At 41.5% G+C, this 72,089-nt stretch overlaps 1 protein-coding gene, 11 non-coding genes and 1 pseudogene across 12 annotated transcripts; all 13 read right to left on the reverse strand.

The window, feature by feature from the left end:
* Positions 1–7,092: 7,092 nt before the first annotated feature.
* Positions 7,093–7,164, reverse strand: trnag-ucc (transfer RNA glycine (anticodon UCC)). The gene has a single exon. It is a non-coding gene; the product is annotated as a tRNA-Gly (tRNA).
* Positions 7,165–9,469: 2,305 nt separating this feature from the next.
* On the reverse strand, positions 9,470–9,541 carry trnaw-cca (transfer RNA tryptophan (anticodon CCA)). The gene has a single exon. It is a non-coding gene; the product is annotated as a tRNA-Trp (tRNA).
* Positions 9,542–13,392: 3,851 nt separating this feature from the next.
* Positions 13,393–13,464, reverse strand: trnag-ucc (transfer RNA glycine (anticodon UCC)). Its single transcript has one exon. It is a non-coding gene; the product is annotated as a tRNA-Gly (tRNA).
* Positions 13,465–15,768: 2,304 nt separating this feature from the next.
* trnaw-cca (transfer RNA tryptophan (anticodon CCA)) lies at positions 15,769–15,840 on the reverse strand. The gene has a single exon. It is a non-coding gene; the product is annotated as a tRNA-Trp (tRNA).
* A 3,851-nt stretch (positions 15,841–19,691) lies between these two features.
* trnag-ucc (transfer RNA glycine (anticodon UCC)) lies at positions 19,692–19,763 on the reverse strand. Its single transcript has one exon. It is a non-coding gene; the product is annotated as a tRNA-Gly (tRNA).
* Positions 19,764–22,067: 2,304 nt separating this feature from the next.
* Positions 22,068–22,139, reverse strand: trnaw-cca (transfer RNA tryptophan (anticodon CCA)). The gene has a single exon. It is a non-coding gene; the product is annotated as a tRNA-Trp (tRNA).
* A 3,967-nt stretch (positions 22,140–26,106) lies between these two features.
* Positions 26,107–26,178, reverse strand: trnag-ucc (transfer RNA glycine (anticodon UCC)). Its single transcript has one exon. It is a non-coding gene; the product is annotated as a tRNA-Gly (tRNA).
* Positions 26,179–30,345: 4,167 nt separating this feature from the next.
* Positions 30,346–30,417, reverse strand: trnag-ucc (transfer RNA glycine (anticodon UCC)). The gene has a single exon. It is a non-coding gene; the product is annotated as a tRNA-Gly (tRNA).
* A 4,168-nt stretch (positions 30,418–34,585) lies between these two features.
* On the reverse strand, positions 34,586–34,657 carry trnag-ucc (transfer RNA glycine (anticodon UCC)). The gene has a single exon. It is a non-coding gene; the product is annotated as a tRNA-Gly (tRNA).
* Positions 34,658–36,965: 2,308 nt separating this feature from the next.
* On the reverse strand, positions 36,966–37,037 carry trnaw-cca (transfer RNA tryptophan (anticodon CCA)). The gene has a single exon. It is a non-coding gene; the product is annotated as a tRNA-Trp (tRNA).
* Positions 37,038–60,784: 23,747 nt separating this feature from the next.
* Positions 60,785–60,856, reverse strand: trnaw-cca (transfer RNA tryptophan (anticodon CCA)). The gene has a single exon. It is a non-coding gene; the product is annotated as a tRNA-Trp (tRNA).
* A 5,660-nt stretch (positions 60,857–66,516) lies between these two features.
* Positions 66,517–67,363, reverse strand: LOC136714992 (zinc finger protein 345-like; annotated as a pseudogene).
* Positions 66,540–71,541, reverse strand: LOC136714993 (uncharacterized). The gene is made up of 2 exons (XM_066692653.1): positions 71,289–71,541; positions 66,540–67,936 (listed from the first exon to the last, which is right to left on the reverse strand). Exons 1-2 carry the CDS (start codon positions 71,539–71,541, stop codon positions 67,410–67,412), a joined length of 780 nt encoding a protein of 259 aa, XP_066548750.1. The 3' UTR covers positions 66,540–67,409.
* Positions 71,542–72,089: the final 548 nt, after the last annotated feature.

The raw sequence follows: 72,089 nt of genomic DNA on the forward strand, positions 1-72,089 counted from the left end.
TATGAGCTTTAAGACCCTAGAATGTATTTAAGTAAAACGAATGAACACATTATGTGTGAGATAAAATATAACCACAGCTTTTTTTTTTTTTTTTTTTTTTTTTACAAATACAATTAACCTATACCCACAAACACCCACACACACACACACCCTCTTTTTTTTAATTTTATTTTTAATTAAATTTGAGGGGAGAGACAGAGCCATATACATTGGGGTTAACATAAGTACCCTATGCATAACAGGAATTGTTAGGACCTGTGACCATTACAGACAACAGAACTTGTTGATCTTATAAAATGATTGGGCGAGAGAGAGAGATATAGAGACAGACAGAGACAGAGCCAGTGTGAATATGATAAACGCACTATTCAAAATGGCATTGTTAAGACCTGGGACCATTACAGACAACAGAACTTGTTGATCTTATAAAATGCTTGGGCGAGAGAGACAGAGAGAGAGAGACAGACAGAGACAGAGACAGAGACAGTGTGAATATGATAAACGCACTATTCAAAATGGCATTGTTAAGACCTGGGCCCCTTACATGTATATTTAAAAAAGACCCCCAACCGCTACAGGAAGAGCCGACCCATTCACACTCTACAGTTGACCAACAAGAACAACAAGAACAACCGGTTATGGGGGGCCTTGTTGTTCAGGGTTTTAGGGGTGTACACTTTCTGACGGATATGACGTAGGAATAATTAAGGAAATAACTCTAAAATCACGCCCCCCGATTATGACGTAGGAATATTAATAAGCTTAGGGCATACGTCATAACAAAATAGGCCGCGCCCAAAAAAACCTACTATCTACTCACATCAGTCATTCCGCCCTGGGCCGGCCCTGACCAATTTGATGCCCTAGGCAAGATTTTAGCTGGTCCCCTTGCATCGCAGCCAATTCCACCACCGATCATTGTGTTCATACACTTACACAGAAACTGCATAGCTTCATGTCTTAGATTTTCTTTATGTTTGAAACAAGAAAAAAACACACAAAATAAAAACAGTATGCAAGAAACAAGTGACAAAACGAATTATGAATACAATATAAATAAGTATTGCACGAAAAAACTATATTACCGACACCATAGTGCAAGATGCATAATGTAGCAGTGTTCTACAGCCTTACCGCCTTGCCTTTCTTGCAGCAAACAAGTGACATAAAACGAATTATAAATAAGTGGATGTTTCCTGCAGCACACTTGAAAGAAAAGGTATATTTCTCAGAATTATGTTATAGGTAATGGAGGTTGATGAAAGAGTTAAATAGCTGATCGATCAAAAGGTGTGATCGTTGTGGGGCATCGGTAAGAATGCACAATTCTCATTCATTCCAAACAGTGTCCCTTTACTGCATCACTAGCAATGGGCGTTAGCCTATTTTGGTATTTGTTTTGTGTGTTTTTGATTGCTTTTTGTTTTGTTTTATTAATTCACTTTAAACCTCTTATATTATCACATTATTCCCATTAAAATCACGTTTGTTTACTTTGAATGTCCCGCCCCACTTCACGGAAATGCACGAGTTTTATTTACGATTGATTGATTTAAATATACACATGGCTAATCACGCATTCATGAGAGTACCCGCTTATTCGCCAGGTTCTACGAAATTCAATAATTGACCATGAGGAGCACCTGTTAGGCTGGAGATAAAATGCTCCCGGGGTGGAGCTGGGGGGGACGGGATTGCAGAGCAACGGGAACGAAACGTGGAGCCAAAGGCGAACGAAGGACTTGATGGACAAGTAACGGAAAGGGCTAAGAGACCCAGAGGAGAGCTGAGGCGACCTCTGCAACGCTAGCGAGAATGTCCAGAGAAGGGATAGCGTACAGGCTTTTTGAACTACAGTAGTGTTTCAAAGGATAACAACAAACAACCTGTTTTTTTTTTTTTTTACTCGGCCATTGTTTTCTTGGACTGTACATGGACATTGTAATTTCTTTGTATTGCCAAACCCGGACCAGAGCAGAAGCTGAATTTTTGTCGGAGCCCCTCATTACTTTGTACTAGGACACGTGGACTATTGCCTGCCCCATTCCAGCTCCTGGTGCTGCCGGAGGAGACCAACAGAACCCTCCACGAATGCATTTTTTAGTTTGAACTTTTTTGTCTTTTTAACATAAAGAGGAAGTCTGATGGATTTTATATTAGAGATTTGTAATCCAGTTAATTGTATACCTGTCTTGTGTGGTCTGTGGTGTGCTCCTGGCTTGAGATTCCCCAATTTAAATAACCTAAATCGAAGGGAGAATTGAGGTAGTAAATGCAAAATGGGCATATTTGGGCAATCGACAACCTCCCAATGGGTCCTAGCGGCTGTAGACAACCGCTAGGTGGTGTAGTCGTGCTTCCATAAGTTTTACCCCCCAGTGGTACTGTATAACTTCCACTCTGTGACACATCCTAGATTTTAATAGCGACAAGATGTGAAGTCATAGTGAAGAGCTTGGGAAGGTGCGGTCACGCCTGCTTCATCAATGACGGGAGCTTTGGGGAGACGGGAGGCAGTCACATTACCTTCCTGAGAGCAGTAACTGCCGAACCAACACACATTACTTGTGTGTGCCAAATACTTCTGTTTTATTAGTACCTAATTTTTCAGCACCAGTATTTAACTTTGCAGATTGTTGGAAAAAAACTGTACAGGTATTCCCTGCTAACACACAACATTGCCAATAACATTGTAGCAATATAATTTATATTGCTACAGCATTGAGGCAATGTGCTAGCAGGGTTGTTGTACTTTGGAATCGGTTCATGCTTCACGATTGGTTAATTGCCTATTTTTATTTTGCCTTCATAAACAATTCGTGGATCGACTTTGCTCCCTTTTTCTTGGGATTGTGCGTCTTGTAGGCAGTCCATAGGTTGTCCCTATATTAATTTATTCATGAAATTCCAACCGAAATAGCGACAGTTCTACAGCTATTTCAAACCGGAAGTTTGAATCGCTCCTGATTTCAGGAAAAAGTTCTTCATTTACACCGTCTCGTTCTGTCCGTCCCTCCCCTCCTCAGCCTTGGATCTCTTCTGTTCTCCGCTCAACCTGATCCAGTCTGCGCAGAACTGAGCACAAGTGGAAGAGATCCAAACTCCAGCGACCCTCGCACTCTACCACTCTCTACTGCCCACATTCCCCTCCTCGCTCACCTCAGTCTTACTTCCAGTCATTCTTTGAATCCACTGTCCACAACCCCTGCAAGCTTTACTCCACCTTCTCTCTCATCTCCCCCCTCCTCCCTCATCTCATCTCACCTCATCATTTTGCCTCATTCTTCTACAAGATCACAGACATCCACAAGCTCTTCAACAGTCTCCTCTCCACTCCCACCCTGCCCAAGTCTCCCACCGATCAAGCTTCCATTTCTTCATTCTCTCCTCTCTCAGACTCTGAACTTTCCTCTCTCCTCCTAGGTCACAAACCCATAATATGTCCCCTGGACCCTCTCTCTACTCGCCTCCTGCAAGCGTCTGCTCCATTTCAACTTCCCTTCTTCTCCTCCCTCCTCAACTCCTCACTCCTCTCTGGCTGTTTCCCCTCTTGCATTTAAACAAGCTGCGGTCATCCCACTCCTCAAGAAACCTACCCTTGACCTCACCTCTCCTCAGAGGCACCTGTCTCTGCCCTGTCGCCCTACTCCCCTTCCTCTCAAAGACCCTCGAGCGTGCGGTCCACTGTCAGCTCTCTGCATTCCTTTCCCATCTCTCACTTCTTGATCCTCTGCAATCCGCCTTCCAAACACCGCTCACACCACTGAGACTGCTGTCCTGGCAGTCACTGACTCCCTCAACTGTGCTCGGGCAGCCTCCCTCTCCTCAATCCTCATCCTCCTTGGTCTCTCCGCAACATTTGACACCGTCGATCACTCCATCCTCCTCTCCTGCCTCGCTGACCTTGGAATCTCTGGGACTGCTCTCACTTGTTTCTCCTCCTACCTCAACGACCGGACCTATCAAGTGGCGAGCTTCCTCATCCACCCCTCAACCTCTCCTCACAGGCATAACCCCCGGGTTTAGCTATCCTCCCGATGGGTCACATTTCGGTAACTACCTTTTTTACTTTCATGGGGCCCTGAAATCCTCGCTGCGCCCCTGGTCATGAAAGCTGTAATGTCTGGTATCAAAATACATTACTGGCTTTCGGCTTACACACGTCATTTCAACCCACTTGCTCAAGCAGACCGAGTAAACGTTTACTCGAGGTATACGGTCACACAGAAGGAGCATCCCAAGAACACCAGTAAATGGCGTAGAAATTTTGAAAACATGCACAATTTTCCACGATCTAAGCCCACAGTTTACGTGCAAAATCTAATGTCTGAGATGATGGTATCCATGTAACATTCCCGAAATGGACGCATTTTAAAAGTGCAAGGTAACGGTCTGGTCCATTTATTGTGGGTTTCAAGGTAAAGTACATTGCTGATGGACGTTTCATGGTTAATGCGGATCAGTGGTATCCTTTATCATTATGCTCTCTAAATTGTTGTGGGTCTGTTGTACACTGTTCAGTACTGTACATCGTGTTTTAATCCTAACTTGATAAAACACTTCGATTCATGGCTTTGTAGCCCCACCAGTGACGTAAAAAACCACTCGGTAAGATCATTAAAACAAAGTATTAAACAAGGCGCAATGCACAAGACAGTCCTTTGCCCTGTGCAGTGCTGCGGGTAAACAACTCGTCTCTAGTGCAATAAACTAAGACCATGTAAACCCGAGAGGGAGAGGGGCATTTAATCTGTGACTCGAGCATATTGTCTCCAGTGAGGTCAATACACGCGTCAGGGATATGTATGCTAAATGTAATGTAAATATGATGGATATAATGTATATTGTGGTGGAGTTTATAAAGATAATGTCAGGGGAACTTTAGTGATGTTCTGTGTTTTCTAAATTCCAAGCAGTGGGACTTTAAGTCATAACTTTGTGAGGAATTTACATGTCTTTATAAATTATATATCATTATAAAGTAATAATCCAGCTCACTTTGCTAGCTAGCCTACTGCCAGTTGCCATCCAAATGATGATAATGATCAGCTAGTAGTTAAGTACTGCAGTAGTTTGCCAGTTGTCAGCTAATGATTATTGATAGAATTGTATTATTTAAATTCAGTTTTTTGTGCACTATAGTATTTTCAGTATTGAGTATTTTTGGTGTGGATGTTATTTTACCTAAACAGTTTATTAGTTATTGCTCTGATTTCAATATGCATAGTGCACTATTTACATTTGTATTGATTATTACATCAATTTCTTCAACAAGTACAGTGTATGTTAAAGTGCAATACATGTTCTGTGATGTGCATTATTTAAATGTTTGTGTTTATTTTAGTTTTAACTAAACATTCTCTATACGCCATAAACATGGGCACCACTAAAATGTTTTTCATCGAGAGGGGGGATGGTTCTGGGGCTACTATCAAATCTCGCATATGGCCCCCAAATGGCTAGGGCCGGCTCTGGACATCACACATTACATAGGATGGGACTGACGTTGGATGCGACTTTTCGTGACTTAAATCAAGTAACAAGTTACTAGTACACACATAGCCTCTAAGTGTACTGAGTAATGATACTCTCTCTTTCGTTCATTCGTTCCTTAATATAATTACCTTTAGTAGTAGTAGTACTGGCCACTACTCGGAAGGTAGCGATGCGCACCAATAGATCACGAAAGCTTTCTCATAGTTTTGTGTTTTAGATAATGGTTCAATACGGACTCAATCCCCTTTCATGGACATGGCAGGGAACTTGCAGTTAGAACTAAGGAGTCTAATAAGACTTGGTGGTACGCAGAACTGAAGTGCCAAGTGACAGGCTATCACTTTCATTGCACACCGCATTGTCTTCTCGCAGGGAGCGAATTGGGGAAATGTTGGATTTACGGCATCATGTAGAAAGACTGAATGGTTTAGTTACAGAAAAAGATAAAAAAAAGATAGTGACCTTTCTTACTAGCTGAACTAACCTGCATAAAATTAAGAAGATACAGACATTTTCATGCAATTATTTCAAGTTACAGTCTGCTGCTCAGACACAGTTTGGCGCACAGATGCAACTATCATCAACTCAATTATAAACATATATCTAGAGAGACAGAGAGACAGACATGGACTACATATCGTGCACATTGTATGAAATCATGCTGGTATATGTAGGCTTGTAGATGATTGTTAAGAGGCCTATTTGGAAACATACGAAATGAGATATTACCATAATGAAGTCATGATACATGAAGGAAATGTTTTTCATGTTGGCAAAAGTACCCTGTCAAAATGAAAATGAATGAGAGAAGACTAAAACAAAGGGCTCGTCCGGGATTTGAACCCTTTGAATCATACCCCTAGACCAACGAGCCACATAGCACAGGTTTCTGTGAAAACTAGTTAACATCGGTGCCACGTAGAGAGTTGTGCGCTCCTCTATTTGAACACTTTCTCCTTCAAACATTGCATGAGTGTCTGACTGCCGCCATCTAGCGGTGCTGACTGACCGATGGCTCGGGTATCTTGGATGTTGTTAAATGACATAACTGTCCGCCCAAGACACTGATGACCAAGGGTCATAGTTTTCCCTTGTAATAATAACAACAATAGTAATTGGAGTGAATGGAAGTGGCATTTCTATTTCTCCTTACTTTAGCCGTCATCGTCGCCAACATTGTTGTTGGTGAGCATGGAGAGGAGTGTATTAGCTTTTAAAGTATATTCAAGCAATGAACACGTCAAATAAATGTAATACCGAATACTTTTGCACGCAAGTGCACATGTATGTTACAGCGCTTCTGGGAGCACGGCCCACGTGAAGCAAGAGGGCGCAGTAAAGGTCTGCGAGTCAAGTGTGATGTGGGTATCCTGCAGCAGGCAGAGGAACCTTTGTTTTTCTACAGACGAAGCTGGTGCTGTGGGATACTAGTGTAAGGCCATTTATTCGTCATCTGTTCATGCGCAACGGTTCACCAGAAGTGTGTTAGTGAAAACAGCGGTAAGTGCAGGCTTAGTAGGGTCGCAATAGCTTGAATGGTGTCGAACTCCCCCGAAGCATCACAAGTGTGATGGCGGAAGCCTAGAAAGAAAACGTTGCGTTGGCCGGGAATCGAACCCGGGTCAACTGCTTGGAAGGCAGCTATGCTCACCACTATACCACCAATGCCCGGAAAGTCTCTCATTCCATGACTTTTGATGCATTTCAGATCATTCATCTGACTAGATACATGCGAATAATCACAGCCTACAGTGTAAAGCTTCTGATTACAGACAGGGCGTGTTGAGTGTGCTAAGTAACTTGCTAAATTCACTAACAAACAGTCGCTGCTCTTACTACAAAACAGGTGCAAGATATATCATTCTTAGCTAAACAAACCACGTAAACAATCAATGTAACTCTTAACTAAACTAGGAAACGCGAGAGAAAAAGGCGATACTTAGCTGCGGCGACTTGAACGACTTCTCAGCTGGCTTGCCCGAGTGTCCAGATGCATATGTGGAAATACTTCTATACAAACCATGAACATAGATTCTCGATAGATGAATACTGTTTATTTAAAGGTCAGTTTTTATTTAGCGCATAGTTTATTGAATTTACCCCCCGAGGTGGAACACGGACAATTATGTATTTGATTGACAGTGTAACTTGGACTGTTGGAGTAACTTGGACACCCATTGGAATGGAAAAACAAACTCGAGAAAAAAGTGTGTGTGTGTGTGTGTGTGTGTCACCTGCTGGTAGTGATGCATTTACATAACCTACAGACTATTTGGGCTGATTGTTCCTGGTGTATTAATGAAACTTTTCAAAGCGGTGGCTTACGTAGATGACATCACAGTCATTGTTAAGAATGGCAAGGATGTACCTTACCTTAAATGACTGTCAGAAATGAATTGAGTTTCTTCAGTGGTTAATGGCTTTTACTGGGGGAACTAGGTAGAAAGCAAGCCACTGTCTCTAGCCACATTTTGGACAAATGGACAAAACTAGATGGATTTAAAAATAGACGGATAGACAGTCGGATGGCGTCTGTCTACAATATTTTAAATGATAATAGTATATGTAGTATATGCATGTGCATTATAAACTAATCTTTACATAAAAGGGGTAATACCATAATAAAATGCTGATGAGAGGAGAAGAGATCTTATTCACTGGCCAAATACATGATTTCGACAATTGTCGTACATCTTGACGGCACTTAGCTTTACTTTTCACAATGTATGACTGCACTTACTGTACTTAACTGTATACATTGGAAGTTGTAAAATGTATTATCTTGAATTGCTTTGTTTAATGTAAATTTGAATTTGTAATGTTTGATGCCTTGTACTTAACTGTATTCTTGCACTTATGTTGCAAGTCGCCCTGCATAAGGGCGTCTGCCAAGAAATAAAAATAATAATAATGTGTTTTATACAATGAGAAATTAAGATAACCGTAAAAGAAAGGCATTTTAAACCAGGACCTCTCGCACTCTAAGAGAGAATCATATCTCGAACAAACTTACATTAGTGACATCTTTACACTAGTGCCACGTAGAAAGCGGTGCGCTCCAACAGCTGGAAACTTTCTCAGTCTCAAGTTCAAGCACCTTGTGTGTGACTGCCATCTAGTGTTGCTGACTAATAGCACTATTGGACTAGAGGAGCTGGGGCTGGCAGAAATTCAGCCAGGCTTTTCTACAGGCGCAAACTCAGCTGATGCTGTGTAGGCTACTCCGTGTACGTCAATGAAAGTCTAGTGACTTCAATATACACACCCCGATGCACCCAAAGAGTGATTGTCAAAGTATGAGTGACTCGCTCCACTAGCAGCACCGACCTGCATCTCTCTGTGACACCCGGCGCCTCCGTCTGGATAAGCTGCTGGTAATGCCGAGCACGGCAGCAGATCTTGTACAGTGGAACCCTAATAATATTCCTAATAATATGGCAACATCCTGGGGGGTCGGTGTGCCGCGCCACAGTGCAGCGACCTTAGCGCATCACTAAAAGGCACCTTAGCGAGGCCTCGGAATCGCTCAAACATGAACCGAGAAATGAACATTGAATCCCATCTACTATTATTACCTAGTAGTGTTGATGTTATCTAAAGTATTTCTATACGTTTTTATTAGTGTATGAATTGTGTCGACCAGGGATCAGAAAGTGAGACAGTATTGGGTAGGCGGTAATCGAAAGCACAAGAAATACATAAAAGGGAGCTATACAGCAGGTGAATAAAACACGGATTGTGACAGTCGACTGTTAATAGCCTATAACAAGGCAGATTAAAATATAACAAACGATACGGATTCTTAAAATCAAATATAATTTCAACGTGCAGGAGACCAGACTGACTTTTATGCATCCTCTCGGGTGTAGATGCATGTTACTTAGACTAACAACGTATGCATTCTAGGATATTAATAACACTCTCCAGAGCAGGAATTATTGAGTGATATTACAGGGAATGTAGAGTAAAAGACTGACCCCGACGTGATTTGAACACACAACCTTCTGATCTGGAGTCAGACGCGCTACCGTTGCGCCACGAGGTCCTTAAACTTCAGTTAACACAGGACGTCAAGGAAAAATATTGGGAACTATGGTGATGTTTTGCTAGTGACCATTAGGTTAATGAATGGGCAACTGAAGCATTGACGTGATGAAGAAGTTAAACAGAATGCTAAAGAGATAGTGACAGTGAGCATGACACAGAACACATGGCATGACGTGAATACCAAGTTAAACTTAAAGCAGAAATTACAGATAGAAAGAAAAAAAACGGATACTGCACATGTGTTTGGTCTTTCCTATATCTTTAATATGATATCTCAGTAGTTTAAATTTGATACAGAAATTATTCTGGAATCCCATAAAATGGAAAATACAGTGAAAATAAAACTATATCTGTTATATTTATAACAAATATATTCCGCTTATACACTCACCTAAAGGATTATTAGGAACACCATACTAATACTGTGTTTTACCCCCTTTCGCCTTCAGAACTGCCTTAATTCTACGTGGCATTGATTCAACAAGGTGCTGAAAGCATTCTTTAGAAATGTTGGCCCATATTGATAGGATAGCATCTTGCAGTTGATCGAGATTTGTGGGATGCACATCCAGGGCACGAAGCTCCCGTTCCACCACATCCCAAAGATGCTCAATTGGGTCGAGATCTGGTGACTGTGGGGGCCAGTTTAGTACAGTGAACTCATTGTCATGTTCAAGAAACCAATTTGAAATGATTCGACCTTTGTGACATGGTGCATTATCCTGCTGGAAGTAGCCATCAGTGGATGGGTACATGGTGGTCATAAAGGGATGGACATGGTCAGAAACAATGCTCAGGTAGGCCGTGGCATTTAAACGATGCCCAATTGGCACTAAGGGGCCTAAAGTGTGCCAAGAAGACATCCCCCACACCATTACACCACCACCACCAGCCTGCACAGTGGTAACAAGGCATGATGGATCCATGTTCTCATTCTGTTTACGCCAAATTCTGACTCTACCATCTGAATGTCTCAACAGAAATCGAAGTCTTCTGCTGTTGTAGCCCATCCGCCTCAAGGTTGTACGTGTTGTGGCTTCACAAATGCCTTGCTGCATACCTCGGTTGTAATGAGTGGTTATTTCAGTCAAAGTTGCTCTTCTATCAGCTTGAATCAGTCGGCCCATTCTCCTCTGACCTCTAGCATCAACAAGGCATTTTCGCCCACAGGACTGCCGCATACTGGATGTTTTTCCCTTTTCACACCATTTTTTGTAAACCCTAGAAATGGTTGTGCGTGAAAATCCCAGTAACTGAGCAGATTGTGAAATACTCAGACCGGCCCGTCTGGCACCAACAACCATGCCACGCTCAAAATTGCTTAAATCACCTTTCTTTCCCATTCAGACATCCAGTTTGGAGTTCAGGAGATTGTCTTGACCAGGACCACACCCCTAAATGCATTGAAGCAACTGCCATGTGATTGGTTGGTTAGATAATTGCATTAATGAGAAATTGAACAGGTGTATCTAATAATCCTTTAGGTGAGTGTATTTGCCTTTACTAATATTGTATTTTATTTTACAATAGGTTTAATATAATAAGGTCCAAATAATAAATGTACATATTTGCACATGCTTGCTTTTGGTGAACAGGTAGAATTGGCCATTGTCTGAAAAAACATGCACTCACCTAGTTATTCACAGTTTAAACAGCGCCAGTGAATATTGGGTTTTAATGTTACAAGAGTGACGATGAAGTTATTGCGTTTAGTTGCTTTAAATAACTACAGTGGTTTGTGGATAACAGGAATATGTGCACATACAGAAAAGTTAAAAGTAACGCTGGGTAAGTACACAATCAAATCAAGTTTCACGAAAGATGATATGCTTCAGATACAACTTAATAGTAAAAATGCATTATGGTAAAGAGTTAATAGCTTTGTTGATAACCTCAACGTATGCTAATCAGTCTCTGTTTCGTGTTTATTATCAAAATAATTGTATTTATTATTATTAGTAGTAGTATTCTACAATAAAACTTGCATAAGTTCGAATTGTGCCGATATGTTTTCTGCACAAGGAAAAGTATATATATTATTAAGTTACACAAGCATTGTAAAGAAACCAACAACATATAGGCACCTGGGTGTGTTCTTCCTACTTGGATAAGTAGGTTAGCCCGCTAAGTTTCAGGATAACTTGGCATTAACTCGGGATTTTCCATTCTCCGTAGCGAGTTTAAAGTTCAGCCAGCTATGTTTCCAGAGCAGCATGTCCAGCATCTCAAACCTGCTCCCTGTCAGGTTAACTTGAAGTTAGATGGCTAACAATCTGACTGTATTTCATCTGCCCAGTTAAATGACAGCTGACTGTGTCCCCCAACAATGACGGCGCCGTTCCTAACAGATCCAGTAGTGATCCAGACCCAGTAGCTTTTCTGCGAGGAATAATTCATAGAGATTATAGATTTAAATTATACAGATTAATTATTTGAGCGTTACAGGTTCGGTTGAAAAGGAATGATTTACGTAGCCGATTAATTAGGACCGCACATCAGTCATTCCGCCCTGGGCCGGCCCTGACCAATTTGATGCCCTAGGCAAGATTTTAGCTGGTGCCCCTGGCATCGCAGCCAATTCCACCACCGATCATTGTGTTCATACACTCACACAGAATCTGCATAGCTTCATGTCTTAGATTTTCTTTATTTTTGAAACAATAAAAAACCACACAAAATAAAAACAGTATGCAAGAAACAAGTGACAAAACGAATTATGAATACAATATAAATAAGTATTGCACGAAAAAACTATATTACCGACACCATAGTGCAAGATGCATAATGTAGCAGTGTTCTACAGCCTTACTCACCTTGCCTTTCTTGCAGCAAACAAGTGACATAAAACGAATTATAAATAAGTGGATGTTTCCTGCAGCACACATGAAAGAAAAAGTACATTTCTCAAAATTATGTTATAGGTAATGGAGGTTGATGAAAGAGTTAAATAGCTGATCGATCAAAAGGTGTGATCGTTGTGGGGCATCGGTAAGAATGCACAATTCTCATTAATTCCAAACAGTGTCCCTTTATTGCATCACTAGCAATGGGCGTTAGCCTATTTTGGTATTTGTTTTGTGTGTTTTTTATTGCTTCTTGTTTTGTTTTATTTATTCACTTTCCACTGTCAGCTCTCTGCATTCCTTTCCCATCTCTCACTTCTTGATCCTCTGCAATCCGCCTTCCAAACACCGCTCACACCACTGAGACTGCTGTCCTGGCAGTCACTGACTCCCTCAACTGTGCTCGGGCAGCCTCCCTCTCCTCAGTCCTCATCCTCCTTGGTCTCTCCGCAACATTTGACACCGTCGATCACTCCATCCTCCTCTCCTGCCTCGCTGACCTTGGAATCTCTGGGACTGCTCTCACTTGTTTCTCCTCCTACCTCAACGACCGGACCTATCAAGTGGCGAGCTTCCTCATCCACCCCTCAACCTCTCCTCACAGGCATAACCCCCGGGTTTAGCTATCCTCCCGATGGGTCACACTTCGGTAGCTACCTTTTTTACTTTCATGGGGCCCTGAAATCCTCGCTGCGCCCCTGGTCATGAAAGCTGTAATGTCTGGTATCAAAATACATTACTGGCTTTCGGCTTACACACGTCATTTCAACCCACTTGCTCAAGCAGACCGAGTAAACGTTTACTCGAGGTATACGGTCACACTCAAGGTATACGGAAGGAGCATCCCAAGAACTATTCGTCATCTGTTCATGCGCAACGGTTCACCAGAAGTGTGTTAGTGAAAACAGCGGTAAGTGCAGGCTTAGTAGGGTCGCAATAGCTTGAATGGTGTCGAACTCCCCCGAAGCATCACAAGTGTGATGGCGGAAGCCTAGAAAGAAAACGTTGCGTTGGCCGGGAATCGAACCCGGGTCAACTGCTTGGAAGGCAGCTATGCTCACCACTATACCACCAACGCCCAGAAAGTCTCTCATTCCATGACTTTTGATGCATTTCAGATCATTCATCTGACTAGATACATGCGAATAATCACAGCCTACAGTGTAAAGCTTCTGATTACAGACAGGGCGTGTTGAGTGTGCTAAGTAACTTGCTAAATTCACTAACAAACAGTCGCTGCTCTTACTACAAAACAGGTGCAAGATATATCATTCTTAGCTAAACAAACCACGTAAACAATCAATGTAACTCTTAACTAAACTAGGAAACGCGAGAGAAAAAGGCGATACTTAGCTGCGGCGACTTGAGCGACTTCTCAGCTGGCTTGCCCGAGTGTCCAGATGCATATGTGGAAATACTTCTATACAAACCATGAACATAGATTCTCGATAGATGAATACTGTTTATTTAAAGGTCAGTTTTTATTTAGCGCATAGTTTATTGAATTTACCCCCCGAGGTGGAACACGGACAATGATGTATTTGATTGACAGTGTAACTTGGACTGTTGGAGTAACTTGGACACCCATTGGAATGGAAAAACAAACTCGAGAGAAAAGTGTGTGTGTGTGTGTGTGTGTGTCACCTGCTGGTAGTGATGCATTTACATAACCTACAGACTATTTGGGCTGATTGTTCCTGGTGTATTAATGAAACTTTTCAAAGCGGTGGCTTACGTAGATGACATCACAGTCATTGTTAAGAATGGCAAGGATGTACCTTACCTTAAATGACTGTCAGAAATGAATTGAGTTTCTTCAGTGGTTAATGGCTTTTACTGGGGGAACTAGGTAGAAAGCAAGCCACTGTCTCTAGCCACATTTTGGACAAATGGACAAAACTAGATGATTTAAAAATAGACGGAAAAACAGTCGGATGGCGTCTGTCTACAATATTTTAAATGATAATAGTATATGTAGTATATGCATGTGTATTATAAACTAATCTTTACAGAAAAGGGGTAATACCATAATAAAATGCTGATGAGAGGAGAAGAGATCTTATTCACTGGCCAAATACATGATTTCGACAATTGTCTTACATCTTGACGGCACTTAGCTTTACTTTTCACAATGTATGACTGCACTTACTGTACTTAACTGTATGCATTGGAAGTTGTAAAATGTATTATCTTGAATTGCTTTGTTTAATGTAAATTTGAATTTGTAATGTTTGATGCCTTGTACTTAACTGTATTCTTGCACTTATGTTGCAAGTCGCCCTGCATAAGGGCGTCTGCCAAGAAATAAAAATAATAATAATGTGTTTTATACAATGAGAAATTAAGAAAACCGTAAAAGAAAGGCATTTTAAACCAGGACCTCTCGCACTCTAAGAGAGAATCATATCTCGAACAAACTTACATTAGTGACATCTTTACACTAGTGCCACGTAGAAAGCGGTGCGCTCCAACAGCTGGAAACTTTCTCAGTCTCAAGTTCAAGCACCTTGTGTGTGACTGCCATCTTGTGTTGCTGACTAATAGCACTATTGGACTAGAGGAGCTGGGGCTGGCAGAAATTCAGCCAGGCTTTTCTACAGGCGCAAACTCAGCTGATGCTGTGTAGGCTACTCCGTGTACGTCAATGAAAGTCTAGTGACTTCAATATACACACCCCGATGCACCCAAAGAGTGATTGTCAAAGTATGAGTGACTCGCTCCACTAGCAGCACCGACCTGCATCTCTCTGTGACACCCGGCGCCTCCGTCTGGATAAGCTGCTGGTAATGCCGAGCACGGCAGCAGATCTTGTACAGTGGAACCCTAATAATATTCCTAATAATATGGCAACATCCTGGGGGGTCGGTGTGCCGCGCCACAGTGCAGCGACCTTAGCGCATCACTAAAAGGCACCTTAGCGAGGCCTCGGAATCGCTCAAACATGAACCGAGAAATGAACATTGAATCCCATCTACTATTATTACCTAGTAGTGTTGATGTTATCTAAAGTATTTCTATACGTTTTTATTAGTGTATGAATTGTGTCGACCAGGGATCAGAAAGTGAGACAGTATTGGGTAGGCGGTAATCGAAAGCACAAGAAATACATAAAAGGGAGCTATACAGCAGGTGAATAAAACACGGATTGTGACAGTCGACTGTTAATAGCCTATAACAAGGCAGATTAAAATATAACAAACGATACGGATTCTTAAAATCAAATATAATTTCAACGTGCAGGAGACCAGACTGACTTTTATGCATCCTCTCGGGTGTAGATGCATGTTACTTAGACTAACAACGTTTGCATTCTAGGATATTAATAACACTCTCCAGAGCAGGAATTATTGAGTGATATTACAGGGAATGTAGAGTAAAAGACTGACCCCGACGTGATTTGAACACACAACCTTCTGATCTGGAGTCAGACGCGCTACCGTTGCGCCACGAGGTCCTTAAACTTCAGTTAACACAGGACGTCAAGGAAAAATATTGGGAACTATGGTGATGTTTTGCTAGTGACCATTAGGTTAATGAATGGGCAACTGAAGCATTGACGTGATGAAGAAGTTAAACAGAATGCTAAAGAGATAGTGACAGTGAGCATGACACAGAACACATGGCATGACGTGAATACCAAGTTAAACTTAAAGCAGAAATTACAGATAGAAAGAAAAAAAACGGATACTGCACATGTGTTTGGTCTTTCCTATATCTTTAATATGATATCTCAGTAGTTTAAATTTGATACAGAAATTATTCTGGAATCCCATAAAATGGAAAATACAGTGAAAATAAAACTATATCTGTTATATTTATAACAAATATATTCCGCTTATACACTCACCTAAAGGATTATTAGGAACACCATACTAATACTGTGTTTTACCCCCTTTCGCCTTCAGAACTGCCTTAATTCTACGTGGCATTGATTCAACAAGGTGCTGAAAGCATTCTTTAGAAATGTTGGCCCATATTGATAGGATAGCATCTTGCAGTTGATCGAGATTTGTGGGATGCACATCCAGGGCACGAAGCTCCCGTTCCACCACATCCCAAAGATGCTCAATTGGGTCGAGATCTGGTGACTGTGGGGGCCAGTTTAGTACAGTGAACTCATTGTCATGTTCAAGAAACCAATTTGAAATGATTCGACCTTTGTGACATGGTGCATTATCCTGCTGGAAGTAGCCATCAGTGGATGGGTACATGGTGGTCATAAAGGGATGGACATGGTCAGAAACAATGCTCAGGTAGGCCGTGGCATTTAAACGATGCCCAATTGGCACTAAGGGGCCTAAAGTGTGCCAAGAAGACATCCCCCACACCATTACACCACCACCACCAGCCTGCACAGTGGTAACAAGGCATGATGGATCCATGTTCTCATTCTGTTTACGCCAAATTCTGACTCTACCATCTGAATGTCTCAACAGAAATCGAAGTCTTCTGCTGTTGTAGCCCATCCGCCTCAAGGTTGTACGTGTTGTGGCTTCACAAATGCCTTGCTGCATACCTCGGTTGTAATGAGTGGTTATTTCAGTCAAAGTTGCTCTTCTATCAGCTTGAATCAGTCGGCCCATTCTCCTCTGACCTCTAGCATCAACAAGGCATTTTCGCCCACAGGACTGCCGCATACTGGATGTTTTTCCCTTTTCACACCATTTTTTGTAAACCCTAGAAATGGTTGTGCGTGAAAATCCCAGTAACTGAGCAGATTGTGAAATACTCAGACCGGCCCGTCTGGCACCAACAACCATGCCACGCTCAAAATTGCTTAAATCACCTTTCTTTCCCATTCAGACATCCAGTTTGGAGTTCAGGAGATTGTCTTGACCAGGACCACACCCCTAAATGCATTGAAGCAACTGCCATGTGATTGGTTGGTTAGATAATTGCATTAATGAGAAATTGAACAGGTGTATCTAATAATCCTTTAGGTGAGTGTATTTGCCTTTACTAATATTGTATTTTATTTTACAATAGGTTTAATATAATAAGGTCCAAATAATAAATGTACATATTTGCACATGCTTGCTTTTGGTGAACAGGTAGAATTGGCCATTGTCTGAAAAAACATGCACTCACCTAGTTATTCACAGTTTAAACAGCGCCAGTGAATATTGGGTTTTAATGTTACAAGAGTGACGATGAAGTTATTGCGTTTAGTTGCTTTAAATAACTACAGTGGTTTGTGGATAACAGGAATATGTGCACATACAGAAAAGTTAAAAGTAACGCTGGGTAAGTACACAATCAAATCAAGTTTCACGAAAGATGATATGCTTCAGATACAACTTAATAGTAAAAATGCATTATGGTAAAGAGTTAATAGCTTTGTTGATAACCTCAACGTATGCTAATCAGTCTCTGTTTCGTGTTTATTATCAAAATAATTGTATTTATTATTATTAGTAGTAGTATTCTACAATAAAACTTGCATAAGTTCGAATTGTGCCGATATGTTTTCTGCACAAGGAAAAGTATATATATTATTAAGTTACACAAGCATTGTAAAGAAACCAACAACATATAGGCACCTGGGTGTGTTCTTCCTACTTGGATAAGTAGGTTAGCCCGCTAAGTTTCAGGATAACTTGGCATTAACTCGGGATTTTCCATTCTCCGTAGCGAGTTTAAAGTTCAGCCAGCTATGTTTCCAGAGCAGCATGTCCAGCATCTCAAACCTGCTCCCTGTCAGGTTAACTTGAAGTTAGATGGCTAACAATCTGACTGTATTTCATCTGCCCAGTTAAATGACAGCTGACTGTGTCCCCCAACAATGACGGCGCCGTTCCTAACAGATCCAGTAGTGATCCAGACCCAGTAGCTTTTCTGCGAGGAATAATTCATAGAGATTATAGATTTAAATTATACAGATTAATTATTTGAGCGTTACAGGTTCGGTTGAAAAGGAATGATTTACGTAGCCGATTAATTAGGACCGCACATCAGTCATTCCGCCCTGGGCCGGCCCTGACCAATTTGATGCCCTAGGCAAGATTTTAGCTGGTGCCCCTGGCATCGCAGCCAATTCCACCACCGATCATTGTGTTCATACACTCACACAGAAACTGCATAGCTTCATGTCTTAGATTTTCTTTATTTTTGAAACAATAAAAAACCACACAAAATAAAAACAGTATGCAAGAAACAAGTGACAAAACGAATTATGAATACAATATAAATAAGTATTGCACGAAAAAACTATATTACCGACACCATAGTGCAAGATGCATAATGTAGCAGTGTTCTACAGCCTTACTCACCTTGCCTTTCTTGCAGCAAACAAGTGACATAAAACGAATTATAAATAAGTGGATGTTTCCTGCAGCACACATGAAAGAAAAAGTACATTTCTCAAAATTATGTTATAGGTAATGGAGGTTGATGAAAGAGTTAAATAGCTGATCGATCAAAAGGTGTGATCGTTGTGGGGCATCGGTAAGAATGCACAATTCTCATTAATTCCAAACAGTGTCCCTTTATTGCATCACTAGCAATGGGCGTTAGCCTATTTTGGTATTTGTTTTGTGTGTTTTTTATTGCTTCTTGTTTTGTTTTATTTATTCACTTTCCACTGTCAGCTCTCTGCATTCCTTTCCCATCTCTCACTTCTTGATCCTCTGCAATCCGCCTTCCAAACACCGCTCACACCACTGAGACTGCTGTCCTGGCAGTCACTGACTCCCTCAACTGTGCTCGGGCAGCCTCCCTCTCCTCAGTCCTCATCCTCCTTGGTCTCTCCGCAACATTTGACACCGTCGATCACTCCATCCTCCTCTCCTGCCTCGCTGACCTTGGAATCTCTGGGACTGCTCTCACTTGTTTCTCCTCCTACCTCAACGACCGGACCTATCAAGTGGCGAGCTTCCTCATCCACCCCTCAACCTCTCCTCACAGGCATAACCCCCGGGTTTAGCTATCCTCCCGATGGGTCACACTTCGGTAGCTACCTTTTTTACTTTCATGGGGCCCTGAAATCCTCGCTGCGCCCCTGGTCATGAAAGCTGTAATGTCTGGTATCAAAATACATTACTGGCTTTCGGCTTACACACGTCATTTCAACCCACTTGCTCAAGCAGACCGAGTAAACGTTTACTCGAGGTATACGGTCACACTCAAGGTATACGGAAGGAGCATCCCAAGAACTATTCGTCATCTGTTCATGCGCAACGGTTCACCAGAAGTGTGTTAGTGAAAACAGCGGTAAGTGCAGGCTTAGTAGGGTCGCAATAGCTTGAATGGTGTCGAACTCCCCCGAAGCATCACAAGTGTGATGGCGGAAGCCTAGAAAGAAAACGTTGCGTTGGCCGGGAATCGAACCCGGGTCAACTGCTTGGAAGGCAGCTATGCTCACCACTATACCACCAACGCCCAGAAAGTCTCTCATTCCATGACTTTTGATGCATTTCAGATCATTCATCTGACTAGATACATGCGAATAATCACAGCCTACAGTGTAAAGCTTCTGATTACAGACAGGGCGTGTTGAGTGTGCTAAGTAACTTGCTAAATTCACTAACAAACAGTCGCTGCTCTTACTACAAAACAGGTGCAAGATATATCATTCTTAGCTAAACAAACCACGTAAACAATCAATGTAACTCTTAACTAAACTAGGAAACGCGAGAGAAAAAGGCGATACTTAGCTGCGGCGACTTGAGCGACTTCTCAGCTGGCTTGCCCGAGTGTCCAGATGCATATGTGGAAATACTTCTATACAAACCATGAACATAGATTCTCGATAGATGAATACTGTTTATTTAAAGGTCAGTTTTTATTTAGCGCATAGTTTATTGAATTTACCCCCCGAGGTGGAACACGGACAATGATGTATTTGATTGACAGTGTAACTTGGACTGTTGGAGTAACTTGGACACCCATTGGAATGGAAAAACAAACTCGAGAGAAAAGTGTGTGTGTGTGTGTGTGTGTGTCACCTGCTGGTAGTGATGCATTTACATAACCTACAGACTATTTGGGCTGATTGTTCCTGGTGTATTAATGAAACTTTTCAAAGCGGTGGCTTACGTAGATGACATCACAGTCATTGTTAAGAATGGCAAGGATGTACCTTACCTTAAATGACTGTCAGAAATGAATTGAGTTTCTTCAGTGGTTAATGGCTTTTACTGGGGGAACTAGGTAGAAAGCAAGCCACTGTCTCTAGCCACATTTTGGACAAATGGACAAAACTAGATGATTTAAAAATAGACGGAAAAACAGTCGGATGGCGTCTGTCTACAATATTTTAAATGATAATAGTATATGTAGTATATGCATGTGTATTATAAACTAATCTTTACAGAAAAGGGGTAATACCATAATAAAATGCTGATGAGAGGAGAAGAGATCTTATTCACTGGCCAAATACATGATTTCGACAATTGTCTTACATCTTGACGGCACTTAGCTTTACTTTTCACAATGTATGACTGCACTTACTGTACTTAACTGTATGCATTGGAAGTTGTAAAATGTATTATCTTGAATTGCTTTGTTTAATGTAAATTTGAATTTGTAATGTTTGATGCCTTGTACTTAACTGTATTCTTGCACTTATGTTGCAAGTCGCCCTGCATAAGGGCGTCTGCCAAGAAATAAAAATAATAATAATGTGTTTTATACAATGAGAAATTAAGAAAACCGTAAAAGAAAGGCATTTTAAACCAGGACCTCTCGCACTCTAAGAGAGAATCATATCTCGAACAAACTTACATTAGTGACATCTTTACACTAGTGCCACGTAGAAAGCGGTGCGCTCCAACAGCTGGAAACTTTCTCAGTCTCAAGTTCAAGCACCTTGTGTGTGACTGCCATCTTGTGTTGCTGACTAATAGCACTATTGGACTAGAGGAGCTGGGGCTGGCAGAAATTCAGCCAGGCTTTTCTACAGGCGCAAACTCAGCTGATGCTGTGTAGGCTACTCCGTGTACGTCAATGAAAGTCTAGTGACTTCAATATACACACCCCGATGCACCCAAAGAGTGATTGTCAAAGTATGAGTGACTCGCTCCACTAGCAGCACCGACCTGCATCTCTCTGTGACACCCGGCGCCTCCGTCTGGATAAGCTGCTGGTAATGCCGAGCACGGCAGCAGATTTTGTACAGTGGAACCCTAATAATATTCCTAATAATATGGCAACATCCTGGGGGGTCGGTGTGCCGCGCCACAGTGCAGCGACCTTAGCGCATCACTAAAAGGCACCTTAGCGAGGCCTCGGAATCGCTCAAACATGAACCGAGAAATGAACATTGAATCCCATCTACTATTATTACCTAGTAGTGTTGATGTTATCTAAAGTATTTCTATACGTTTTTATTAGTGTATGAATTGTGTCGACCAGGGATCAGAAAGTGAGACAGTATAGGGTAGGCGGTAATCGAAAGCACAAGAAATACGTAAAAGGGAGCTATACAGCAGGTGAATAAAACACGGATTGTGACAGTCGACTGTTAATAGCCTATAACAAGGCAGATTAAAATATAACAAACGATACGGATTCTTAAAATCAAATATAATTTCAACGTGCAGGAGACCAGACTGACTTTTATGCATCCTCTCGGGTGTAGATGCATGTTACTTAGACTAACAACGTTTGCATTCTAGGATATTAATAACACTCTCCACAGCAGGAATTATTGAGTGATATTACAGGGAATGTAGAGTAAAAGACTGACCCCGACGTGATTTGAACACACAACCTTCTGATCTGGAGTCAGACGCGCTACCGTTGCGCCACGAGGTCCTTAAACTTCAGTTAACACAGGACGTCAAGGAAAAATATTGGGAACTATGGTGATGTTTTGCTAGTGACCATTAGGTTAATGAATGGGCAACTGAAGCATTGACGTGATGAAGAAGTTAAACAGAATGCTAAAGAGATAGTGACAGTGAGCATGACACAGAACACATGGCATGACGTGAATACCAAGTTAAACTTAAAGCAGAAATTACAGAAAGAAAGAAAAAAAAACGGATACTGCACATGTGTTTGGTCTTTCCTATATCTTTAATATGATATCTCAGTAGTTTAAATTTGATACAGAAATTATTCTGGAATCCCATGAAATGGAAAATACAGTGAAAATAAAACTATATCTGTTATATTTATAACAAATATATTCCGCTTATACACTCACCTAAAGGATTATTAGGAACACCATACTAATACTGTGTTTTACCCCCTTTCGCCTTCAGAACTGCCTTAATTCTACGTGGCATTGATTCAACAAGGTGCTGAAAGCATTCTTTAGAAATGTTGGCCCATATTGATAGGATAGCATCTTGCAGTTGATCGAGATTTGTGGGATGCACATCCAGGGCACGAAGCTCCCGTTCCACCACATCCCAAAGATGCTCTATTGGGTTGAGATCTGGTGACTGTGGGGGCCAGTTTATTACAGTGAACTCATTGTCATGTTCAAGAAACCAATTTGAAATGATTCGACCTTTGTGACATGGTGCATTATCCTGCTGGAAGTAGCCATCAGAGGATGGGTACATGGTGGTCATAAAGGGATGGACATGGTCAGAAACAATGCTCAGGTAGGCCGTGGCATTTAAACAATGCCCAATTGGCACTAAGGGGCCTAAAGTGTGCCAAGAAGACATCCCCCACACCATTACACCACCACCACCAGCCTGCACAGTGGTAACAAGGCATGATGGATCCATGTTCTCATTCTGTTTACGCCAAATTCTGACTCTACCATCTGAAGGTCTCAACAGAAATCGAGACTCATCAGACCAGGCAACATTTTTCCAGTCTTCAACTGTCCAATTTTGGTGAGCTTGTGCAAATTGTAGCCTCTTTTTCCTATTTGTAGTGGACATGAGTGGTACCCGGTGGGGTCTTCTGCTGTTGTAGCCCATCCGCCTCAAGGTTGTACGTGTTGTGGCTTCACAAATGCCTTGCTGCATACCTCGGTTGTAACGAGTGGTTATTTCAGTCAAAGTTGCTCTTCTATCAGCTTGAATCAGTCGGCCCATTCTCCTCTGACCTCTAGCATCAACAAGGCATTTTCGCCCACAGGACTGCCGCATACTGGATGTTTTTCCCTTTTCACACCATTTTTTGTAAACCCTAGAAATGGTTGTGCGTGAAAATCCCAGTAACTGAGCAGATTGTGAAATACTCAGACCGGCCCGTCTGGCACCAACAACCATGCCACGCTCAAAATTGCTTAAATCACCTTTCTTTCCCATTCAGACATCCAGTTTGGAGTTCAGGAGATTGTCTTGACCAGGACCACACCCCTAAATGCATTGAAGCAACTGCCATGTGATTGGTTGGTTAGATAATTGCATTAATGAGAAATTGAACAGGTGTATCTAATAATCCTTTAGGTGAGTGTATTTGCCTTTACTAATATTGTATTTTATTTTACAATAGGTTTAATATAATAAGGTCCAAATAATAAATGTACATATTTGCACATGCTTGCTTTTGGTGAACAGGTAGAATTGGCCATTATCTGAAAAAAACATGCACTCACCTAGTTATTCACAGTTTAAACAGCGCCAGTGAATATTGGGTTTTAATGTTACAAGAGTGACGATGAAGTTATTGCGTTTAGTTGCTTTAAATAACTACAGTGGTTTGTGGATAACAGGAATATGTGCACATACAGAAAAGTGAAAAGTAACGCTGGGTAAGTACACAATCAAATCAAGTTTCACGAAAGATGATATGCTTCAGATACAACTTAATAGTAAAAATGCATTATGGTAAAGAGTTAATAGCTTTGTTGATAACCTCAACGTATGCTAATCAGTCTCTGTTTCGTGTTTATTATCATAATAATTGTAATTATTATTAGTAGTAGTAGTATTCTACAATAAAACTTGCATAAGTTCGAATTGTGCCGATATATTTTCTGCACAAGGAAAAGTATATATATTATTAAGTTACACAAGCATTGTAAAGAAACCAACAACATATAGGCACCTGGGTGTGTTCTTCCTACTTGGATAAGTAGATTAGCCGGCTAAGTTTCAGGATAACTTGGCATTAACTCGGGATTTTCCATTCTCCGTAGCGAGTTTAAACTTCAGCCAGCTATGTTTCCAGAGCAGCATGTCCAGCATCTCAAACCTGCTCCCTGTCAGGTTAACTTGAAGTTAGATGGCTAACAATCTGACTGTATTTCATCTGCCCAGTTAAATGACAGCTGACTGTGTCCACCAACAATGACGGCGCCGTTCCTAACAGATCCAGTAGTGATCCAGACCCAGTAGCTTTTCTGCGAGGAATAATTCATAGAGATTATAGATTTAAATTATACAGATTAATTATTTGAGCGTTACAGGTTCGGTCGGAAAGGAATGATTTACGTAGCCGATTAATTAGGACCGCACATCAGTCATTCCGCCCTGGGCCGGCCCTGACCAATTTGATGCCCTAGGCAAGATTTTAGCTGGTGCCCCTGGCATCGCAGCCAATTCCACCACCGATCATTGTGTTCATACACTCACACAGAAACTGCATAGCTTCATGTCTTAGATTTTCTTTATTTTTGAAACAATAAAAAACCACACAAAATATAAACAGTATGCAAGAAACAAGTGACAAAACGAATTATGAATACAATATAAATAAGTATTGCACAAAAAAACTATATTACAGACACCATAGTGCAAGATGCATAATGTAGCATTGTTCTACAGTCTTACTCGCCTTGCCTATCTTGCAGCAAACAAGTGACATAAAACGAATTATAAATAAGTGGATGTTTCCTGCAGCACACTTGAAAGAAAAAGTACATTTCTCAAAATTATGTTATAGGTAATGGAGGTTGATGAAAGAGTTAAATAGCTGATCGATCAAAAGGTGTGATCGTTGTGGGGCATCGGTAAGAATGCACAATTCTCATTCATTCCAAACAGTGTCCCTTTATTGCATCACTAGCAATGGGCGTTAGCCTATTTTGGTATTTGTTTTGTGTGTTTTTTATTGCTTCTTGTTTTGTTTTATTTATTCACTTTCCACTGTCAGCTCTCTGCATTCCTTTCCCATCTCTCACTTCTTGATCCTCTGCAATCCGCCTTCCAAACACCGCTCACACCATTGAGACTGCTGTCCTGGCAGTCACTGACTCCCTCAACTGTGCTCGGGCAGCCTCCCTCTCCTCAATCCTCATCCTCCTTGGTCTCTCCGCAACATTTGACACCGTCGATCACTCCATCCTCCTCTCCTGCCTCGCTGACCTTGGAATCTCTGGGACTGCTCTCACTTGATTCTCCTCCTACCTCAACGACCGGACCTATCAAGTGGCGAGGTTCCTCATCCACCCCTCAACCTCTCCTCACAGGCATAACCCCCGGGTTTAGCTATCCTCCCGATGGGTCACACTTCGGTAGCTACCTTTTTTACTTTCATGGGGCCCTGAAATCCTCGCTGCGCCCCTGGTCATGAAAGCTGTAATGTCTGGTATCAAAATACATTACTGGCTTTCGGCTTACACACGTCATTTCAACCCACTTGCTCAAGCAGACCGAGTAAACGTTTACTCGAGGTATACGGTCACACTCAAGGTATACGGAAGGAGCATCCCAAGAACTATTCGTCATCTGTTCATGCGCAACGGTTCACCAGAAGTGTGTTAGTGAAAACAGCGGTAAGTGCAGGCTTAGTAGGGTCGCAATAGCTTGAATGGTGTCGAACTCCCCCGAAGCATCACAAGTGTGATGGCGGAAGCCTAGAAAGAAAACGTTGCGTTGGCCGGGAATCGAACCCGGGTCAACTGCTTGGAAGGCAGCTATGCTCACCACTATACCACCAACGCCCAGAAAGTCTCTCATTCCATGACTTTTGATGCATTTCAGATCATTCATCTGACTAGATACATGCGAATAATCACAGCCTACAGTGTAAAGCTTCTGATTACAGACAGGGCGTGTTGAGTGTGCTAAGTAACTTGCTAAATTCACTAACAAACAGTCGCTGCTCTTACTACAAAACAGGTGCAAGATATATCATTCTTAGCTAAACAAACCACGTAAACAATCAATGTAACTCTTAACTAAACTAGGAAACGCGAGAGAAAAAGGCGATACTTAGCTGCGGCGACTTGAGCGACTTCTCAGCTGGCTTGCCCGAGTGTCCAGATGCATATGTGGAAATACTTCTATACAAACCATGAACATAGATTCTCGATAGATGAATACTGTTTATTTAAAGGTCAGTTTTTATTTAGCGCATAGTTTATTGAATTTACCCCCCGAGGTGGAACACGGACAAACAAAAATCAAACCTGCTCAGTGTCAGGTTAACTTGAAGTTAGATGGCTAAATAAATTATACAGATTATTTATTTGAGCGTTACAGGTTCGGTCGGAAAGGAATGATTTACATAGCCGATTAATTAGGACCGCACATCAGTCATTCCGCCCTGGGCCGGCCCTGACCAATTTGATGCCCTAGGCAAGATTTTAGCTGGTCCCCTTGCATCGCAGCCAATTCCACCACCGATCATTGTGTTCATACACTCACACAGAAACTGCATAGCTTCATGTCTTAGATTTTCTTTATGTTTGAAACAAGAAAAAAACACACAAAATAAAAACAGTATGCAACAAACAAGTGACAAAACGAATTATGAATACAATATAAATTAGTATTGCACGAAAAAACTATATTACCGACACCATAGTGCAAGATGCATAATGTAGCAGTGTTCTACAGCCTTACCGCCTTGCCTTTCTTGCAGCAAACAAGTGACATAAAACGAATTATAAATAAGTGGATGTTTCCTGCAGCACACTTGAAAGAAAATGTATATTTCTCAGAATTATGTTATAGGTAATGGAGGTTGATGAAAGAGTTAAATAGCTGATCGATCAAAAGGTGTGATCGTTGTGGGGCATCGGTAAGAATGCACAATTCTCATTCATTCCAAACAGTGTCCCTTTACTGCATCACTAGCAATGGGCGTTAGCCTATTTTGGTATTTGTTTTGTGTGTTTTTGATTGCTTTTTGTTTTGTTTTATTAATTCACTTTAAACCTCTTATATTATCACATTATTCTCATTAAAATCACGTTTGTTTACTTTGAATGTCCCGCCCCACTTCACGGAAATGCACGAGTTTTATTTACGATTGATTGATTTAAATATACACATGGCTAATCACGCATTCATGAGAGTACCCGCTTATTCGCCAGGTTCTACGAAATTCAATAATTGACCATGAGGAGCACCTGTTAGGCTGGAGATAAAATGCTCCCGGGGTGGAGCTGGGGGGGACGGGATTGCAGAGCAACGGGAACGAAACGTGGAGCCAAAGGCGAACGAAGGACTTGATGGACAAGTAACGGAAAGGGCTAAGAGACCCAGAGGAGAGCTGAGGCGACCTCTGCAACGCTAGCGAGAGTATCCAGAGAAGGGATAGCGTACAGGCTTTTTGAACTACAGTAGTGTTTCAAAGGATAACAACGAACAACCTGTTTTTTTTTTTTTCAACTCGGCCATTGTTTTCTTGGACTGTACATGGACATTGTAATTTCTTTGTATTGCCAAACCCGGACCAGAGCAGAAGCTGAATTTTTGTCGGAGCCCCTCATTACTTTTTACTAGGACACGTGGACTATTGCCTGCCCCATTCCAGCTCCTGGTGCTGCCGGAGGAGACCAACAGAACCCTCCACGAATGCATTTTTTAGTTTGAACTTTTTTGTCTTTTTAACATAAAGAGGAAGTCTGATGGATTTTATATTAGAGATTTGTAATCCAGTTAATTGTATACCTGTCTTGTGTGGTCTGTGGTGTGCTCCTGGCTTGAGATTCCCCAATTTAAATAACCTAAATCGAAGGGAGAATTGAGAGGTAGTAAATGCAAAATGGGCATATTTGGGCAATCGACAACCTCCCAATGGGTCCTAGCGGCTGTAGACAACCGCTAGGTGGTGTAGTCGTGCTTCCATAAGTTTTACCCCCCAGTGGTACTGTATAACTTCCACTCTGTGACACATCCTAGATTTTAATAGCGACAAGATGTGAAGTCATAGTGAAGAGCTTGGGAAGGTGCGGTCACGCCTGCTTCATCAATGACGGGAGCTTTGGGGAGACGGGAGGCAGTCACATTACCTTCCTGAGAGCAGTAACTGCACATTACTTGTGTGTGCCAAATACTTCTGTTTTATTAGTACCTAATTTTTCAGCACCAGTATTTAACTTTTCAGATTGTTGGAAAAAAACTGTACAGGTATTCCCTGCTAACACACAACATTGCCAATAACATTGTAGCAATATAATTTATATTGCTACAGCATTGAGGCAATGTGCTAGCAGGGTTGTTGTACTTTGGAATCGATTCATGCTTCACGATTGGTTAATTGCCTATTTTTTTTTTTTGCCTTCATAAACAATTCGTGGATCGACCTTGCTCCCTTTTTCTTGGGATTGTGCGTCTTGTAGGCAGTCCATAGGTTGTCCCTATATTAATTTATTCATGAAATTCCAACCGAAATAGCGACAGTTCTACAGCTATTTCAAACCGGAAGTTTGAATCGCTCCTGATTTCAGGAAAAGGTGTAAATAAAGAACTGTCTCGTTCTGTCCGTCCCTCCCCTCCTCAGCCTTGGATCTCTTCTGTTCTCTGCTCAACCAGTCTGCGCACCACTGAGCACAAGTGGAAGAGATCCAAACTCCCAGCGACCCTCGCACTCTACCACTCTCTACTGCCCACATTCCCCTCCTCGCTCACCTCAGTCTTACTTCCAGTCATTAGTTGAATCCACTGTCCACAACCCCCGCAAGCTTTACTCCACCTTCTCTCTCTTCTCACCCCTCCTCCCTCATCTCATCTCACCTCATCATTTTGCCTCATTCTTCTACAAGATCACAGACATCCACAAGCTCTTCAACAGTCTCCTCTCCACTCCCACCCTGCCCAAGTCTCCCACCGATCAAGCTTCCATTTCTTCATTCTCTCCTCTCTCAGACTCTGAACTTTCCTCTCTCCTCCTAGGTCACAAACCCATAATATGTCCCCTGGACCCTCTCTCTACTCGCCTCCTGCAAGCGTCTGCTCCATTTCAACTCCCCTTCTTCTCCTCCCTCCTCAACTCCTCACTCCTCTCTGGCTGTTTCCCCTCTTGCATTTAAACAAGCTGCGGTCATCCCACTCCTCAAGAAACCTACCCTTGACCCCACCTCTCCTCAGAGGCACCTGTCTCTGCCCTGTCGCCCTACTCCCCTTCCTCTCAAAGACCCTCGAGCATGCGGTCCACTGTCAGCTCTCTGCATTCCTTTCCCATCTCTCACTTCTTGATCCTCTGCAATCCGCCTTCCAAACACCGCTCACACCATTGAGACTGCTGTCCTGGCAGTCACTGACTCCCTCAACTGTGCTCGGGCAGCCTCCCTCTCCTCAATCCTCATCCTCCTTGGTCTCTCCGCAACATTTGACACCGTCGATCACTCCATCCTCCTCTCCTGCCTCGCTGACCTTGGAATCTCTGGGACTGCTCTCACTTGATTCTCCTCCTACCTCAACGACCGGACCTATCAAGTGGCGAGGTTCCTCATCCACCCCTCAACCTCTCCTCACAGGCATAACCCCCGGGTTTAGCTATCCTCCCGATGGGTCACACTTCGGTAGCTACCTTTTTTACTTTCATGGGGCCCTGAAATCCTCGCTGCGCCCCTGGTCATGAAAGCTGTAATGTCTGGTATCAAAATACATTACTGGCTTTCGGCTTACACACGTCATTTCAACCCACTTGCTCAAGCAGACCGAGTAAACGTTTACTCGAGGTATACGGTCACACTCAAGGTATACGGAAGGAGCATCCCAAGAACTATTCGTCATCTGTTCATGCGCAACGGTTCACCAGAAGTGTGTTAGTGAAAACAGCGGTAAGTGCAGGCTTAGTAGGGTCGCAATAGCTTGAATGGTGTCGAACTCCCCCGAAGCATCACAAGTGTGATGGCGGAAGCCTAGAAAGAAAACGTTGCGTTGGCCGGGAATCGAACCCGGGTCAACTGCTTGGAAGGCAGCTATGCTCACCACTATACCACCAACGCCCAGAAAGTCTCTCATTCCATGACTTTTGATGCATTTCAGATCATTCATCTGACTAGATACATGCGAATAATCACAGCCTACAGTGTAAAGCTTCTGATTACAGACAGGGCGTGTTGAGTGTGCTAAGTAACTTGCTAAATTCACTAACAAACAGTCGCTGCTCTTACTACAAAACAGGTGCAAGATATATCATTCTTAGCTAAACAAACCACGTAAACAATCAATGTAACTCTTAACTAAACTAGGAAACGCGAGAGAAAAAGGCGATACTTAGCTGCGGCGACTTGAGCGACTTCTCAGCTGGCTTGCCCGAGTGTCCAGATGCATATGTGGAAATACTTCTATACAAACCATGAACATAGATTCTCGATAGATGAATACTGTTTATTTAAAGGTCAGTTTTTATTTAGCGCATAGTTTATTGAATTTACCCCCCGAGGTGGAACACGGACAAACAAAAATCAAACCTGCTCAGTGTCAGGTTAACTTGAAGTTAGATGGCTAAATAAATTATACAGATTATTTATTTGAGCGTTACAGGTTCGGTCGGAAAGGAATGATTTACATAGCCGATTAATTAGGACCGCACATCAGTCATTCCGCCCTGGGCCGGCCCTGACCAATTTGATGCCCTAGGCAAGATTTTAGCTGGTCCCCTTGCATCGCAGCCAATTCCACCACCGATCATTGTGTTCATACACTCACACAGAAACTGCATAGCTTCATGTCTTAGATTTTCTTTATGTTTGAAACAAGAAAAAAACACACAAAATAAAAACAGTATGCAACAAACAAGTGACAAAACGAATTATGAATACAATATAAATTAGTATTGCACGAAAAAACTATATTACCGACACCATAGTGCAAGATGCATAATGTAGCAGTGTTCTACAGCCTTACCGCCTTGCCTTTCTTGCAGCAAACAAGTGACATAAAACGAATTATAAATAAGTGGATGTTTCCTGCAGCACACTTGAAAGAAAATGTATATTTCTCAGAATTATGTTATAGGTAATGGAGGTTGATGAAAGAGTTAAATAGCTGATCGATCAAAAGGTGTGATCGTTGTGGGGCATCGGTAAGAATGCACAATTCTCATTCATTCCAAACAGTGTCCCTTTACTGCATCACTAGCAATGGGCGTTAGCCTATTTTGGTATTTGTTTTGTGTGTTTTTGATTGCTTTTTGTTTTGTTTTATTAATTCACTTTAAACCTCTTATATTATCACATTATTCTCATTAAAATCACGTTTGTTTACTTTGAATGTCCCGCCCCACTTCACGGAAATGCACGAGTTTTATTTACGATTGATTGATTTAAATATACACATGGCTAATCACGCATTCATGAGAGTACCCGCTTATTCGCCAGGTTCTACGAAATTCAATAATTGACCATGAGGAGCACCTGTTAGGCTGGAGATAAAATGCTCCCGGGGTGGAGCTGGGGGGGACGGGATTGCAGAGCAACGGGAACGAAACGTGGAGCCAAAGGCGAACGAAGGACTTGATGGACAAGTAACGGAAAGGGCTAAGAGACCCAGAGGAGAGCTGAGGCGACCTCTGCAACGCTAGCGAGAGTATCCAGAGAAGGGATAGCGTACAGGCTTTTTGAACTACAGTAGTGTTTCAAAGGATAACAACGAACAACCTGTTTTTTTTTTTTTTCAACTCGGCCATTGTTTTCTTGGACTGTACATGGACATTGTAATTTCTTTGTATTGCCAAACCCGGACCAGAGCAGAAGCTGAATTTTTGTCGGAGCCCCTCATTACTTTTTACTAGGACACGTGGACTATTGCCTGCCCCATTCCAGCTCCTGGTGCTGCCGGAGGAGACCAACAGAACCCTCCACGAATGCATTTTTTAGTTTGAACTTTTTTGTCTTTTTAACATAAAGAGGAAGTCTGATGGATTTTATATTAGAGATTTGTAATCCAGTTAATTGTATACCTGTCTTGTGTGGTCTGTGGTGTGCTCCTGGCTTGAGATTCCCCAATTTAAATAACCTAAATCGAAGGGAGAATTGAGAGGTAGTAAATGCAAAATGGGCATATTTGGGCAATCGACAACCTCCCAATGGGTCCTAGCGGCTGTAGACAACCGCTAGGTGGTGTAGTCGTGCTTCCATAAGTTTTACCCCCCAGTGGTACTGTATAACTTCCACTCTGTGACACATCCTAGATTTTAATAGCGACAAGATGTGAAGTCATAGTGAAGAGCTTGGGAAGGTGCGGTCACGCCTGCTTCATCAATGACGGGAGCTTTGGGGAGACGGGAGGCAGTCACATTACCTTCCTGAGAGCAGTAACTGCACATTACTTGTGTGTGCCAAATACTTCTGTTTTATTAGTACCTAATTTTTCAGCACCAGTATTTAACTTTTCAGATTGTTGGAAAAAAACTGTACAGGTATTCCCTGCTAACACACAACATTGCCAATAACATTGTAGCAATATAATTTATATTGCTACAGCATTGAGGCAATGTGCTAGCAGGGTTGTTGTACTTTGGAATCAATTCATGCTTCACGATTGGTTAATTGCCTATTTTTTTTTTTTGCCTTCATAAACAATTCGTGGATCGACCTTGCTCCCTTTTTCTTGGGATTGTGCGTCTTGTAGGCAGTCCATAGGTTGTCCCTATATTAATTTATTCATGAAATTCCAACCGAAATAGCGACAGTTCTACAGCTATTTCAAACCGGAAGTTTGAATCGCTCCTGATTTCAGGAAAAGGTGTAAATAAAGAACTGTCTCGTTCTGTCCGTCCCTCCCCTCCTCAGCCTTGGATCTCTTCTGTTCTCTGCTCAACCAGTCTGCGCACCACTGAGCACAAGTGGAAGAGATCCAAACTCCCAGCGACCCTCGCACTCTACCACTCTCTACTGCCCACATTCCCCTCCTCGCTCACCTCAGTCTTACTTCCAGTCATTAGTTGAATCCACTGTCCACAACCCCCGCAAGCTTTACTCCACCTTCTCTCTCTTCTCACCCCTCCTCCCTCATCTCATCTCACCTCATCATTTTGCCTCATTCTTCTACAAGATCACAGACATCCACAAGCTCTTCAACAGTCTCCTCTCCACTCCCACCCTGCCCAAGTCTCCCACCGATCAAGCTTCCATTTCTTCATTCTCTCCTCTCTCAGACTCTGAACTTTCCTCTCTCCTCCTAGGTCACAAACCCATAATATGTCCCCTGGACCCTCTCTCTACTCGCCTCCTGCAAGCGTCTGCTCCATTTCAACTCCCCTTCTTCTCCTCCCTCCTCAACTCCTCACTCCTCTCTGGCTGTTTCCCCTCTTGCATTTAAACAAGCTGCGGTCATCCCACTCCTCAAGAAACCTACCCTTGACCCCACCTCTCCTCAGAGGCACCTGTCTCTGCCCTGTCGCCCTACTCCCCTTCCTCTCAAAGACCCTCGAGCATGCGGTCCACTGTCAGCTCTCTGCATTCCTTTCCCATCTCTCACTTCTTGATCCTCTGCAATCCGCCTTCCAAACACCGCTCACACCATTGAGACTGCTGTCCTGGCAGTCACTGACTCCCTCAACTGTGCTCGGGCAGCCTCCCTCTCCTCAATCCTCATCCTCCTTGGTCTCTCCGCAACATTTGACACCGTCGATCACTCCATCCTCCTCTCCTGCCTCGCTGACCTTGGAATCTCTGGGACTGCTCTCACTTGATTCTCCTCCTACCTCAACGACCGGACCTATCAAGTGGCGAGGTTCCTCATCCACCCCTCAACCTCTCCTCACAGGCATAACCCCCGGGTTTAGCTATCCTCCCGATGGGTCACACTTCGGTAGCTACCTTTTTTACTTTCATGGGGCCCTGAAATCCTCGCTGCGCCCCTGGTCATGAAAGCTGTAATGTCTGGTATCAAAATACATTACTGGCTTTCGGCTTACACACGTCATTTCAACCCACTTGCTCAAGCAGACCGAGTAAACGTTTACTCGAGGTATACGGTCACACTCAAGGTATACGGAAGGAGCATCCCAAGAACTATTCGTCATCTGTTCATGCGCAACGGTTCACCAGAAGTGTGTTAGTGAAAACAGCGGTAAGTGCAGGCTTAGTAGGGTCGCAATAGCTTGAATGGTGTCGAACTCCCCCGAAGCATCACAAGTGTGATGGCGGAAGCCTAGAAAGAAAACGTTGCGTTGGCCGGGAATCGAACCCGGGTCAACTGCTTGGAAGGCAGCTATGCTCACCACTATACCACCAACGCCCAGAAAGTCTCTCATTCCATGACTTTTGATGCATTTCAGATCATTCATCTGACTAGATACATGCGAATAATCACAGCCTACAGTGTAAAGCTTCTGATTACAGACAGGGCGTGTTGAGTGTGCTAAGTAACTTGCTAAATTCACTAACAAACAGTCGCTGCTCTTACTACAAAACAGGTGCAAGATATATCATTCTTAGCTAAACAAACCACGTAAACAATCAATGTAACTCTTAACTAAACTAGGAAACGCGAGAGAAAAAGGCGATACTTAGCTGCGGCGACTTGAGCGACTTCTCAGCTGGCTTGCCCGAGTGTCCAGATGCATATGTGGAAATACTTCTATACAAACCATGAACATAGATTCTCGATAGATGAATACTGTTTATTTAAAGGTCAGTTTTTATTTAGCGCATAGTTTATTGAATTTACCCCCCGAGGTGGAACACGGACAATGATGTATTTGATTGACAGTGTAACTTGGACTGTTGGAGTAACTTGGACACCCATTGGAATGGAAAAACAAACTCGAGAAAAAAGTGTGTGTGTGTGTGTGTGTGTGTGTGTCACCTGCTGGTAGTGATGCATTTACATAACCTACAGACTATTTGGGCTGATTGTTCCTGGTGTATTAATGAAACTTTTCAAAGCAGTGGCTTACGTAGATGACATCACAGTCATTGTTAAGAATGGCAAGGATGTACCTTACCTTAAATGACTGTCAGAAATGAATTGAGTTTCTTCAGTGGTTAATGGCTTTTACTGGGGGAACTAGGTAGAAAGCAAGCCACTGTCTCTAGCCACATTTTGGACAAATGGACAAAACTAGATGATTTAAAAATAGACGGAAAAACAGTCGGATGGCGTCTGTCTACAATATTTTAAATGATAATAGTATATGTAGTATATGCATGTGTATTATAAACTAATCTTTACATAAAAGGGGTAATACCATAATAAAATGCTGATGAGAGGAGAAGAGATCTTATTCACTGGCCAAATACATGATTTCGACAATTGTCTTACATCTTGACGGCACTTAGCTTTACTTTTCACAATGTATGACTGCACTTACTGTACTTAACTGTATGCATTGGAAGTTGTAAAATGTATTATCTTGAATTGCTTTGTTTAATGTAAATTTGAATTTGTAATGTTTGATGCCTTGTACTTAACTGTATTCTTGCACTTATGTTGCAAGTCGCCCTGCATAAGGGCGTCTGCCAAGAAATAAAAATAATAATAATGTGTTTTATACAATGAGAAATTAAGAAAACCGTAAAAGAAAGGCATTTTAAACCAGGACCTCTCGCACTCTAAGAGAGAATCATATCTCGAACAAACTTACATTAGTGACATCTTTACACTAGTGCCACGTAGAAAGCGGTGCGCTCCAACAGCCGGAAACTTTCTCAGTCTCAAGTTCAAGCACCTTGTGTGTGACTGCCATCTTGTGTTGCTGACTAATAGCACTATTGGACTAGAGGAGCTGGGGCTGGCAGAAATTCAGCCAGGCTTTTCTACAGGCGCAAACTCAGCTGATGCTGTGTAGGCTACTCCGTGTACGTCAATGAAAGTCTAGTGACTTCAATATACACACCCCGATGCACCCAAAGAGTGATTGTCAAAGTATGAGTGACTCGCTCCACTAGCAGCACCGACCTGCATCTCTCTGTGACACCCGGCGCCTCCGTCTGGATAAGCTGCTGGTAATGCCGAGCACGGCAGCAGATCTTGTACAGTGGAACCCTAATAATATTCCTAATAATATGGCAACATCCTGGGGGGTCGGTGTGCCGCGCCACAGTGCAGCGACCTTAGCGCATCACTAAAAGGCACCTTAGCGAGGCCTCGGAATCGCTCAAACATGAACCGAGAAATGAACATTGAATCCCATCTACTATTATTACCTAGTAGTGTTGATGTTATCTAAAGTATTTCTATACGTTTTTATTAGTGTATGAATTGTGTCGACCAGGGATCAGAAAGTGAGACAGTATAGGGTAGGCGGTAATCGAAAGCACAAGAAATACGTAAAAGGGAGCTATACAGCAGGTGAATAAAACACGGATTGTGACAGTCGACTGTTAATAGCCTATAACAAGGCAGATTAAAATATAACAAACGATACGGATTCTTAAAATCAAATATAATTTCAACGTGCAGGAGACCAGACTGACTTTTATGCATCCTCTCGGGTGTAGATGCATGTTACTTAGACTAACAACGTTTGCATTCTAGGATATTAATAACACTCTCCAGAGCAGGAATTATTGAGTGATATTACAGGGAATGTAGAGTAAAAGACTGACCCCGACGTGATTTGAACACACAACCTTCTGATCTGGAGTCAGACGCGCTACCGTTGCGCCACGAGGTCCTTAAACTTCAGTTAACACAGGACGTCAAGGAAAAATATTGGGAACTATGGTGATGTTTTGCTAGTGACCATTAGGTTAATGAATGGGCAACTGAAGCATTGACGTGATGAAGAAGTTAAACAGAATGCTAAAGAGATAGTGACAGTGAGCATGACACAGAACACATGGCATGACGTGAATACCAAGTTAAACTTAAAGCAGAAATTACAGAAAGAAAGAAAAAAAAACGGATACTGCACATGTGTTTGGTCTTTCCTATATCTTTAATATGATATCTCAGTAGTTTAAATTTGATACAGAAATTATTCTGGAATCCCATGAAATGGAAAATACAGTGAAAATAAAACTATATCTGTTATATTTATAACAAATATATTCCGCTTATACACTCACCTAAAGGATTATTAGGAACACCATACTAATACTGTGTTTTACCCCCTTTCGCCTTCAGAACTGCCTTAATTCTACGTGGCATTGATTCAACAAGGTGCTGAAAGCATTCTTTAGAAATGTTGGCCCATATTGATAGGATAGCATCTTGCAGTTGATCGAGATTTGTGGGATGCACATCCAGGGCACGAAGCTCCCGTTCCACCACATCCCAAAGATGCTCTATTGGGTTGAGATCTGGTGACTGTGGGGGCCAGTTTATTACAGTGAACTCATTGTCATGTTCAAGAAACCAATTTGAAATGATTCGACCTTTGTGACATGGTGCATTATCCTGCTGGAAGTAGCCATCAGAGGATGGGTACATGGTGGTCATAAAGGGATGGACATGGTCAGAAACAATGCTCAGGTAGGCCGTGGCATTTAAACAATGCCCAATTGGCACTAAGGGGCCTAAAGTGTGCCAAGAAAACATCCCCCACACCATTACACCACCACCACCAGCCTGCACAGTGGTAACAAGGCATGATGGATCCATGTTCTCATTCTGTTTACGCCAAATTCTGACTCTACCATCTGAAGGTCTCAACAGAAATCGAGACTCATCAGACCAGGCAACATTTTTCCAGTCTTCAACTGTCCAATTTTGGTGAGCTTGTGCAAATTGTAGCCTCTTTTTCCTATTTGTAGTGGACATGAGTGGTACCCGGTGGGGTCTTCTGCTGTTGTAGCCCATCCGCCTCAAGGTTGTACGTGTTGTGGCTTCACAAATGCCTTGCTGCATACCTCGGTTGTAACGAGTGGTTATTTCAGTCAAAGTTGCTCTTCTATCAGCTTGAATCAGTCGGCCCATTCTCCTCTGACCTCTAGCATCAACAAGGCATTTTCGCCCACAGGACTGCCGCATACTGGATGTTTTTCCCTTTTCACACCATTTTTTGTAAACCCTAGAAATGGTTGTGCGTGAAAATCCCAGTAACTGAGCAGATTGTGAAATACTCAGACCGGCCCGTCTGGCACCAACAACCATGCCACGCTCAAAATTGCTTAAATCACCTTTCTTTCCCATTCAGACATCCAGTTTGGAGTTCAGGAGATTGTCTTTACCAGGACCACACCCCTAAATGCATTGAAGCAACTGCCATGTGATTGGTTGGTTAGATAATTGCATTAATGAGAAATTGAACAGGTGTATCTAATAATCCTTTAGGTGAGTGTATTTGCCTTTACTAATATTGTATTTTATTTTACAATAGGTTTAATATAATAAGGTCCAAATAATAAATGTACATATTTGCACATGCTTGCTTTTGGTGAACAGGTAGAATTGGCCATTGTCTGAAAAAACATGCACTCACCTAGTTATTCACAGTTTAAACAGCGCCAGTGAATATTGGGTTTTAATGTTACAAGAGTGACAATGAAGTTATTGCGTTTAGTTGCTTTAAATAACTACAGTGGTTTGTGGATAACAGGAATATGTGCACATACAGAAAAGTTAAAAGTAACGCTGGGTAAGTACATAATCAAATCAAGTTTCACGAAAGATGATATGCTTCAGATACAACTTAATAGTAAAAATGCATTATGGTAAAGAGTTAATAGCTTTGTTGATAACCTCAACGTATGCTAATCAGTCTCTGTTTCGTGTTTATTATCATAATAATTGTAATTATTATTAGTAGTAGTAGTATTCTACAATAAAACTTGCATAAGTTCGAATTGTGCCGATATGTTTTCTGCACAAGGAAAAGTATATATATTATTAAGTTACACAAGCATTGTAAAGAAACCAACAACATATAGGCACCTGGGTGTGTTCTTCCTACTTGGATAAGTAGGTTAGCCGGCTAAGTTTCAGGATAACTTGGCATTAACTCGGGATTTTCCATTCTCCGTAGCGAGTTTAAAGTTCAGCCAGCTATGTTTCCAGAGCAGCATGTCCAGCATCTCAAACCTGCTCCCTGTCAGGTTAACTTGAAGTTAGATGGCTAACAATCTGACTGTATTTCATCTGCCCAGTTAAATGACAGCTGACTGTGTCCCCCAACAATGACGGCGCCGTTCCTAACAGATCCAGTAGTGATCCAGACCCAGTAGCTTTTCTGCGAGGAATAATTCATAGAGATTATAGATTTAAATTATACAGATTAATTATTTGAGCGTTACAGGTTCGGTCGGAAAGGAATGATTTACGTAGCCGATTAATTAGGACCGCACATCAGTCATTCCGCCCTGGGCCGGCCCTGACCAATTTGATGCCCTAGGCAAGATTTTAGCTGGTGCCCCTGGCATCGCAGCCAATTCCACCACCGATCATTGTGTTCATACACTCACACAGAATCTGCATAGCTTCATGTCTTAGATTTTCTTTATTTTTGAAACAATAAAAAACCACACAAAATAAAAACAGTATGCAAGAAACAAGTGACAATACGAATTATGAATACAATATAAATAAGTATTGCACGAAAAAACTATATTACCGACACCATAGTGCAAGATGCATAATGTAGCAGTGTTCTACAGCCTTACCGCCTTGCCTTTCTTGCAGCAAACAAGTGACATAAAACGAATTATAAATAAGTGGATGTTTCCTGCAGCACACTTGAAAGAAAAAGTACATTTCTCAAAATTATGTTATAGGTAATGGAGGTTGATGAAAGAGTTAAATAGCTGATCGATCAAAAGGTGTGATCGTTGTGGGGCATCGGTAAGAATGCACAATTCTCATTCATTCCAAACAGTGTCCCTTTACTGCATCACTAGCAATGGGCGTCAGCCTATTTTGGTATTTGTTTTGTGTGTTTTTTATTGCTTCTTGTTTTGTTTTATTTATTCACTTTCCACTGTCAGCTCTCTGCATTCCTTTCCCATCTCTCACTTCTTGATCCTCTGCAATCCGCCTTCCAAACACCGCTCACACCACTGAGACTGCTCTCCTGGCAGTCACTGACTCCCTCAACTGTGCTCGGGCAGCCTCCCTCTCCTCAATCCTCATCCTCCTTGGTCTCTCCGCAACATTTGACACCGTCGATCACTCCATCCTCCTCTCCTGCCTCGCTGACCTTGGAATCTCTGGGACTGCTCTCACTTGTTTCTCCTCCTACCTCAACGACCGGACCTATCAAGTGGCGAGGTTCCTCATCCACCCCTCAACCTCTCCTCACAGGCATAACCCCCGGGTTTAGCTATCCTCCCGATGGGTCACACTTCGGTAGCTACCTTTTTTACTTTCATGGGGCCCTGAAATCCTCGCTGCGCCCCTGGTCATGAAAGCTGTAATGTCTGGTATCAAAATACATTACTGGCTTTCGGCTTACACACGTCATTTCAACCCACTTGCTCAAGCAGACCGAGTAAACGTTTACTCGAGGTATACGGTCACACAGAAGGAGCATCCCAAGAACACCAGTAAATGGCGTAGAAATTTTGAAAACATGCACAATTTTCCACGATCTAAGCCCACAGTTTACGTGCAAAATCTAATGTCTGAGATGATGGTATCCATGTAACATTCCCGAAATGGACGCATTTTAAAAGTGCAAGGTATCGGTCTGGTCCATTTATTGTGGATTTCAAGGTAAAGTACATTGCTGATGGACGTTTCATGGTTAATGCGGATCAGTGGTTTCCTTTATCATTATGCTCTCTAAATTGTTGTGGGTCTGTTGTACACTGTTCAGTACTGTACATCGTGTTTTAATCCTAACTTGATAAAACACTTCGATTCATGGCTTTGTAGCCCCACCAGTGACGTAAAAAACCACTCGGTAAGATCATTAAAACAAAGTATTAAACAAGGCGCAATGCACAAGACAGTCCTTTGCCCTGTGCAGTGCTGCGGGTAAACATCTCGTCTCTAGTGCAAGTAGTAATATAGGGCACTTTTTCTAAAGGGGGGGCTGCGGGGGATTTGACCTTTGACGTGAATTTGAGTTGAACTCGGGGGGCCTCTTTCTAGGGGGTGGGGGGGCCCTTCCTAGGGGGTGCAGGGTGGTTGTACTGCGTCACAGAATAATTACCATATTGATGGGTTCCAAAGGAATGTGCAGGGTGGTGGGGGTCTTCAACTGTTTTTCAAACCCTCCAAAAGATTTGTCTTTAAGCCATACTGATTCTTTAGTAAAATAGCAATTTTTCTCTATACGTATGAAGCTCCAAAAGAGCGCTATGTATACTCTTCAGATTCTTTAGAAAACATAGATATTTTTCCCTAAGCTAGTGAAGCTCCTAAAGAGTTCTATTAAAGCCCTCCCGATTCTTTAGTAACATAGATACTTCTACTTAAGCGAGATCCGCGAGGCTGTCTCTTCAACAGGGCCAAAGCTGTTACCTCTTTCAAATGGACAATGGTTATGTCTGTCTGGAGCTTTTTGTGCAAGTGGGGGTGGGGAGGAGCTGTCTACGTCTTTAGTAACCTCGGATCGGTGAAGAATTAGTATATTTGGGGGTGGAGTTGACAGGGCACTGAAGAAATAACGTTATAGAAAATCATATAAAAATCACGTTAGAGTTTGGTCTGACGAATTTAAATATTTGGGGGCGGAGCTAACAGGGCACTGTTGACAGGTGGGGTCTGTTTTCAATTTAAGAAGCGGCTCTGTTGACATTTGAGGCGATGGGCCCCCCTAGCCTCGGATAATGGAATGTGTTGAGAGATAGCGATCTGTAGAAGCGGTGGGGGCTGTGGGCAGCTTGAGAGACACAAGAGGGACTGAACTTTAGAAAATCCTGAATATGTGCAAAATGAAAAGAAATGTAATACAGAAAATGTAAATTAAAACTTTCAGTAGTCGGCATAATCTCAGTAAATACTACACCAACCCAAGACCAATTTTTTCTTGCATTTCAGAATATATATCAAACGTATTATTTAAATAACAGATACAATGTAAAGATTGAATAAATAAAATTATGAAGTTTTAAAGGTGTGTGTGTGTGTGTGTGTGTGTGTGTGTGTGTGTTCACAACAACCGGTGATGTAAAAGCAATATAACATTACTAAGTTAAGAAATCCTTAAATATTGAAGAGTTATATAATATATATGTTATATAAGAAGCATAGACTATATATGTAGAAACTGGGACATTTCAATACAACTCAATAAAAACAGCATTTGTAATAATATTAGTAATCAAACATCAAATTATTATGTAATATAAACCATTCACGCATTAAGATTAAGTAAATACACTCAATACGATCTCAGAACATTCTCTGTGTGTGTGTGTGTTTACACATATACCGAGAGCAGGCTGGAACGCTTATCTCAAGGGCTCAGATTCTGATGAGAACGAGCTGTTATCTAGCCGCTTGTATTTAAAAAAAAAAAAAAAAAAGTTTAACTTAACACAATAATGTGATAAAGAATCCTACCCGAAACGATGTTGGAAACCTGTAACTATAAGGCTATCAAAATATAAGAGTTATTCTTAACCATTAGGCTGTATGAAGATATAAAAACATGATAACGATTTAATTAACGAATGATGGTTACCACAAAACATTTAGGAATCTGGTGATACATACAGCCGCTATGTGTTAAAAGATAACACGTGTGGCAGTGGTGGGGGATGTTGTAACATCAATCACGCGTAGAGAGAGACAGACAGAGAGAGAGAGAGAGCACTTAAAAAGCCCTCTTGTCTAAATAGGTATTTTGGTTCTAAAATGTAATAAAATAGAGATGTATACAAACCTAGAAAAGACAGCTTTATTTATTTCATTTTAAACGTGTGTATTTAATGTTGATGTCACAATGTTTAGGCTCGACTGTTTATATAAATATATTCTTTACACAGTTTTTAACACGTAGGGATATATATATATATATATATATATATATATATATATATATATATATATATATATATATACATTCACCTAAAGGATTATTAGGAACACCTGTTCAATTTCTCATTAATGCAATTATCTAACCAACCAATCACATGGCAGTTGCTTCAATGCATTTAGGGGTGTGGTCCTGGTCAAGACAATCTCCTGAACTCCAAACTGGATGTCTGAATGGGAAAGAAAGGTGATTTAAGCAATTTTGAGCGTGGCATGGTTGTTGGTGCCAGACAAGGCCGGTCTGAGTATTTCACAATCTGCTCAGTTACTGGGATTTTCACGCACAACCATTTCTAGGGTTTACAAAGAATGGTGTGAAAAGGGAAAAACATCCAGTATGCGGCAGTCCTGTGGGCGAAAATGCCTTGTTGATGCTAGAGGTCAGAGGAGAATGGGCCGACTGATTCAAGCTGATAGAAGAGCAACTTTGACTGAAATAACCACTCGTTACAACCGAGGTATGCAGCAAAGCATTTGTGAAGCCACAACACGTACAACCTTGAGGCGGATGGGCTACAACAGCAGAAGACCCCACCGGGTACCACTCATCTCCACTACAAATAGGAAAAAGAGGCTACAATTTGCACAAGCTCACCAAAATTGGACAGTTGAAGACTGGAAAAATGTTGCCTGGTCTGATGAGTCTCGATTTCTGTTGAGACATTCAGATGGTAGAGTCAGAATTTGGCGTAAACAGAATGAGAACATGGATCCATCATGCCTTGTTACCACTGTGCAGGCTGGTGGTGGTGGTGTAATGGTGTGGGGGATGTCTTCTTGGCACACTTTAGGCCCCTTAGTGCCAATTGGGCATCGTTTAAATGCCACGGCCTACCTGAGCATTGTTTCTGACCATGTCCATCCCTTTATGACCACCATGTACCCATCCTCTGATGGCTACTTCCAGCAGGATAATGCACCATGTCACAAAGGTCGAATCATTTCAAATTGGTTTCTTGAACATGACAATGAGTTCACTGTACTAAACTGGCCCCCACAGTCACCAGATCTCAACCCAATAGAGCATCTTTGGGATGTGGTGGAACGGGAGCTTCGTGCCCTGGATGTGCATCCCACAAATCTCCATCAACTGCAAGATGCTGTAGCATAAGGTACACTTATAAATTTCAATTTAAGAAGTGAATTTATAGTATCACCTTACAACGAATCCTGGAATCTTGTAGAACTCAATTTCTGTAATAATTGGACACAGACACCAATTCCAAAGATATAAATTGTCAAATTTATTCAAAAACAAAGACTAAATGTAGCACTACACTAATTATACAAAAGGGAAAAACTAATTAAAATTCAACTCTAGATCAACAAATCAAAGACAAATCACTTCCGTGACCAAATCAAAGCCCATGGGATCGCATATGATAATACACAAATCGCTAACCAACAAAAGGTTATAAACGTCTCTCTGTACACTCACCTAAAGGATTATTAGGAACACCATACTAATACTGTGTTTGACCCCCTTTCGCCTTCAGAACTGCCTTAATTCTACGTGGCATTGATTCAACAAGGTGCTGAAAGCATTCTTTAGAAATGTTGGCCCATATTGATAGGATAGCATCTTGCAGTTGATGGAGATTCGTGGGATGCACATCCAGGGCACGAAGCTCCCGTTCCACCACATCCCAAAGATGCTCTAATGGGTTGAGATCTGGTGACTGTGGGGGCCAGTTTAGTACAGTGAACTCATTGTCATGTTCAAGAAACCAATTTGAAATGATTCGACCTTTGTGACATGGTGCATTATCCTGCTGGAAGTAGCCATCAGAGGATGGGTACATGGTGGTCATAAAGGGATGGACATGGTCAGAAACAATGCTCAGGTAGGCCGTGGCATTTAAACGATGCCCAATTGGCACTAAGGGGCCTAAAGTGTGCCAAGAAAACATCCCCCACACCATTACACCACCACCACCAGCCTGCACAGTGGTAACAAGGCATGATGGATCCATGTTCTCATTCTGTTTACGCCAAATTCTGACTCTACCATCTGAATGTCTCAACAGAAATCGAGACTCATCAGACCAGGCAACATTTTTCCAGTCTTCAACTGTCCAATTTTGGTGAGCTTGTGCAAATTGTAGCCTCTTTTTCCTATTTGTAGTGGAGATGAGTGGTACCCAGTGGGGTCTTCTGCTGTTGTAGTCCATCCGCCTCAAGGTTGTACGTGTTGTGGTTTCACAAATGCTTTGCTGCATACCTCGGTTGTAACGAGTGGTTACTTCAGTCAAAGTTGCTCTTCTATCAGCTTGAATCAGTCGGCCCATTCTCCTCTGACCTCTAGCATCAACAAGGCATTTTCGCCCACAGGACTGCCGCATACTGGATGTTTTTCCCTTTTCACACCATTCTTTGTAAACCCTAGAAATGGTTGTGCGTGAAAATCCCAGTAACTGAGCAGATTGTGAAATACTCAGACCGGCCCGTCTGGCACCAACAACCATGCCACGCTCAAAATTGCTTAAATCACCTTTCTTTCCCATTCAGACATTCAGTTTGGAGTTCAGGAGATTGTCTTGACCACCAGGACAACACCCCTAAATGCATTGAAGCAACTGCCATGTGATTGGTTGGTTAGATAATTGCATTAATGAGAAATTGAACAGGTGTTCCTAATAATCCTTCAGGTGAGTGTATATCAAAATAAATGGAAAGTCCTACAGAAAACTTTATTAAACATATGTCAACAACAAGCGTTGTACATGATGTACAACATACGATAGATACATGTAATTTACAGAACATTTAAAGATATTAAGGTTAAATAAATCTAATAAGCCCGATATTTTCATGAACAAACTTAGATCCACCCTACGGATTGTCAAATACATTTTTTCAAGCGCGTGAACGGAAATTCAGTCCATTTGGTCAACACGCTGCCTGCACGGACCAGAACACACAAAGAGACATCAGGATGCCCGGCCACGACCATGCGGAGCAGACACTAAACTTCTCAAACTTTGATGGTAAGTATAATTCAATTAATCAAGAAATATAATTACGAAGTGTTTAGATATCCGTACACTAGTTCAGAAAGATAAAAAATATGCTACATTTACATTTGTATTAAAGAAATCTAATATTTGAAATGTTTTAAATATATTTGTATTTAAACGTTTAAATTCTGTTTATAGGAAACGCTGATTTTCAAACGTCTCAAGAGCCTTTTACACTAGGTATTATTATTTATTGATGTATTTTTTAAATATTTATAAATAATAGGCACAGCGCGATGTTTCTAACAAGCACCCGTGTATCTGCAGGATTACCGAGCGCCCCATACAATGTGCTTGATTTCTACACGAGCGAATCAATGAATACGGGTAAGACTCATTTAATAATGTATCGACCGTATTAATTATATGCCTTATGAACGTATGTACATTTTATTTTCATATAACCATATTTACTTTCAGATTTGTTCCCGACATTAGATGACGAGCGACCCAGCACGTCAAATGCTGAGCCGCGTAAGTTATACTTTCCATTTTATACATGTAATAAATATCGCCAGGATGCGTGATGTTAAATTATGGATCTATACGGGGCGGATTTTTATATTATTTTGTGTTTTTATCAGAGGATCTATCCAGAACGACCTGTGTCAAGTATTTACGGAAAAGAACGCATTCCGAGGGTGAGTGAGACCTTTATTTCATTACTCCAAGAGATGGAGCCGTGCTCATATTGTACACAGTGCGCACAACGGCTCTATTGTCTTGCGCTGTCCGGGCGTGCTGTGCTGAGGGCCTGCGCTGAGCCATCTGAGCAGAATGATGCGCACGCAGTCTGACCCCCGAGGCATGCTGGGATCTGTAGTGTTTAAAGGATTGTAGTAGTCTACGTTTGAAAGTGAAAGTAAACTGGCTGCGGCGCCCAGACTAACCTAGGGTATTAACTTATGTTTATACATGTCTCTGTTTAAGACACCGAAAGCGATGATGATGATCTTGAATCAGGAACACCGGATCTAAGAAGACGTCTGCATTTAAACGGTCTGTTTGCATCGTTTATACGTTTTTACAACCGAGTATTTAAAACTATTATTTATTAAACGATAATATTGTCCGGGTTCTTGTCATTTACAAATGTACTTACTTAGACCGTTATTATTAATGTTTTCGTAGCACACGCTTTATTGAGACAATTATTAATGTTGTCTATTATTGTAATACAACATTCTAGATTTTTATATATATTTTTATTATGAATGGTCTATAATAATCTGAGCACTATTGTATTAATAAGAGTAAGAATAGTTCATTTAAAAGCTATAGGTTTACATAAATCAAATTATGATAATAATGTATTGTTTGTTTAAGGATGTTATTTATGTTATTATTATTATTGTTATGTATTATTATTTTATTATTATTATTTATTATTATTATTATTATTATTAATATATTTTTTAAAATATATTATTATTAATTTTTTAATTATTATTATTATTATTATTATTATTATTATTATTATTATTTTTTTTTTATTTTTTTTTTTTTTGGGTGTGTTACCGTCTGTGATTAAATGTATCCGTTCTCATGTGTTTCAGGTTCATCGGAGTCTATTTCAGACAGTTAATTACTGCGGTTGATTACGCAGCAAGGTAGCCCCAGTTATTCACCAACAACACCCCGAGAAACCGCCCGGGTGTCTCCACAAGTTAGGAGCCAGGACTCCCCGACGCATATCCAAACACCGCCTGGACCGCCTGCATCACCAGTCAGCATCGTATCGAGTGAAGAAGAAGATCTAACTACAACCTTGCGGGAGACTATCAATCTACAGGTTGAGTTGGCATCTACGGACCTGCGTGAGTTGCTAGATATAGTGTTGAATAACCAAAGACAGGTAATTGAGGGTCAAACAATCTTAATTAATGCCTTAGCAAGCTATATAAACAGGATCGGGGATTGAACATGTCTGAAAGTAATAAAAGGACCAATGATGCAGACATTCACGAGCAGGATTCCAAAAGATCTAGAGAGAATGATCCTGACACGAACGATCCTGAGACCGATTACCCCCGAGCTATTAGAAATGGTGGCTGAAATAAACAACCGACCGGCGCCTGCTATAGACTTGTATCCCTCTGTAAATTCTGACTTGTTACAAATGGTTGATTCCTTAGAACACCTACCCCTTCCGAATGCAAACAATTTAACAAAACAACACCAACTTATTACTAGTCCTGCTCCAACAGAAAACGTTCCTGAGTATGCATCTAACCACGTTGTAAATGACAATTGTGTTGACACTTTTGAAGGTCTTCAGCATGCTTTAAACAATGTACAACAAAGGGGTTGTGGCGGAGGTCAGAACAGTGAAGCTGCAGGTGTTAACAATGGGTAGTAACCATAGATCAAATGCTGGTGGTGGTGGGGATTGCCATAATATCGATGCTGATAATAAAGATGGGGGTGTAGAGCACGTAGAAAGACCAAACTTCAGTAATTTTGAAATTGTTCACAGATTTAGCTTTGCAGAATTATTCAACAGCGACAATTATGCAGAGATATTTGTTACAATGCATGATATTATACAAAATATGCTTGATCGAATTACCAAACGTGTTAGACCCCAGGATGTGGTGCAGTTGGAGCTGAGAGCGGATTCATTATTTAGCAGTGTTTTTACCATAATGAGAGGTGATGAGTTAGATGTTGAGGCTTTTCTATCTAAAATTGAAAACCTTCTTCAGAGTCAAGTCTCCATCCTGGCCGATGAAAGTCTGGTCTTGGTCATTAACGTTGTTCGTAACCCTGAGGGTGGTGTTCGTAGGAGATTGTCAAGTTGTCTCAAGACTGAAATAATTCATAAGAAACTCGGGCAAATAGTGAATGAGGGTAATACAAATAACAAAACATGCTTTGTGTATAGTATAGTACGCCTGCTCAAACCTAACATAGCTGCAGAGCAGGTTTTGCATGATGCTTTGCAAATGCATCAGGCAGCGGGTCTATCGGAACAGGAGATGGTGACTTTCTCAGATATCCACAAATTTGAGGAGGTGGCGGGTGTTAAGATCGTAGTCTGGTACCGTTGTGAGATAAATTATGTATTTGATACATTTCAAACTCACTCAGAGTTTAACCCCCACACATTGTTTCTTTTCCTTCACGAAAATCATTACTACGGTATTAGAAATTTGAAGGCTTTTCTGGGTTGTTCGTACGTCTGTGATTTTTGCTACAAGGGTTTTAACGATAGGAAGAACCATCAATGCGCCGGGTACTGTAATGTGTGTTACCATCCGCAATGTCGAAAGGGTGAAGCTCCCACAGTGCGGTGTAAGGATTGTTTAAGGATCTGTCGGTCCGCTTTCTGTTTTTCCGAACACAAAATACCTAGAGAGGGTACGGGTCAAAGCATCAGCCCTTGCGATAAAACAAAATTCTGTCTCCAGTGTTATAGACAGTACACCTATAAAGAGGATAAACCCCACAAGTGTGCCGCTCTGAGGTGTCATCTCTGTAACGCCGACTTAACACCCGAGACCGAACACCAATGTTTCATACAGTCTGTTAAACCGGCACCCCTACATAACAAGTATGTCTTTTATGACTTTGAGTGTAGACAGGAAGGAGGCGTTCATATAGTGAATTATATTCACTGTATAGACATGTTGGATCGCGAGTGGGCTGCGGCCGGTGAGTCATGTGTTAAGGGTTTCTTTCAAAAATACAGCTGTCCAAAGTATCGAGATTACACATTCATAGCTCATAATGCTAGGGGGTATGACTCTTATATATTGATGAAATATTTGGTGGAAAGCGGTGTAACCCCCGACATCATAGCGCAGGGGTGTAAAATAATGTGTTTCACAGACCATGATTTCAACCAGCGTTACATAGACTCGCTCAACTTCTTACCCATGAAACTGAGCGCTTTACCTAAAGCGTTGGGGTTTGAAACGCGAGAAAAGGGCTGGTTCTGCCACTTTTTTAACATGGTCGAAACACAGAATTATAGAGGCGTCTACCCGGCACCCAGTTATTATGGGGTTGAATCCATGATGACTCGGGAAAGGCAGGACTTCTTCAACTGGTATGACACGGTTAAGGATGGCATTTTTGATTTCAGAAAGGACATGGCCGCCTATTGTAGAAATGATGTGTTGATCCTTAAAGAATCATGTGTTAGGTTCAGGCATGAAGTCATTAAGACAGCGGGTCTTGACCCTTTACAGTGTACGACAATAGCTTCTCTCTGTATGAAAATGTTTCGAGCCAATTTCTTGCATAAAAACACCATCGCCATTACAACGCCAGACAATTACAGATCCCGACAAAAGAGTTTTTCTACGGCCTCTATCCAATGGTTGGAATATATGTCTGACAATCATAACATCTTGATCAGACACGCTTTGAATTATGGGGAGGTTAGAATGGGTCCCTACTTTCTGGATGGTTTTTCAGAGGAAAATGGGGTTCATACGGCTTATGAGTTTGCCCGTTGTATTTACCACGGTTGTCCTCGGTGCTTTGACGCAAACACTTTTAATCCTGTCACTCATCAAATCTGTGGAGATATGCACTTTGATTTCTTACAAAGAATCGAGACTCTAAAAAACACCTATGGTTTAACTGTGAAAGTGATGTGGGAACATGAGTGGACAGCTATGAAAAAACAGGATGGTAGTGTACGAACGTTTATGAAAACCTTTGATTTTCCTGAACGTCTCGAACCGAGAGACGCTTTGTTCGGAGGGCGCACTAACGCAATCTGTTTACATTATGAGGCGAAGGCTGAGGAGAGAATAGATTACTATGATTTCACTAGCCTGTATCCCTTTATCAACAAGACAAAAATTTACCCCGTAGGACACCCCACCATAATTTATCGCGACTTTCTCGATCTCCAGCAATACTTTGGCTTAATCAAGGTAACGATGTATCCACCCAGGGGGCTTTTCTTGCCAGTTTTGCCTTATAGAGCTTCGGGAAAATTGATGTTTCCGCTATGTAGAACGTGCGTTGAAACTGAAAACCAGACGGTGGAGTTTCCGCATGAGGATGATGAGAGGTCATTGACAGGGGTGTGGTGCAGCGTGGAGCTTTATAAAGCGATTGAGAGAGGCTACAGAGTCAGTAAAGTGTACGAGGTCTGGCATTTCTCTGAAAAATCTGACACGCTTTTTGCCGATTACATCATGACACACCTTAAAGGGAAGCAGGAGGCTTCCGGCTACCCTTCATGGTGTACTGATGAAACCAGTAAAGAGAGCTATATTCAGAAATATCTTTGAAAAAGAGGGAATCAGGTTGGATCCGAGCAACATAACTGTAAACCCAGCGAAGAGACAGATATCAAAACTGATTCTAAATAGTCTGTGGGGTAAATTTGGAGAGCGGACTAATAGAATAAACACTACCTTGATTAAAGAACCGTCGCAGTTTCTTCAATTTCTGTTTTCCAAAGAGCATGATGTGTCACACTTTAGCTTTGTAACTGACAGAGTAGCTCAGGTTCAGTGGCGACGACCTCAAGATTTCCCGACCAATCCGGGGAATGTCAACATTTTTATAGCTGTTTTTACAACAGCTTATGCTAGATTAGAATTGTATAGTTTAATGGAGCGTCTGCGGGAGCGAACTTTTTATCACGATACGGACTCTGTAGTCTTTGTCAGCAGACCGGGTGATTGGATGCCGCTGCTTGGAGATTATCTGGGCGAGTTAACAAATGAGCTAGACCTCCAAGATCATACGCTTATAAAACAGCTTCAGGAAAGAGCTGTATGAAGGTGAAAGGTATAACTTTGAATCACACTAACAAGAAACTGATCAATATCAAGTCTCTAACGACTTTGGTTCAAAATTATGTTGCAGGCCTAGATCAAGGAATTCAACCTCAAGAGGTGATTACTTCCGGAAATCAGATCGTCCGAAATAATTAGGTGTACACTCTCGAAAACAGGCCACTACAGAAAAGGTTTCGGGTAGTGTACAACAAAAGAGTTCTTTTGCCAGACTATAATACGCTACCCTATGGATATTGATGGGGGATTCGATAACAGACTTCAACACCCCTTTTCATGTATTATATCAGGTCCTTCCAATTCTGGTAAAAGTTTTTTTTCTTAAAAGGCTTTTAGAGAATTCTGCAACGGCTATAACACAAAACCTCGATAACATAGTTTTTTTGTTACTCATGTTGGCAACCTCTGTACGATGAGCTAATGGTTAAAATTAAAAATCTTAAATTTGTGGAAGGTGTCCCCGCATCGCTTTGTGATGATGATTTGTTACCCAGTGACAAATGCAATTTAATAGTGATAGACGATCTCATGGAAACGGCTAGTGACAATAGCGAAGTGGAGAAAGCTTTTACAAAATATACACACCATAGAAATTTGAGCATCATCTATCTAGTTCAAAATTAATTTTTTCAAGGTAAAAAGAGTCGAACGATCAATTTAAATGCTAATTATATTATTCTTTTCAAAAATCCTAGAGATAAGCTGCAGGTGAACACTTTGGCCCGGCAAATGTACCCCAGACAATCTAAATTCTTTTTGGAATCGTTCAAAGACGCGACTAAAAATGCTTACGGATACTTGCTAGTGGATTTAAAAGCACAAACTCCAGAAGACTATCGACTCAGAGTGGGTTTGCTGCCCCCAGATTGGCCTGTAGTCTACGTGCTAAAGAGAAGAAATAAAAAATAGAATGTCGGCTAGGATAAGAAGAAACCTACCGCTTTTAAAGATATTATATGAGGGTATTCCTCGTCAGAGGAAAGCTGTGTTGTTGGCCGCCCCTTCTGATCTGATAGAAACTTTATGTGAAATCGCCTTAAACGTTCTACGGGGCAATATACCCTAAACAGCTTTTCAACTGGGTGAACTAAAACAACAAAAGTCTGTTATAAAGATCCTCACTAACAAGAAGTTATCCGTTAAAAAGAAGAGAAAGGCTATTAACCAGAAAGGTGGTTTTATCGGACCCCTCTTGAGCATAGCCTTGCCTTTCTTAACCAACCTTCTAGCTTCCAGATCTGTATAGTAGCGATGGAATACACCCAAAAAATGTTTTTGGTACCTCAAGAACAACTTGACAAACTAACAAAAACCATGCCGCCTCCAGAATCCCTCCGACAGACTATGGAAAATAATCTAGACTCTGAAATGAAGTCTATATTATCGCGATGCGATTTAAACCCTTATGAAAAAGTATAGCTTTATACAGCCGCCTTACAGAGATATCTGAGTATTGTTAAACAGGGTGCAAAAAGCCAGAGTACTCTAACTTTAATGTTGCCTTTGGAGAAAGAGCAGCTTTCTGAAAGTAGTGCGGTTATTGAAACAGAAGAAGAACACCCTGTAGAGGCAGATGTGGTTTTATCAGATGTATTGAAAAGCATGCCTGTAAGAAGTCAAAGAAATGCAAAATATATTCTACATAAAATGTTTAACACCCCTCGGGTGACCTCCTGGAATAACCATGGTGAATTTATTTTTTGTAGGTTGCAGGTTGTAGTCTGTAGACTTTGCACTTGGCGACAGTTATAAACCGGTTCTTTACAATTGTTTATTAAAAAGTTGTTGATCGTAGCTGGATCTGGAGGGTTTCCGTAAGAATCAAAAAATTCGCCGCGATGATCTTCCGTCAGATAAATAGCCAGCCAGTGCTCTCCAGGCATGGTTTCAGGGTGAGTGTTAATTATAAACATGGCGGGTAAGTTCTTTAGCTTCAATTCAGGTAATTGATCGCAGGCATAGACTCCATGAAACAGCTTTTTAGTGTAGGGGTTACAGTTCATGACAGCCATGAGCTCTCTGGTGTTCATGGTTAATAATAATCATAGAGCACATTCCTTCTCTGATTCACTTCTATAATATTGTCAAACACGGCGTACACAACCATATTTACAGTACCGGCTAGGGGTTGCTTAAAACGTATTTCCAGTCTCATGTTTCCTGTTTTAACCAAGGGAGAAATGTTGCCCGCACTCTTCATCGGGGGTTAGGTTGAAGGCGTACAAAGTGTAGCCGTTGATGTATTCAGCGCGGTTTATCAGCAGAGGCTGGTCCTTCAGATGTCTCCCTGTAGCGAGAACTAGACTGTAACATTCACGGACCGCGCAACCATTTTCAAAATCGGGTTGAAAAGGTTTGGCGGGGACCTGCGTGCCATCAACGTACAAAGCTATAAATTCTGCATTATAATTTATAAAATTAATTGTATGACCCTGTAAATGCGTCATTATCCACCAGCCCGATAATGACATGTTTTATGAGCTGTCCGAGGAAGAGGTTTTCCTGATTCATAACGCGAGTTCCTGCCGCGATGCTGTGCACTTTCATATAGACTCTTTCAATGGGGTACTTGGCGTTAGTGGTCATTAGAGCCTGAGCGTGGCCTAGTTTAACAGCCGGTGAAACAGACACCTTTTTAACAAACAGAGAGGCCGATAAAATAATGAGTTTATATTTTTCATCATCATCGCTCATCAGACAAAATTAATTTTTGTTCCAAATCATTTTTATCTTAATATCAACCCCGTTGAGCATCAGTTTCTCTTGAAAAAATATGTCTGAATGAACATGACCAAAAAGCTCAATTGTTTTACTTGCTGTAGAAAATGTTGCTCTTTTTTTCAGACCCGTGTTGGTGCCACCTGGATCCTTGACATCCATGGCGGCCGGTGTGTCTTTGGCAAACAGCCCGGGGCTGAACTGTTTGTTTAGAGTCTCCTCGCTATAATTAAGTATACACTCCATCAGTGCTCTATAGGGGTATGTATTACTGATTTGACTTATCAGTCTATCCCCCAGGGTTACATCCACTTGCGAGAAGATGGTGGCCACCGGGTAGTTGATAACCCCCACTTTGGCCTCCCTAACGATAGCCTGTCCTTCTTCAGTCACAATTTTACAAGTGAGTAAAATAAGGGTATTATTCAAATCTAAATAATCTTCACCATTACCGGTTATGAAAAATTCCAGAGGGGCGGATTCTGAAATGGCAGAAAGAGGCGGAATCTCCACGTAGATGCTTTTATCGATACTCGTTTGTGTGTAAGGGACCATAAACAGATCCAGTTCTGATTTCACACATTCTTCCGACATGTTGTGGACAAAAGCCATGATTAAAATATATATCCCGAACAGGTTCTTGACTTTCTTTTAGGTTTTCTTTTAACGGTCTTCTTCTTCTTCTTCTTTTTTGGCTGCCTACTCTTACGAGTTCTACTACAGTCTGTCGCTGAATAAGTAAGTCTCTGTCTTTTGTTAGCTACCACTCTCCGCCCTCCGGGTGGGCGTCGTCTTTTACGAGAGCCTCTGGCCAGGACCATTAGACCCGAACCCTCCTGATTATCGTTGTTGTTGGATCTGGCCATAGCGCTGCTGATCACATCGCTTACGATGTGTTTGGCGGCTGATTTAAGATGCGGTTTCGCTATATCAAAATCTCTCCTGAGAAGAGGCATAGCCATCCTGAAAAGTCCTCGAAAGAGTCCACCTATTCCACTCCCATACATCACATTAGCCCCAGCGAACCCTGGCAAACCGTTACCGGCCTGCATTTTGTAATAGTTCACATAGTCTTTAGGATCAACATAACCCCTCATGATAGTCATTTTAGCTGTGTACACAATGTTTCACAGGTCGAAAATGTAGTTTGCTTATAACCTTACCAAAACGGAAGGGTATGTCAATATTCTGATCGGATTTCACTTCGATCGTAATATTGTCAAAATTAGTCTTGGAGACAGGTACGTAGTGTGGCTTGTCATAAGTAATTGTGACCACATCGTTGTTTTTACCCTTAATATGTACATTTCTTAAAAGGGGGACGTAACTATCCCCCACCCTCTGGTGTGAAATTATGTCCGTGTAGATATAAAGGGTGTAAAATCCTGCGCGGATATCCGCGGGGTATGGAGCTATTATATCCTTAAATTCATCCTCCTTGTTGGCGTAAAACCCTAAAATCTGGCCTAGGTCACCACTGGTTTTAATTCTTATCGTAGATGCAGACTCCATGTAAACTTTATTTTTAATCAAACTGTAATGTAATCTGACAGGTTGTTTCCCTCCAGAGATCTGTTTTTTCATCTCTTCTAATAATTTTTCAATATTTTCATAATCACCGTCTTGTAATGTGAAAGTCCACTGTTTTTTAACGCCGACGTCCAAAATTGAAAAGACCGAGTCTTCATCGCACAGCCCAAGTGTGGGGGTACTGTATTTCCGACAACCCCACCTCCCAGGGCCCCCGCAGTTCTATAGGTTTTACAAATTTGACCGTAAAACTAGAAATGGTGTTGTTAGGATAAATGTCGAGGGACGCGTTACTAGGCAGCATCACATAGAATCCTCCCTCTTCCATCTTCATGACCCATAATGAAAGATCCCCCATGAGCTTTCACTTGTATACCAGCTGTATATCCCACACCGCACTAGCCAAAACCCAGCTATTGAACTTTTCAGGCCACCCCACCCATTTTACCAGCACATATTTTTTCCTGTTTTCAGTTTTTTTCCCTAAAATCTTTTCTACTCTGAATATGCTATTATTCCCCACTACAATATTTTGTAACTCCTCCTCATAAAAAGTACCTTCTATAGACTCCCCGTCGTAGTCTTTTAACCTGTACACCGGCAGGGTTCGAGGCAAACGTTCGGTAATGGTGAAATATTCATCCAAAAAAGTTTGCTCATAACCTTTTACAAAGGGTCTCCGTAGCTTTGAAACTCTTACAACATCTCCTACTTTGAACTTGTAAACCTGTTTCTTTGAGGCTTTAAACGGACCATAGACATTTTTAAAGACCCTAAAAGAATTACTCTTATCCACTTCTACAGGTCTCATTTTAATACTTCTATGATAACTGTGGTTGTAAGCATTCACAAACTCTTGAACTCTATCGAGATACGTTCGAGCATTGTTAGCTGTGAAGTATCTCCACATTTTTGTCTTTATAGTTCTGTTAAATCTCTCCACAATCGAGGCCTTAAGCTCGTTTCCTGTGGTGAAATGATGTATTTTGTGTCTTTTCAAAAGATTCTGGAATTCTCTATTGAGAAACTCTTTACCTTTATCAGACTGTAGTTTTTTAGGACAGCGCCCCTGCAAGAGTATATCTTTAAAGGCCTGCGTAACAACAACGCCGGTTTTATTCCTCAACACTCGCACCCACTCATATTTTGATAATATATCTATACACGTCAACATGAATGTGTGCCCTTTATTATGTTTTGATAAATTTGACATATCCACTAGATCCACCTGTCATTGTGAATCTATGTCTGAAACATACACACGATTTCTTTAAAAGTTAATTCTAGCCAGTTTATGTAGGGTGTAAGCATCTTGCGCAGACAACCACTCGGCCACACTTATCTTATCTGCCTTAATACCCTGCTCTGACAGCCCTCTCCGGAATCCCTTCCGACCCCCCAAACTCCCTACTTTGGTGGGGTTGTAGTACAAATCCTTCATCCTAGGAGCTTGTCGAGACATTCTGTAAGAGCACACAAAAACAATAACCAAAGTATTTAGAAAATGGCTCTTTTATTCATTTTCAGAGTACAAACCCATTTTTAAGCAATTGAGAAAAGTATAACACATACAGCAATTTTTCCCATTATTTAAACAAAAAGATATCAACTGATTGGTTACTTGCTCTATATACACTACTACACCGGCTTTTATTTTATAAGTACACACATCGATTACATACATGTATAAAACAATAATATGTGCTATTTTAAAAATAAACAACCGTTCATTAAACATGACTTGTAAAAGATGATATAAATGTTGATGAAATGGTCTAATGGTCGTTCCTTGCAACAGCGATCATAGCCGCCCAGTTTTCATACCCCTCAGTCTTTTTCACATCATCCATTAAATGCTCCAGGTTTGAAAGTTGAGCATCGTCGACAGTCAAATCTGTAGAGAAAAGGCGCTCGTCGGCCACTTTCTTTTCCAATACTTTGTACAATAGGGCCCTCAGATTTGTCGCGGTTTGTTGGCGACAAATCCGGTTACAGAAACAATCCAGAACATTACCCATCTTCAGGTGCTTTCAGTTGCTTTCAGCCTCTGAGTCGGTTTCGTACAGATAAAATTCCTTCTCCTTGTACTCTGCTTTACTTTCTTTACGGAAGAAATATTCCTTCAGCTTGCCGGAGGTTTTTCTGCCGCTCTCATCCAACTCGTCGAACAGCTGGTTGAGTTTCTCTCTGATGTACGGCTCCATTTTCAGCTCCAACAGAATGTCATCTATAATTTTCTGGACCTGCACGGGACAAACATGCAGATGATGATAAGATAATGCTTTGACTAGTGCTGGTTTCAACCAAGGTTTGTTCAGTTTTTTGTAAATATCCTTGAAATAGAAATGGAAATAATATGTTTCTGGTTCAAACAGACAGCTGTGTCTCATCTGGCTAGGATGATTCACTTCACACCCCAGGCAGACTTCTTTCAGGGCTCGATCGATGAGAGCATTCAGTATATACACCAGGGCGTTCTTAATAATTCTACTTACATCAGCGCGGACCTCTGGTCTAAAACCGTCGCCTTAGTCACGCCCCCCGGCAGGCCCCCCGGCAGGTTTGATGATCATTGGTTCGCTCGTCGCTGGTTGAGGTGTTTCTAGAGCCATAGTACAGCTCTCCTGAGACGCCGCCGCAAAAGCAGCGATGTTCGGGGTCTCTTGAGCCGGGGAGTCGGTGGTGTTAATCGTTACTTCCATTGAACAGTGGGCTGTTTCGTCTTGAGGTAGTGGCGGGTAGCCGCGGTAAGAGCGCTCAGGCTGGTATAAAATGTCAGGATTGTAGGACCAAGGGAGGTCCTCGTTCGTAAGAGGGCTGTAGAGTCTCGTAACAGACATGCTCTTTTAATCTAAACCAAGAGCAAGGTGGGTGGCTACTTTTATACAATATTTTTACTACGTCTTGTATTACATCACAGTTAGACGGGTGGGGGCGTGGGGGTAATGTCGACAAAGTCCTTGTCGATGTCTTTGGCAGCATGCAACCAACCCCCGCCACATTTTTGCCCGTCCTGGCTGTTGAAATAAAGTCTCTTTTTAACAGAGTCAAACTCTACATATTTCCTCAAGACCTCAAAACCCTCATTAATTTATTTTATTACCATTTTCATTTTCGACCAATTCTGGGCGTAGAAATCAATTTCAGTAACATCAATTTCATCCTCAGGATCCATAAAAAAAGGTTCAGCATCGTAAAAAAAGCTAATTTGTTTGTCACAATGTATGACTGCACTTACTGTACTTAACTGTATGCATTGGAAGTTGTAAAATGTATTATCTTTAATTGCTTTGTTTAATGTAAATTTGAATTTGTAATGTTTGATGCCTTGTACTTAACTGTATTCTTGCACTTATGTTGCAAGTCGCCCTGCATAAGGGCGTCTGCCAAGAAATAAAAATAATAATAATGTGTTTTATACAATTGAGAAATTAAGAAAACCGTAAAAGAAAGGCATTTTAAACCAGGACCTCTCGCACTCTAAGAGAGAATCATATCTCGAACAAACTTACATTAGTGACATCTTTACACTAGTGCCACGTAGAAAGCGGTGCGCTCCAACAGCTGGAAACTTTCTTAGTCTCAAGTTCAAGCACCTTGTGTGTGACTGCCATCTAGTGTTGCTGACTAATAGCACTATTGGACTAGAGGAGCTGGGGCTGGCAGAAATTCAGCCAGGCTTTTCTACAGGCGCAAACTCAGCTGATGCTGTGTAGGCTACTCCGTGTACGTCAATGAAAGTCTAGTGACTTCAATATACACACCCCGATGCACCCAAAGAGTGATTTTCAAAGTATGAGTGACTCGCTCCACTAGCAGCACCGACCTGCATCTCTCTGTGACACCCGGCGCCTCCGTCTGGATAAGCTGCTGGTAATGCAGAGCACGGCAGCAGATCTTGTACAGTGGAACCCTAATAATATTCCTAATAATATGGCAACATCCTGGGGGGTCGGTGTGCCGCGCCACAGTGCAGCGACCTTAGCGCATCACTAAAAGGCACCTTAGCGAGGCCTCGGAATCGCTCAAACATGAACCGAGAAATGAACATTGAATCCCATCTACTATTATTACCTAGTAGTGTTGATGCTATCTAAAGTATTTCTATACGTTTTTATTAGTGTATGAATTGTGTCGACCAGGGATCAGAAAGTGAGACAGTATGGGGTAGGCGGTAATCGAAAGCACAAGAAATACGTAAAAGGGAGCTATACAGCAGGTGAATAAAACACGGATTGTGACAGTCCACTGTTAATAGCCTATAACAAGGCAGATTAAAATATAACAAACGATACGGATTCTTAAAATCAAATATAATTTCAATGTGCAGGAGACCAGACTGACTTTTATGCATCCCCTCGGGTGTAGATTCATGTTACTTAGACTAACAACGTTTGCATTCTAGGATATTAATAACACTTTCCAGAGCAGGAATTATTGAGTGATATTACAGGGAATGTTGAGTAAAAGACTGACCCCGACGTGATTTGAACACGCAACCTTCTGATCTGGAGTCAGACGCGCTACCGTTGCACCACGAGGTCCTTAAATAGATTATTTTCCCTCCATGTTGTTCAGGTCATCGTTAGCAGATGTATGGATGTACTGAACTGAAATGTAAGGTATACAAGGTATGGGGGAAAATATTAACATCCTATCCTGTCTTTGTCCTAACTTGGTTATCAGCAGTTCACATTCCTTTCTTGCAACGTATTATCTGCAAATTACCTTCCAATGCAACTGGCAGGTAAATTCAGAGGTTAATGATTATTATTCATGAGTATTGATTATAATATTGATGAGATGGGAAGACTTAGTTTAGAATGCTAATGAAATCACTGCTGGTAATTGGAAATGACCATTCAAACACTGTTTGTAAAATGTCAACCCCCTTGAGGGTGATGAACTGCATTTCTTTCCCTGTGTGTCTGTGTAGACAAGGTCACTGTCTCACGGTCTTGCTGTGCTATGGTACTGTGCCATAGTGCAACCCTGATACCCAGAGGAACAGAGTCTGATAAGAACCAGTTTTCTCCAGCAATTTGGGCTTGATCCATTGTACAAATTATATTAAACATTATGTATGCCTTACATTTTCCCTGGTTTAACCATATATGGGTTTTCCTAATGAGTTGTCAGGCAGAAACCGAACTTGCACTCATCACGGAACAGACATGTGGGTCCTATTACCTTTCTCTCCTGTCTGGTCTGCATAAAAGTGCCTGTAGTTTGTAACTTCTTTAAGACTGTTCTTGAGATTGACTATTGAGCCTCTTCCTTGCAGCTGCTTGTAATAAAAACCTTTGATTGGAAATATATCTCTCTGTGGATTTCTACGACTCTTCAAGGGTATGTCCCAGTTTCACAAATTGCTCCCCAACATGAGACTACTGTACTTTGGAAGGGGACCCTTTCTACATCAAAGGGAGCAGGAATGGTTTTGTGGACTATCTTATAAATATTAGAAAACAACCGTTGGAACACTCACCTTGCAATATAAGACACTAAATTGTGGCATGGGGTTAACCACTGTGGGTGCCAATTCTCCATTCCACAAACAGTGCCCCAGCATAACATTACTGTAGATTTAAAGGGGACCCTTTCTACTATCAATAGGATTTTGGGGCCATTCTTTTAAAATAAAGTCAGCCTGTATACTGTATTCAATACACACTGTATAATTGGACCTATTGTCACTTTTAATGACTAAAACAAGGCATCAAACCAGTGTCATGCAGTCTTGGATTCAAGGCTGGGACTCAAAAGGCCAAGGCCAAGGGCGAGGCTGAGAGCCACAAGGAGAAGCCGAGGCCAAGGCCAGGAGCCTTTTAGGGCAAGGCCGGACAAGGTCAATGATAAGTGTATCTCCACTATACCACTATTTTACTTTAGAAGGGGACTCTTTCTACTATCAATTGGACCTAAAATGGTTATGGGGACTTTCCTTTCAATATTAGAAAGCAACCCTTGGAAAGCTAACAACCCAATCTAAGACAAACTTGTGGCATAGGGGATGCTAGTTTGGCTGTCTATTCCCAGTTTCACAAATTGCTCCCCAAAATAGAACTACTGTACAAATGTTTGTGTGTAACTGGGGTGTTCAGCATTAATTCCTGTCAATCATGTTACTTTACTGTACTTTATTATTATTTAAGTGTGCAGGTGCTTTCCTGCATTTCACTTCATAAACCTAAGATAGCAGAGACACAAAGTTAGATCTTGTAATACTACTAATTACAGGTACAGTTGCCTCCAGAATTGTTCACATACTTCATAGACTACAATGGGTTTTAGAGATATAAATGTAAGTGTAAATTCAATATTTGTTGAAATAAATGAATGACAACAGTACTATTTTGTCAGTCAGTATTGGACTTGGCAAAAATATATTTGTCTAACATACTTGCATAGGCTAAAAAGGAGGTTCAAGATTATTCATACCCTAAACATTCAAATACAATAAACATAGAACTGAAATGTTTTTGCAACACTGACTGTCTCAGGGGTTTATATTTGCATGTATTTATCCAACAAATCTAAACTCACTGTACACTTTTGTGTCTTGTTGCTAAGACCAACTTTTTGTTACTGGGTATCAATACATCTGGAGAGAACTGTACATTTAGTTAGTAAAATGTAATATGCAACTGTGTGGAGATGCAGAAACACATAATTAATTATTATTGGTGTTTGTTTTAGACTCTAAACAAAAAACACTATGTTGAGCAAGGATGCAGTGCAGCATATTCCAATTGTCTTATTAAATGCCCTGTGACTGAAATCTACCTGAAGCCAACTATAGTATCAATAGTACCAGTCCTAGTGAGGTTCTGAAAGGTAGGAGGTGGTGATTATTTAGGGTGATACAGTTAAAACAGACCAACTGGCAAGGGTCCCACTCATCCATTGTTAGATCCCAAACCTTACACTTTGTTTGGAACCAAGCAAAGTTGTTTTCACAGTAACTGGTATCAGAATATCAAATACCACTGGCTAGTACATGGTGGTCATAAAGGGATGGACATGGTCAGAAACAATGCTCAGGTAGACCGTGGCATTTAAACGATGCCCAATTGGCACTAAGGGGCCTAAAGTGTGCCAAGAAAACATCCCCCACACCATTACACCACCACCACCAGCCTGCACAGTGGTAACAAGGCATGATGGATCCATGTTCTCATTCTGTTTACGCCAAATTCTGACTCTACCATCTGAATGTCTCAACAGAAATCGAGACTCATCAGACCAGGCAACATTTTTCCAGTCTTCAACTGTCCAATTTTGGTGAGCTTGTGCAAATTGTAGCCTCTTTTTCCTATTTGTAGTGGACATGAGTGGTACCCGGTGGGGTCTTCTGCTGTTGTAGCCCATCCGCCTCAAGGTTGTACGTGTTGTGGCTTCACAAATGCTTTGCTGCATACCTCGGTTGTAACGAGTGGTTATTTCAGTCAAAGTTGCTCTTCTATCAGCTTGAATCAGTCGGCCCATTCTCCTCTGACCTCTAGCATCAACAAGGCATTTTCGCCCACAGGACTGCCGCATACTGGATGTTTTTCCCTTTTCACACCATTCTTTGTAAACCCTAGAAATGGTTGTGCGTGAAAATCCCAGTAACTGAGCAGATTGTGAAATACTCAGACCGGCCCGTCTGGCACCAACAACCATGCCACGCTCAAAATTGCTTAAATCACCTTTCTTTCCCATTCAGACATTCAGTTTGGAGTTCAGGAGATTGTCTTGACCAGGACCACACCCCTAAATGCATTGAAGCAACTGCCATGTGATTGGTTGGTTAGATAATTGCATTAATGAGAAATTGAACAGGTGTTCCTAATAATCTTTTAGGTGAGTGTATATGATATCATACAGATATGATATTGGTAGTTGTTCATCTACATTTCTTTGTAAGCCCCATCGAGACTTCTACAACATTTGAAAAGCTGTCAGGGGTGATGTGAGCGCCACAAATCACACAATGATCTGTTGACTGGAGAAAATCCCTTATTTTTCCTTTTCACAAATTGACAAAAAGTCACCTTATTTATGAGATCTTTCAGGAAATGGTGGATACTATGTCCACTCATACTGGAGTTCCCACAAAGGTTCACCACACCGTGTTTGACCATAACTTAAATAATATTAATGAAATCACATTTGAGAATGATTTTCAAATGCTAGGCCTGGGAAATCCTCTTCTGTTCTGCTCATACTTTAATGTTTCAGGGTTTCCCCACAGCTATATTAATAAAAATGGTTGGTTGAAAGTCCACAAAAACCTATAACATACGTTCCCCCCCTTCACCCCCGTTAAAAAAAATGTGTGAAATGAAACCAGGAAAAAATGAATCTGAAAATTCTAAATAATAAAGCTGATTTTATATAGCCCTACATGGAGATGGAAAACACAGATCCACCCCCAGCAAAAAAGGCAAAGTAGTGATTGGGTAGCTTCTTCAAGAGTGGCTTGGCCACCTTGGCATCCCATTCCTCTCTGCAACCTGAGGAAGCCATGGCAGCTGAGCATGGCAACAGCTCCCTGCTTCCCCTTCATGGACAGTGAGGAAGATCCTCTGGCTTGGTGGAAACTCCACCAGATAAATGTCCCCAGAATGAGCAGCTTGCACAAAAGTATCTCTGCATTCCTGCATCAAGCTCACCATCAGAGAAGGTATTCAGCACTGGAGGAAATGTGGTTACATGCCACTGTTCATGCTTGAAAACAGAAATGGAACACATGCTGTAAAAGTGAAAGACAATGTATTCTAGTTGGGCTTCGCCTACTGTTGATTTCTTTATTTTGAAATATAATTCTGTGAAAGATTAAATTCTAGTAATTTATTCTGCCTTTTGTTCAAGCTGCTAATTATTCAATCTGCCAAATAAAACAGCTCTACTGTGTTTCCTTTCTTTACTTGATACATAAATGTGCATGGTATGACTGTACAGTATGAAAATGTAGATTCTTATCTTTCTGAGACTTACCAAAATCATTCAACTGTAAATTTTAATGTTTAAATTAAGCAATAGCCAAAACAAGTTCTGTATGTTCCCTTACAATTTTTCTGTATAATTCTTTGAGAGTACTGTGTAGATAATTATTTGCAGTAGTTGATAATATTGCTTACAACATCTGAAACAACAGAAAAGTCGCTTTTGCTGGTAGAAGTCATGTTGTTGTGTTGATGTGCATTTCACATCTCTGGAGCGTTATGTGTATTATTTGGAAATATTGAGTATTTTGGGACTCCCAGAGTGCCTTACAGGTGGGGCCTGTATTATCTGTATATAGGCAGTTTGCACAGTGTGGCCAACAGTATTGGGGTCGTTACTGATTAAATGTAAAATATCAGTCGTTATTCGTTTCTTGAGAAAAAATAAATAATATTAGTATTACATATTAGTTAATTCAAAACGTAGCATGTTATATTACTCGTTATATCACCCACTACATTCCTTCCTTTTGCCCTGCAAAACAGTGTGACTAATCTACATAGTCTGGTAATGTGTGTTTTAAATGTATACCAAACAAATAAACTGTAACTTAAGCTGTGGGTTACCTTGTGGGTTCGAGTCAGTAGTATGGGAAGTATGCAGTTTCAAATACATCCTGGGGTTCATAATAACGCCCACCTTACAGTTCAGCTCAGTTGCGTCTGACAACAGCAACACGAACATAAGCACGCATGTGGGCAAGGCAAGAGGTTATTTCTCAATGGTGCCGCTGCATAGACATTACATGCTATGCGGACGGTTTGTGTGTTTTAGATATGGCGCACATGATTAAGTAAGTCTTTTGGAATGTATTGCTACTTGCTTCCGATTTAAACACCACATAATTTAGATTAATGTAGAGAGAAACCTCTTTTTTATTTTATACGGAAAGTAACTATAATATTATTACTCGAATAAAAACTAATGCATTATATAAAATCGTCATTAAGACAAGTAATATTATTAAAGTAGCGCGTTACCTTTCTAATGCGTCATCCCCAGCTCTGGTGGCCAACTGCGTGGAATAATTTTCAATGTGATGTCACGTGTTATACAGAGTCTCTAGAAGACTATGCATGTTAGTGATTGACAAACCATGTAAGGAACCTTGGATACTGTTTAAACACTTTAATAATAAAAACAATAAGACTGATAATAATGCCCACCAAAGACTGAGACTCATGTTTCAGTGAAGCTCTGTGCATACTGTGAGTTACGATCCTTCTCCTATGTGAATGCGCTGGAGTCTATTGAGAGTACCTGCATGAGAGAAGGTCTTCCCACACTGGGCACAGCACTACTGTTTCTCTCCTGTGTGAATGCTCTGGTGTCTGTTGAGGTGTGCTGCCTGGGAGAAACTCTTCCCACACCGGGCACAGCTGTACAGTCGCACTCCTGTGATTATAATAAATGTGAGTTGAGATCAGTTGAAGAAGAGAAACTCTTCCCACAATGGACACAGTGGAACGGTGCTGCCCAAAAGAAGCTCTTCCCACACTGGTCACACAGATATGGTTTCTCTCCTGTGAATGCGCTGGTGTGCGTTAAGATCACTTGGTGCGGAGAAACTCTTCCCACATAGGAGAGAGCCCGTTCACCTCTGTCCCATGTGAATGTGTTGGTGTGACTTGAGATTAGATGCATCAGAGAAGCACTTCCCATATTGTGCACAGCAGAACGGTCTTTGTCCTGTGTGAGTGCGGCGGTGTGCTGGGATTAGATGCCTGTGAGAAGTTCTTCCCACACTGGGCACAGCAGAATGGTTTCTATCCTGTATGAATGCGCTGGTGTGCATTAAGATAACATGCATGAGAGAAACTCTTCCCACACTGGGCACAGCGGAACGGTTTCTCTCCTGTGCCAATGTGGTGTTGCCTAATATGCTCTGATGCTCCTGTGAAGCTCTTCCTACACTTGGTCTGGGGATGGGGACGCTGTTTTGCATGGCGCAATGGTGAGGGGGAGCTGGAGGAGCTAGGAGATCTAGGGAGTCTGGGACATAGTTGTCTGCACTGTGACGATGGGCTCTCCCAACTCAATGCACTGTCACTAACCCCACACTAAGCCTCGTCCTCAAGGCAGCAGACTGTGGGTCACACTGTCCACCTACGGGGCCCTCAGGCCACAGGCACGGTCTTTAATATTTTCAGTTTTGATATTATCGAGTGAGTCTCTGAAGGGAGGCTGTGTTCTCGGCTCCACTGTGTAAACAGACTCCAGTGTATCGTTCTCTGTTTTGATATGATCAGACACCAGACTGGGTCCACACTGTGTTCTTGTAGAGCCCGGCTCAGCACCAGCTGCACTGGGTCCACACTCAGATACCAGAGACAGGATCCTGGAGAGATCCGCAGTGTGGGTGAAGTCCAGCTCAGGTTCACTCTTTATGAACTGTGACTCTGCTGTGTCAGAACCCAGTGCCCCGAATCCCTGTGTTGACCCCTCAGTGTGTGTCACTGCCATGTGGCCAGACTGTTGTCCCGTAAGTTCCTCCTGGCTCTGTCTGCTCCTGGGCTGCTCACTCAGCCCTTGGTTGCTTTCAGTAACTGTGGGCTCTGGGTCCTGCTTCAGATTGGAGCCCCACTCCTGCTCATAGTACCGCTGCTCAGCGGGAGCCCTGGTCTCTACAGTTCCTGGGGAAGAGATGATACACAGGAGAACAGCAGTGAGAACAGCAGCTCTGAAAACTCACAGTTAATGCAATTACTATACGAGTAATTATATTAGAACATTATTCCAAAGTCCCAACAAAGTGTCCAGTCAGCATATAAGGAGCATGTATGAACTCAGAAAATCAAGCACATTCTGGCCGTATATTGAAAGTCAAATGGATTCAAAGATATCTACAAATTAGGGGTGTTAGATTGTGTTTAACTTAGTAAACATTTAAACCTTTACAAAAATAACATTCATACATGATGGTATTAAATGCATTCAAGGGAAGAGCACCCCATCACTCATGAAGCGATGAAGCCACTCTTAAAGCATTGTCAGAAATACATACAGATACAGTTAGGTCCATAAATATTTGGACAGTGACACATCATTTTGTCATCATTTTGGCTCTGTATGCCACCACAATGGATTTGAAAGGAAAAAATCAAGACGTGTTTCAAGTGTAGACTTTCATCTTTAATTTGAGGGTAGGGTAGTTACATCCAAATTGGGTGAACGGTGTAGGAATTACACCCATTTTCATATGTTCTTCCCCCTCAAAAGTATTTGGACAAACTAACATAATCATGAATTAAATTGTGAGTTTCAATACATGGTTGCAAATCCTTTGCAGTCAATGACTGCCTGAAGTCTGGAACCCATAGACATCACCAGATGTTGGGTTTCTTCGCTGGTGATGCTCTGCTAGGTCTGTACTAAAACTGTCTTTAGTTCCTGTTTGGTCTTGGGGTGTTTTGCCTTCAGCAGGTGAAATGCATGCTCAGTTGGATTCAGGTCAGGTGATTGACTTGGACCATTGACCATTGCAGAACATTCCACTTCTTCTCCTTAAAAAAAGTCTTGGGTGTTCTTGATCTGGCCAACTGTTGTAAAGGGGTTTTTCTTCACCAGGGAAATAATTATTCTGTCATCCACCACAGTTGTTTTCTATGGTATTCTGGGCCTTTTGGTGTTCCTGAGCTCACCAGTGCATTCTTTCTTTTTAAGAATGTACCAAATAGTTGATTTGGCCACACCTAATGTTTTTGCTACCTCTCTGATTGGTTTGTTTTGATTTCTAAGGCAAAACTGAAGTCAAAATGCCCCAAGAACAAGCCGGAACTAAAGACAGGTGCAGTACAGGCCTGGCAGAGCATCACCAGGGAAGAAACCCAGCATCTGGTGATGTCTATGGGTTCCAGACTTCAGGCAGTCATTGACTGCAAAGGATTTGCAACCAAGTATTGAAACTCACAATTTAATGATTATGCTAGTTTGTCCAAATACTTTTGAGCTCCTAAAATTTGAGGGACCCCATATTTAAAAATACGTGTAATTCCTACACCGTTCACCCAGTTTGGGTGTACAGACCCTCAAATTAAAGATGAAAGTCTACACTTAAAAAAGCACATCTTGATTGTTTCCTTTCAAATCCATTGTGGTGGCGTACAGAGCCAAAATGATGACAATTGTGTCACTGTCCACATATTTATGGACCTAACGGTATATAAATAATTTTAATGGGTGTATTGGTTGGGAGTGCACACAGTGTACTTGGTGGGACCTGGGACAACCAATCATGATATTGGTGTAACGTGAGACAGAGAAATGGACTGGAGATGTGCTTGCTTGATCAACCAGTTTCTCAGGCAGACATCCATTCCTACCATAGCAGGAGGTCGAATACCTTTTGTTTCAGGGTTCCTTTGTTATACATGCAGGCAGGCAAACAACAGTTATACCCAACTCCTGAGTGTCTGCAAGCTTGACTGGCAAAACCTGTACACAGCTATTGTCTTTATGCAAAGCTTGACCTAAGCCCATCTGCAAGTGAGGGTCATGTTTAACGCAGAGTCCAGTTTGATATTAGGAAAGTTCATTCTTCCCTCTTCAGTAATAAACATGGGATCATCTCCAGTACGCTGCTTTCAGTTCTATGCAATTTACCCATTAAGCCTAATAAATAATGAATAAACTTAGGTTGGTTAAATGATCCCTGTAAATGCTTGTTCCTCCGTTACATCTTGACAGCACTTAGCTTTTACCGTCCAGGATGTAGGACCTCACTTACTGAACTTGACTGTGTAAATTGTAAATTGGAATTTGTAAAATGTTTTATATTTTGAATTGCTATGTTTTAGTTAGATTGAACTTGTAATGATTGATGCCTTTACTGAACTGTATTTTTGTTCTTTGTTTTGTTGTAAGTCGCCCTGGATAAGGGTGTCTGCCAAGAAATAATAATAAAAAAAATATATATATATATATATATACCAATTTTCAGTTGCAAATTTACATTAAGCTTTTGGGGGGTCTTCTGTGCATTTAGCAAGAAAATCCAAACAGCAGATGTTTGTTGAAAAATTTGTTTTGTTTTACATTTCCATTATATTGCACTCGGCAATGTAACCTTCTGCAATGGTAACACACTACCATACTAATACACAACAGACAACTCCTTTCCAGACTAAAATCAAAGTTTTCATCAGATAAACAATTAATTTATCATTTAATATTTTATATTTGAACCTTTATTTTAAGCATTTTCACAAAGAAATGATAATTACAACAAAAATGAAAGCAACTCTTTGAGGATAATGCTGGATCATCTGACGTAAACATTATGAGGATAGTCAGCCCTTGACTGCAGCTGTAAAATGTGTATCTTATGCAAATCAGAAATTTGAAGTAGATATGGCCTTTTCAATTGACATGCTGCAGCCTGCATTACTCCCACATTCATTGCATGTTTGTTCGGGAAATGACAAAATGGGATATTTTTTTCCACTGGGGAATATAAGCACAAACAAATGCCTCTTTCTCAGTCTTTCATTTACCATTTAATTCTGGTAATAAATGCCAGTCTATTGGCGACTTTCTAGTATAGTCTAGATACATTACAAGTTGTGCAAAATCATACCCAGTGGTGTACAGAATACCAGATGAATATGGGTGCGTGTTGGCTGAATAAAATGCTTTTCAATTGTGATGTTCTTGACTGCATGTTTTGGTCTCAGGACCTTCTTAAGGGCATCAACTTATAACCACATACACTTATCGTAATTAGATTTAATTTATCCAATTAGTCAAAGCGCGTGTTCTTGATTTATTATGAACTGAGGAGGCAACAGGGACAGCATCGCAGTTCAAATTATAATTGAAAAACAAGTTGTCCATAACGCTGGGCACTACTCAATGTGATGAGTATTCATCTGAGTATCTCAGGAACTCAGGTCTCCGAGTTGTTGCCCGTGTTGTTTTCATTGTAAAGTGCTCTCTCTATGTTGTACAGAAGTAAACACATGAATACATAAAGAAACGAGAAGTTACCAGCGACAGCTCCGCGGGGCTCTCCCTCTCTCTGGCCGCAGCTCCACTCTGCTCCTCGGCTCTTCACAGGCGGCCCGTCCGCTCCGGAGCTCCAGCCACACACAGCCGCCTCCCCCGCCGACAGGAGCTCCTGCAGCCTCCGTCTCAGCGCCTCGTTTTCCGCGTCCCTGCGGGTTATCTCCGCTCGGTGCTCCGACACCGTCTCTGCCACCGCCTCCCCGATCTCCCACAGGGCGGCTCTCCAGACGGGCATTCAGACCCTGAGAGACGGATGGTGGACAAACTTAACAGACCTAGTGCCAAAAAGTACCAATGAGTTCTGCAAAACGCCAAGAGTGTATGTGTATATATATTATATATATAATATTATATCATACAATTTTAATGATGTGTATTTGAAAATATTATAACTTGAATGGCTATTAGTATTGTTTATTTAGCAAACAAGCACAATAGGTATACACTAGCTCTGTCGTAAAAAGATAAAGTTTAACAGAGCGCTGAATCATACAATTTTATTCAAAAGTCATGGCTAAGTGGGACTAAACTAAACTGCGGTCCTTGCATTTCTGGAGCTCTGACACCACTCTGCTGATTCAATGGCGTTGTTCAAGTCAGAGACTCTGTTTTCGACTGTGGCGTGAGAGCTGAAGATCATCGTCTCTGGAGACACAATGGAAATAACGTTTTGAAACAAAGTCTCTCCCTCCCTCTCAGAGACAGCGCGTACCTTGAATTCACTAGGGCTGCCCGTCTATCATTTTTGCCCTCAACTCCACTCTGAGGGTCGCCCTAGCATTG

The sequence above is a fragment of the Amia ocellicauda genome, chromosome 19 (assembly GCF_036373705.1).
Source record: "Amia ocellicauda isolate fAmiCal2 chromosome 19, fAmiCal2.hap1, whole genome shotgun sequence".
Classification (NCBI taxonomy): Eukaryota; Metazoa; Chordata; class Actinopteri; order Amiiformes; family Amiidae; genus Amia; species Amia ocellicauda.

Excerpts from the sequence above, each read along its gene's own strand:
- LOC136714993 (XM_066692653.1), bottom strand. The coding sequence starts at position 71,541 with ATGCCCGTCTGGAGAGCCGCCCTGTGGGAGATCGGGGAGGCGGTGGCA. Across the intron at positions 67,937-71,288 it reads GCCCCGCGGAGCTGTCGCTG|GAACTGTAGAGACCAGGGCT; the intron begins GTAACTTCTCGT and ends TCTCTTCCCCAG.